A 72,089-nucleotide genomic window follows, 5' to 3' on the forward strand; every position below is an offset into this window, starting at 1 on the left:
CTGAGAATCATTAAGACAGAGGTTGTGACTCCTGAAGTAAAGAGAAGGAATTCTCTTAGGGAACGGGAGATGGGAAATAAGGTAGAGAGTGAAAAATCCAGGGAACTAGCAAAAACCACATTAGAACTGACAGAGAAAATAAGAGAATTGACGAAAAATTTAGAAGCAGTTACAGTCCCTGTGACCATAGGTCCTGTTATGCCTATTTTTGAGAAGCAGAAAGAAAGTGAGCACGGTCTAACAGTCCCGTATGTAAACAATAGACAGACAGAACAGCCCCTGATGAGAGCAAAAGAGAATTCCTGGAGACACACTATGAGTGAAGGTGAATTACATATGTCAAATAACCCATTTTATTGTCCTGATACTGTAGAGTGAAGCAGAATGGTAGGAGGACCAATATTAGAACCACAGAGACTGACGGAACCAGGGAATGTAGAAAAATCAGTGGGTATAACTACAGACGAATTGAGCGAATGGCTGAGGGGCTTGCAAGGTAAAGAAAAAGAATCCCATACCATTGATGTGGCAAAATTACGGATGGTGTTAGAAGAATTGATAGTAGGGACCATCCCCACAGAAAAGCTGAAAAATTACCAAGATGAGCAACTATTGTTTTTGTGCAAAAGTGTCACTTGGAGAGCAGAGAATTTACATGACAGACTAGCAGAAAAAGCAAGTGAAATGGGAATTGACATGGACAAGGTAAAAGCTTTACAGAAGCCTTACCGAGTGGATTTCACAGAAAAGGATATTGAGAATCTGAACACTGCAGGACGAATAGGACAGATTAGGGACATAATCACAGTGTTGAGGAAATGGGGAGATGTGGACAAATGGAAAAGCAGGTGGTATAGGATGATACCTCAGACAGAACTTTTCCAGCATTTCCTGTAAGAGAAAAGGAAAAGGTAGTGGCAGAATTCCCCATGAGAGAGATTGCAGGAGGGGGATACGTGCATGTCCCATGGACAAGACAGGACATTTTGTCATTTACAAATGACTTCCCTCGATTACGAGAAAAGCCGGTCGAGTGGTACAGACAGGTAGACAGATTTGTGAAATTGTCAAAAGTGCTGTGGATTGATCTGAATAGTCTGTTTGATATAATAGTGCCAGCAGACTTGTGGGTAGAATGCAAGATAGTCATAGATTGGCCAACTAAAGAATACCCGAGAGATCCCAAAACAGGAGCACCAGACCCAGAGGTAATGAAGAAATATGAACAGGTCATGGTGTTCTTGAAAAACAAAGTGCCTCCCAAAGAAACAGACTGGGTTAAAATAGATCGAACCCATCAAGAAGCGAAAGAGTCAGTTCACGCATACTATGAGAGGCTAATATTAGCTTTTAAACAGTTCAGTGGGGATGACAATCTGGGAGAGAAGGACCTGAGTCATTTTGTGTACAGATTTGTGTATGGTCTGCGTCCCGAAATTGGGGAAATGATTAAGCAGCATACCGTGGACTGGCAGAGCAAGAAAATAGATGAGATACTAAGGCATACTAAATACTTTAGTGATGAGATTGAGGCAAAGCAGCGAAAACTAAAAGAAAAGGCAATGTGGGCTCGCAGAGAGACATGAAGCTCAGCTGGTTGAACAAGCCAATAACCCAGGCATTAAACCGAGATTTGGCCCAGGAAAGGGGAAAGGTAATATAGAAGAAGCTAAAAAGAAATTTCCATGCCACAATTGCGGAAGGTTAGGGCACTGGAAATCTGAGTGTAAATATCCACCAAGTACTAATAATGAAAATCCATTGAATTCACAGGTGTAGTGTGAGGGGAGTGGCCCACCGCCGCAACAGCAGACGGCTGTTAATCCACAGAATCAGGTGCCAAAACCGCCCTTACCGCAAAGCCGGAACACCCAAAGATATAGCAAAGAGACGGGATTCTACAATGAAGAACAGGTAAACAAACCGCAACGCGCGAGCGCTGTGTCACAATATTGGCTGCGAAATGACGAGAGTGAGTCAGAGGAGATTTATTGATGGTGCCGAAAAGAGGAAGAAGGGTGCGTACTTGGCGCATCTCTAGAAATAGATCAGACAGGACCATTTGTGGATGGGAAAGTTAATGATGAAAGCATTACTTTTCTAGGAGACACTGGAGCTACGCGATCTACTGTCAGATCAGCAGACGTGAAAAATCTTCCTCTTTCGGATAAAACAATCCAAGTAGTTGGTGTATCAAGCACCCAGATTAGAACGTACCTTACTGAACCGGTCGGTAAAGGTCAGAATAGGGAAATTTTCAGACATGCACCGATTTGTGGTGTGTGACACCAGCCCTGTGAATTTGCTAGGTAGGGATTTGTTGTGCAAAATGAATTGCACCATATTCTGTACACCAGACGCAATAGCTTTTGAAACACCAGTTGAGGATGTTCTGTATAAAATTACTATAGCTAATAGAGAGAGTGAGGTTGCTGGAACCTATGCCATATTCAATCCAGATGAATTGCCCCCAGAATTGAAACAGACAGTGAAGGCAGCAGTCTGGGATTTCACTGGAGAAGATGTAGGCCTGATGAGAAATGTAGACCCAGTGAGAATCTCTGTAAAGGAAGGAGCAGTTTTCCCAAACATTCCACAATGCAGACTGACACCCGAAATAATTGCAGGAGTAACACCTTTAATTGAGAAAATGATCCAGCAAGGAGTGTTAAGAGAAATATTGAGCAGTCCATGTAACTCACCTATAATGGGACTGAAAAAGCCTAATGGGAAGTTCAGGATTGTGCAAGATTTGAGAAAGATTAACAAGATTGTTGTGTCATGTTGTCCCATTGTTCCAAATCCATCAGTGATTTTGTATCAGATTCCCCATGATGCAGAATGGTACACAGTAATTGATTTGTGTCATACTTTCTTTTCCATTCCGTTGCATCATGACAGCCAGCCGATTTTTGCATTTCGGTTTGGAGAGCGTATTTAGGCATGGTGCCGAATCCCACAGGGGTACACAGAGAGCCCCTCTATTTTCAATCAGTTGCTAAAGAAATCTCTGGAAATCTTACCATGCCTGAAAATTCGGTTTTGGTTCAGTACATTGACGACCTATTGGTGGCGTCAAAGACACAAGAAGCTTGTGAAACGGACACAATAGCTTTACTGAACCATTTGGCAGATGGAGGACTAAAAGTATCTCTAACAAAATTGCAATACTGTACAAAAGAAGTACAATATTTGGGTCATACCATTGAAAAAGGGCTGAGAAAAGTAACCATAGACAGGATCAGAATCATTAGAGGATTGAGGGCTCCAATGACCCAAAGAGAGGTGAGAATGTTCCTGGGAATGGTTGGTTACTGTCGTCAGTGGATAAGTAACTTTTCCCTGATTGCCAAAACATTGGTAAAATTGACGAAAAGTGAGGTTAAAGACCCCCTTGAACTGAATAAAGAAGAATTGGCAGCATTCAGACAGCTAAAGAACAGTCTTTGTGAAGCCCCAGCTCCGGAAATGCCAGACTATGAGAAAGAGTTTGAGTTATACTGCAGTGAGAGAAACGGATATGCACTCCCAGTGTTAATACAGAAACATGGAAGGCAAAGGAGACCAGTGGCATATTTTTCGTCAATGTTAGATCCAGTGGCAATAGGTTTGCCAGGATGCCTGAAAGCAGTAGCTGCTACATGCCGAAGCTTGGAGCAGAGTGAAGGAATCGTGATGGGGTATCCAGTAAGAGTGTTTGTACCTCACAGTGTGGCGATACTTTTAACAAGGAGTCGAACACAGTTCATGTCTCATAGTCGGCTGACTAAGTATGAGAAGATCATTCTAGGTGCAACCAATGTGAGTCTGGAAAGGTGTGTGAATGTGAATCCAGCTACACTTTTGCCTGATGCAGAGAGAGTCGAGGTAAGAGATGATGTTGATCATGATTGTCTGGATGTGCTTGACTATTGCACGAAACCTCGACCTGACATAAGAGATCTACCACTACCAGAGAGTGATCATGTGTTTTTTGTGGATGGATCTTGTCTGAGAACAGATGAAGGAGTATTGAGTGCAGCATATGCAGTATGCACAGTTTCAGCAGTTATAGAAGCATCACTCTTGAAAGGAGTTAAACCCACTCAAGTAGCAGAAATAGTGGCATTATCCAAGGCATGCAAAATTGGGAGGAATGTGAGAGTGACTGTGATGACTGATAGCCAGTATGGCTTCGGAGTTGTCCACGACTTTGGCCAATTATGGCTACAAAGAGGTTTCCTGACCTCAAGTGGAACTCCCATAAGGAATGCAGAAGTGGTTGGGAAATTGTTGGAGGCAATACAAATGCCCAAAGAACTGTCTGTGGTAAAATGTGCTGCTCATGGTCAAGGAAGTGATTACATCACTACAGGGAATCGCTTTGCAAATGACATGGCTCAGTATTGTGCACGAAACCAGGATTCTATTAATCGGTCAAAGGAAAGGGAAATGTCTTCTTGCTCCTTAATGTTTACTAACGTTGTGGGAACATGGGATGAAGTGAGGCAGTCGCAGGATGAAGCAGGAGATGAAGAAATGAAGCAGTGGGTAAAAGCAGGTTGTGCACCAAGGGAGAAAGATCATGTGTGGGTCTATCGGGATGGAAGACCAGTAATGCCTGATAGCATGATGTCAAACATGGCACGGATGTACCATGGCCAAGGACATCTGGGAAGGGATGCCATGATAAGGGCTTTTAAGCAGACCTGGTACAATGCAAAATTCAGGTTGATAGCAGAGAGTCTCTGTCAAAGATGCCTGATATGTCAGCAGTACAATCCTGGAAGGAAAACCGTGGTGAGTCTAGGCACTATAGGCCGGGAGGGAGGACCTTTCACCAGAATGCAAATAGATTTCATTGAAATGCCCCCTTATAACAAGCTGAGGTATGTTTTGGTGGTAGTTTGTCTGTTCTCTAGGTGGGTGGAAGCATACCCAACCAGAAGAAATGATGGAATCACAGTGGCCAAGCTCTTGTTGAGGGAATTCATCCCAAGGTTCGGGTTCCCAGTGACCATTGAATCAGACAGAGGAGAGCATTTTTATAATGAAATTATGAAACTGATCTGTGAAGCATTGAATGTGCAACAAAAACTGCATTGTGCCTACCCACCAGAGGCTTCTGGTGTGGTCAAACAAATGAATGGTACCATCAAAAACAGAATAGGGAAAATGTGTTTAGCCACAGGAATGAAATGGCCTGATGTCTTGCCTCTAGTTTTGATGACAATCAGATCTAATCCAGACAGAACTACAGGTTTGAGTCCCCACGAAATCATTATGGGACGAGCTATGAGACACGTGTTTGTACCAGTCAACAAGCTGATGACTATAACTGATTACATGATTTTGGATTACTGTAAAGGCCTGGCTGACGCAGTCCATTCTGTGTTTCACCAGGTTGGAGCGGATGCCACCACACTTGAAAAGAAACCAGCCCATGATTTGAGCCCAGGGGACTGAGTGAGAATAAAAGTCCACAGAAGAAGGAATTGCTTGGTTCCAAGGTGGGGAAGGCCAAGGCAAGTCATCTTGACCACAACAACTGCCTTGAAGTGTGCTGGATTGAAAAATTGGATACATGCAAGTCACACTTTGAGAGTTCCAAATCCAGCAGATAGCATTGGGAAAGAATATTTCGATGATTCAGGATCAAGTGATGATTCAGGTGATGAGAATGCAAAGTCAAAAGAAAATCCTGAAAGGGGGGGAAAGGAGCCAAGACTAGTTCAGACTCCAAGAGAAGAAATTCTGAGGAAAAGATTGCAGATTTCAGATGGTTCAGATTCTGGAGACGAACAAAACGCCAGTGGTGAGCACAGAAAAAAGAAAAGAAAGGAAAAGAATGTCCAGTCAGAAGTAACATTTGCACCAGATGAGAGAGTAGAAGAAATTCCACCTGAGAAAATACTAGAAGGAGAAGAAGGGACAGTCGCAGAAAGAGAGGGACAGATTGCGGAAGACCCCCGAGGAGGTGTAGGGAACTGCAACACCCAGCTAGGTGAAGGGACAAGTAGTCAGCAGGAAAATTGCGTGCCAGAGATCCGAGGAGGGACAGAAGTAGGGCTAACACAAGAGGTGGAAAAAGAGACTGTTGAAAAGGAAAAACCAAACGAGACAGAATCTGAAGACAGTGATACTGAAATACCAGAGGGTCGAGTTCTAAGAAAGAGAACTTGGATTGAGGAAAGAAACAGTAAAGACGGCAAAACAAGAAGGAATGCTAAAGGAGATCTTTGGCCAAACAAAATTAAGAGACTGAGATTTCGATTGACACGAGTCAAACCCTCAGAAGCTGAACAAGTGAATGAAGTAACCAGTCAGCACAAAGAAAAAGAGGGAGAGACAGAAGTGTCTGAAGCAAACAAACGATCGAGAAAACCAAACCAGAAGTATAAGTCACCTGAATGGACGTATGTGTCACTGCCTGAAGAAGGAGAAGAGGTAGATAGTCAAGGAAATCCAGAGGAGACTTTACTGAGAGTGGTGAAAGAAGAAGAAACAGCGGAAATCCTGAGAGTTATCCTATCCGATATCGGAGAAGAAGCGGAAGATCAGGAAATTCTGTATGTGGATGACGAGAAGGAAGTGAAAAACGACGAGAGGCCAAGCTGAGTAATTTCAAACAGGTCCTTGTAGAAATATAAAGGATTGAATAAGAAATTGAAGTATTTGGATCACCTGATAAGGGCTTAGCTCTTGTAGGAAAGCTACAAGAGGCGGAGTAGAAGAGGCTAAGTCAAAACACACGGTTAATTTTAACAAGATGGCTAACATAGATGATAACAAGAGTAGATGTACCTTTATGAGAAGATGGTGCAAGACATGTTGTTGTTGTACAGGACTATTAATGCTTCTTTGGAGCGTACTCGCTCTTTTGATCTCTTTCAAGGTAACTTTAGATACACTAGAGGGACATACAGAGAATATGACTAACATAGTGAAGAGTTCGCAAAAGGTAGTTCCATTTAGAACAAGCATGGAGCATATGCACAAGGATAAGTCAATAACTGATTTTTCTAGCAATGTTTTTTTAAAATTATTGTATGAATATGTAAAAACCATGGACGTAAGGGATTGCTACGTATGTATGCAATTACCTGCCTCTGTTTCAGAAGGGGTGACTTATCATCACCTCCCAGCAACTTATGGAATAACATGTAGCATTTTAACCAGTGTATTTTATCAAGTAGGGAAATTAGAATATAATTTGTCTAATATAGATAATATTCTTGGACAATTGCCCATGAATAATGAATTGAATCCAACTAAAGCTGCTAATGTATTAGGTGAAATTTTTATAGAAACTAAAGAACTAACTTTAGAATATATTTTTAGGAACAATTTAACTTGCAGTTTAAAGACAGAAGAGAAAACATTTTTGGATATGGTCGAAGAGAGGAGGTTGAAAATACACAAGAATGCAGAAGGACATAAGGAAGGGGAAAACATTTGGGACATAGATGGGAAAAAGGAGACAAAGGGTGATGCTAGACCAACAATAGCTATAGATTCACCACAGAAATGCAAATTATGCATCATGAGAGAAAGATCCCAATGTGATTATTATTATATAGGGACAAGTGAGTGTCATGATACATATTTTATTGCATCTGGATGGGGATTTAGAGGCGGAGAAGATCCAGTTTTTCCTGGACTGTACTATATTTGTGGGAACAAGGCTTATTACAGGTTGCCCGACCATTGGTATGGCACATGTTATGTTGCCCTGGTCTTTCCAAAGATCTTTCACATGGATAGAGTAGAAAATAGTGGACCAAATAACCTACTAATGCGTAGCAGAAGAGAAACCTGGTTAGAAATTGTAGGTGATATTTTTGGAGCCTTGATACCAGCAGTGGGAATATCTTTGAATGCAAATAATATTCGGAAATTGTCAACCATAGTGGATCGCTTGTCAACAAGCACCGCTGGAGGATTTCTTTTGGTAAATACTGAAATGGTTGCCATGCGTGCTATGATTATGCAAAATCGACTTGCCCTTGATATGTTATTGGCAAAAGAGGGTGGAGTCTGTGGAATGCTGAAAGTTCAACATTGTTGCACTTACATTCCTGATGAAAGCAAGGATCTAAAAATATATATTAAAAATATTACAGAATTGCATGATGAAATAAAACCACTGGAGGTTGAAAGTATCTGGACTAGAATTAGTAATAAGATGGCTGCTATTAAAGCTTTCTTAGTTAAATTAGGTAGTACTATATTAGGGAAAATATTATTTCCATTAACGTGTGTGATTTTCATATTATTAATACTTAGATTAGGATGTATGTGTTGTAGACATAGAAGAAATAAAAAGAAGGTGAAACGAGAAATTTACAAAAAGAAGGAAAAGAAACAAGAAAGAGATTTTAATGAAATAGAATTGGAAGAATGGAAGGAGAGTATGTATGACAAAACCAAAAGAGAAGATGAAAAAGAAACAGAATTGTAATTGAGCAAGAAAACATTTCGAATTTCCGTAAAAGGGGAAATAAATTGATTTTTTGTGGGGTTTGTTTGTGGTGATAAAATCACCAAAGGGTAGATTGATGGAGCGGGTAAAATGTTTTCTTTTTATATACCCAATCCATTTATATATGTTTATATTAAAATGATTAATAATTAATTATAATAATTAATAGTTGATGTGAAGGTACTAAATCAACCTTATTAACAGAAAGAATACACGTGGGAATGCATTTGCATGGCTAAAATAATAGGTGAACTAAGTTTGTATGCATATTAAAATGGTAAATGTTGCTTGAGTAGTGTTATTGTGATTTGCGCTTAACCCCTTGAGTGCCCATGACGAGATGGTCTCGTCATGGGCCGCGGTTGCGCTGTGCCCATGACGAGACTATCTCGTCATGAACCCCGCCCGCTAATGTAACGCCCGGCACAGGGCGTGGAAAGGGCGGGGCACTCAAGGGGTTAAATAAACCAGCATTAACGGCTTTGGATGTTGCATATGGCTAGATAAATGCATACACATAAGGGTATTGGCAAGGGTATAACACTGTTTTAATAATTTCTATGTATTAATTACGATTTTGTGTTTCTTTGCTTAAAGTTGACTATTCTGGCCTACCAAAAGATGGCAGCCGACTGAAACCTAACTAGAGTACATTACTTCATCATTTGAACAATGGAGAAAGGCGCCTGCACTGACTTCGTTCGTGTCCCTTGTGTGACCTATCAGACCATGCCCATGAAGACTACCCTGGGCGAGGTGCCAAGGTCCCTGAACGTGAAGTAAATGTTGCTAATGGCAAATGAACTATCGAACTCAACCGGTTACCAACGAACTGATACAATTTGTACCTGGGATTAGTCTTTCCCATACATTCACTGTGAAACCTCTTCCACATGGGAAAATTTGAAAATGTTTCCTAATGTATTGAGATGTATTTGAATTCAGCCAATCGTTGGCTTGGGAAATGAGAAAATGTAACTGTTATATGTAAATTTTAGTATAAATATTAGTAGTCTAGAGAGGAAAGGGGCTGCTGCTCTTCGCTAGACGTCACTTTGTGCCGAAGCTATTGACGGAGAATCGATGATCAGAGATCCTTATGCTGACGGAAGAGGACGGAGAATTTAGAACCCCGATGAATTTACTGAGGACCAGTTCTGACTTAGAGAACGACATTTAGCCAGAATAGGTAAATATGACAAAAGATAATATTGCATTATTAGGATTTAACCTGCATTTGAATTAGATAAAGAAAATCATTATTTGAATTACTGTGTCGGGTGATTATTTCTTTGAAATGTTTATCGATTAATTTGAGAGTTAAAAGCATCATTAAACTAAATAACAACTAAATGATCCGATTGACCTCCTGATGGAGGAATTGTTAGGGTGATTCAGTAGAAGTGGTTTCCTCTATCAAAGCGAACAGCTGTGGTTTGGGATTTGATATCCCTCTGTAGGCACGGATAGTTTGAGAGAATGAATGTTGGTGTTATCGGCCCCACCAGCGTGTGATGTGTGTATGTGCGTGTGACTGAGAAATCATTCTGTCCGTGGAAGCAGGGGGAAATTTAGTAATCCAAACTGCACCACGGTTTTCTTGGTCCTAACAAGAATTCCCTAAGGTCTACGGCTTCTTGAAGTAAAGTTAAGTGTTGTTTTACATCCTCTAGTGTAGTTTTCTGTAGCCAATTAAGGCAAAGTTTCCCTCCACTCTAAGTTGTTACTAACCCTGGATGCTGTCTTTGGACATAACGTGGGTCTGGCCTATGAAAGGTAAAACCTTGTTTTATTCAGGAATCTATCTTGACAGTTGTTTGTGTCTAAGGGCCAGAGCAACATTTTTTCCACTCAGGATCTGATCTATTGTAATGCAAAATAGTATGTATGTCGACCTCCCCCTTTGTAGTGCTTTCACTTGTAGGTGCAGGTATAGACGGTGTGTTCATGTCTTTTATCTTGGCTAATCCAAGGCATGATGTTTGTTGGACAGTGTCGTTCAAAAACATAATTTGCTCAGCTATGATGCAGGCTCTAAACAAAGCTTCTATTCCCTGTACTTGCAATCTTTAGTACACCAGACAGTTTTTCTCTCAATATTGTCTTTCCAAAAGTCGTAAACCTGTCTACACAGTTGGGCAATAAAGGCTGTAGAATAAATCTGTTTGGTATTCATTAACATATTTTTCATTCCTGTCTTGTTGACATTTTTAAAGTAAAATGATTCTGCATTTGACACATTGAACCCTCAAAAAGATGGAAATTTCATTGCAAATGTCTTCGAGCTACCCTTTGGTGGCGTAGGACAATGTTCCCATTGGTTTTACATAAATACATTTCTAGGTGTTGCAGATTTATGCAAGAAATGATGACCATAGTGGTTATAGCAATACATTTGTTCATAGTCTGATGAACCTTGTAAATATTCATTATTAGTGAATGTAGTTGACATTTCTAGATCAGACATCCTATTATTAACAGTCTCGAAGTCCCAATCATCAGAAAAGGTACTGGAGGTAATAAAGTCACTTAATGAAATTTTAAACAAATGTGGAATCTTCAAAAGCTCCAACGGGCCAAAAATGTCATATTGGGTTTTGTCCCAAACTATACCATCAGGTATAGGAATCGCTGTAATGTTCACTGCTGACAAGTCTCTTGCTTCACGATGAGATGATTTGTGTGGCTAGAGAAGTAAGTTCACTCTTTTACTTGCTGTGTCCATTTGAATATATCTTCCATTAATCAGCATACCCAGAGTTATCACCAGAGCTAACCAAAGTAGAAAGAAGAATATTCCCAAAACAATCCATAGTTCAATCCATGGTGAAACCAGATAAGTCTTTTTCAGCAGTTCAAAAAAGTCTGGTGCTTGTTCTTTGAAAGTTCTTTGTACTGGCGTCGTTTCAGGCTTGCTGGGATCCTCAGAAAACGTATCAAAGTTCATGAAATAGCCAGAAGCAGTTCTGTCAATGGTTGGAATTGCATCAGGATTTGTTGAATTCACTGGAACCAGTTGATCACTTGTTACTTCGTGGTAGACAGGTGTATCAGGACGAACTGTTGCTTAGTCCTTCATTTCTCACTGTAGAATCTTCAAAGGTGATGAGTCTCTCAGTTTGAACCTCTTGGATTGTAGCTAGAGGAGAGCGTCTGCTACATTGGCGGAGTCCGCTTGGCCTACTATTCAGTATCGGCCACATAGTGTCGTTTGATCAGGTCAGTGGACACAAATCTTTTCTCCTTTTTACCAACAAGGGGTGGCAAAAGTACTGTTCTTGATCCGTGGATTGCTAGGACAGGTACTGGTTGTCTATATGAAAGCCCAAATTCCTTCTTGTCCGCGATCTTTTCTCTGACTAGATCCCCAAGCTTTGGGATCCAGACAGGCCATGCTGGGATGGGCAGATTTTTCTCAGTGGTGGTTGGCTTCAGGACCTCGTTGCTTTGTTGTTTTCTCAAGTCATTTAAGTCCTGTAAAACAGCCAAACAATCTTTGATATCAAATTGTTTGTTTTCCACCACTGTGCCTTTCATATCTAAGTCCAGAATCAACATTCTAGTTCCAAACAGGACCTCATATGGAGTGACGCCCCCTACAGAACTTCTTGGCAAGTTGTTTAGTGCTCGCTGGACCCCATAAAGATGTTTGACCCACCCATCACCCGAACCTAATACCCTAGCTGTTATAGACTGCTTTATGTCCCGGTTTTTTCTTTCCACAACAAAATTTCCCTGAGGATGGAATGGAGAAGAATACCGCAATGCTACGCCCAGACTGGCTATGGCTTCTTTGTAAGCCCTAGAGCTAAACGCAGGACCATGGTCAGAATGTAGTGTGCCTATTGCGTATGTGCCGATAAAGACTCGCAAATCTTTTATTACAGTTCGAGCGTCAGCCGAGCGCTGAGGCCATATCCATAGGAACCTAGACTTAATGTTTCTGGGATTGCATTTGTCCAACAGGATGCCTGCACGTAGATAGTCTAATGCTGTCTAATAATAGTGTCTGAACTAGGCTGGCTATGTTATAGTCAGGTATCTGGTGGTGTTCTGTACTGCGATCTCTATTACATGCTATACAGTTATTAATGAATATGTGAATGTGAGTATTCATCCCTGGCCTCCAGTACATCCCTCTTAACTCTAATATCATTTTAGAGATCCCTTGATGTATCAGACCCTCTCCCAGATGTGCTTCGTAAATCAAAGCTGCTCTACGTTCCCTGTTTGGAATTACTCTCTCCCCCACTCCAGGGATTCGAGCAAACGGTACGCCATTCGCATCAATTATATATGAGTATTTGAGTGGAAACTTTATAGGTAATGCCACACCGCTGCCTTTGCTCGTTTATGAATGAGTGATTGCACAGCCCCTTTCGTGGCTTCATCAGCTAATGAATTCCCTTCAACGTGAACGCCATCCCATTGGTGGCTCAGCGTGTGTATCACGTGAGTGTTTTGTAGTCCGTTTCGCAACTGAACTACTTGTTCCCAAAGCAATTTGTGCTTAATTGTGCCACCTTTTGCATCTTTGAAACCATTTTGCATCCAATTCTGTAAACTCCTTGAGTTGAGAAAGTAAATCTATGTCTGACATAGTTTCAATGTCAGGATGAGGTTTGTAGCCGGCTAAAATCGGCCATGTTGCTCCTGGTCTACCTAGTGGACCGAGCCTGGTAATGTGATTGTAATGTTTTAGGGCACCTTTAAACCAGAGCTCATGCTCCTGGTATGTGAGTGGAATTTCAATATCCTCGAAAGGAATATATTCCTCAGGTGGTTCATCTTCTTTGTAGAAGTGAAACATATGTGTTACTGGATTTGATTCCGGGAATACTATCCATGAATAGAATACCTCTGCCTGGTGAGATTCATGTGCCTCTATCACAAAAACTGCTCTGCCACCTCTTGGTGTCAGTTTATGTTTTATAAGTTTTAGAGTGATGGCTCTCCTTAAATTTGGTGGGATGTGTATAACACCCAACTCGTCTTCATTAAGACCTGTAAGGTCAGCTGTAGCTTGACCGTTGTCGACGACAGCATCTCCGGTGTCGGACATTGTTTAATGAAAAATTGCAGAGCAGGTTTCAAGGAAACAAAGATAAGGTGCACAATATTTTGGAACACTGTATCCTTCAACATTGAACAAAACCAAACAGCTAATACATAGGATTTTCGTCCTACTCAGCTATGGTGGATATTATCCCTATCCACTCCAGAAGTCTTATGGAGTTTTATGAGTAGAGGGTCTCTGAAAAAAGCACGACTGAGTTACTTCAGTATCTAGCGTTAAATTAGTGCCTTACCAAACCGTTGGGCGGCATGTAGTGTAGTTCCTATATCCCTGAGAGGCTCTGCGCATTAGAATAATATACACTATAGATTTGACATAGGACTAAGGTCAGTATGTCTCTATCGAGTATATTAAACTTAATTACTTGTGTGTGCCAGCTAACTCAGAGGTCACTAGAAACTTCTTGAATATACAAGAAGGGATTAGACAACCGCATAAACATGACAACTTTGTTTCCCTTTAGAATCGGAACAGTCTCAGAATCGTGGAAACAACAGATAACAGTTTCACTCAGTCAATCGTGCATGGTTCGTTTCTACAGAGTTGCATAGAAATAGAGAGATGGGCGTTTTCAATGAAAAGGGCTTATTGAGCAGTCTTATTTCTCTTGCAAGAGATTTGAATTGCTACATTCGTAAGACAGACTGCAAAGTACAATATGTACGAGGTTAGCAGTAAGATAAAATAATACTGCAATAGCATGGTTTGTAGCTATGACATATATTAATCAAAATACATACATAAATAACATATGCTAAAATATGATACTCATCTGATGCTTCTAAATTGTTCTACCCCAGTGTACCTAACTTAAGTGCAGTATGAGGTTTGAAGTAGGTGCTATTTCTAAAGTATAGCTAGCTATATTTTAGTTTAGCCAAGAGTAGCCAAATGTTTCTCGAAGTTCTAGCCAGCTCCATACCTGAGAATGAGAGAGGATGGAATCTCTTTTCTGGACTCGATAGTCTAACCCCCGCAAGGGAAGTCAGAGAGCACTGGAGCTGGATTCTCTGCAAAGAAGATGGCAGCGTCAGGTCAGTGCATCAGGCTGGAACTCGATCTCCTTCCGAACATGCTGTGGCAAACCGCGTAGTTTAGATTGGATCGAATCCTCCGGGAACCGCAATTTGCCAGGGCAAGTGCTGGTATATTTATACCTTGAAAGTGTCTAGGAATGCCAGTATTGACGTAAAAGTCGGGCAGAGGAACGTCATGAATGAACCCCTAAGGAATAGATGTTCATGCATACTTAATGAGTTCTTGGAGAAATCAATATCCAAGCTGACGGAAATTGCTAAAGGCTTAAGGGTCTGGCTTTCCAAGAAATCGTTGTGACGTGGATGGACGGATGTAGGTGGCCATGCTTGTATTTGGTTTGTACGGACAATGTCTAAATAAGGGCCGGATTTCTATGTCCAAATAAGGGCAATGTGAATTGTACCTATATAAGGGCATAAATCAGGATACCTATAAAATGAATCTAAATCTACACACACCAATGTCACCTTTTACGTCTTTGTTGATTCCTCATGTCACCTTTTTGTGTGTTTGATGATTCCTCATGTCACCTTTTGTGTTTGGTGATTCCTCATGTCACCTTTTACGTGTTTGGTGGTTTCTTTTGTCACCTTTTACTTATTTAGTGGTTCCTCATGTCACCTTTTTGTGTGGTTGGTGATCCCTCATGTCACCTTTTGTGTATTTGATGATTCCTCATGTCATCTTTACCTGTTTGGTGATTCCTCATGTCACCTTTTACGTGTTTGATGATTCCTCATGTCACCTTTTATATGTTCGGGGATTCCTCGTGTCACCTTTTTACCTGTTTGGTGATTCCTCATGTCACCTTCTAAGTGTTTGGTGATTCCTCATGTCACCTTTTTACATGTTTGATGATTCCTCATGTCACCTTTTACATGTTTGGTAGTTTCTTAAGTCACCTTTTGTGTGTTTTGTGATGCCTCATGTCAACTTGTATGTGTTTGGTGATTCCACATGTCACCTTTTGTGTGTTTGGTGGTTCCTCATGTCACCTTCTACACGTTTGGTGATTCCTCATGTCACCTTTTATGTGTTTGGTGGTGCCTCATGTCACCTTTTATGTGTTTGGTGGTTCCTCATGTCACCTTTTACATGTTTAGTGGTTATCCAATGTCACCTTTTGTGTTTTTGGTGATACCTCATGTCATGTTTTTAACATGTTTGGTGATTCCTCATGCCACATTCTACGTGTTTGGTGATTCCTCATGTCACCTTTTACGTGTTTGGTGGTTCATTACGTCTCCTTTTTACATGTTTGGTGGTTCCTTATGTCATCTTTTGTGTGTTTGTTGATACCTCATGTCACCTTTTGTGTGTTTGGTGATACCTCATGTCACCTTCTGTGTGTTTGGTGATTTCTCATGTCACCTTTTGTGTGTTTGGTTATTCCTCATGTCACCTTTTACCTGCTTGGTGACTCTTCAGGTCTCATTTTATGTGCTTGGTGATACCTCATGTCACCTTTTATGTGTTTGGTGATACCTCATGTCACCTTTTACATGTTTGGTGACTCTTCAGGTCACCTTTTACGTGTTTTGTTGATACCTCATATCAACTTTTACTTGTTTGGTGATAGCTCATGTCACCTTTTCCGTGTTTGGTGATTCCTGATGCACCTTCTGTGTGTTTGGTGATACCTCATGTCACCTTTTGTGTGTTTGTGATACTTCATGTCTTCTTTTGTGTGTTTGGAGATTCCTCAAGTCACCTTTTGTGTGTTTGGTGATCCCTCATGTCACCTTTTGTGTACTTGATGATTCCTCATGTCACCTTTACCTGTTTGGTGATTCCTCATGTCACTTTTTACGTGTTTGATGATTCCTCATGTCACATTTTATATGTTCGGTGATTCCTCATGTCACCTTTTTACCTGTTTGGTGATTCCTCATGTCACCTTCTACGTGTTTGGTGATTCCTCATGTCACCTTTTTACATGTTTTGTGATTCCTCATGTCACCTTTATCATGTTTGGTAGTTTCTTAAGTCACCTTTTGTGTGTTTTGTGATACCTCATGTCAACTTGTATGTGTTTGGTGATTCCTCATGTCACCTTCTGTGTGTTTGGTGATTCCTCATGTCATCTTCTACATGTTTGGTGATTCCTCATGTCACATTTTACGTGTTTGGTGGTTCCTCATGTCACCTTTTATGTGTTTGGTGGTTCCTCATGTCACCTTTTACATGTTTAGTGGTTCCTCATGTCACCTTTTACATGTTTAGTGGTTATCTCATGTCACCTTTTGTGTTTTTGGTGATACCTAATGTCATGTTTTTAACATGTTTGGTGATTCCTCATGCCACATTCTACGTGTTTGGTGATTCCTCATGTCACCTTTTACGTGTTTGGTGGTTCATTATGTCTCCTTTTTACATGTTTGGTGGTTCCTTATGTCATCTTTTGTGTGTTTGTTGATACCTCATGTCACCTTTTGTGTGTTTGGTGATACCTCATGTCACCTTCTGTGTGTTTGGTGATTTCTCATGTCACCTTTTGTGTGTTTGGTTATTCCTCATGTCACCTTTTACCTGCTTGGTGACTCTTCAGGGCACATTTTATGTGCTTGGTGATACCTCATGTCACCTTTTATGTGTTTGGTGATACCTCATGTCACCTTTTACATGTTTGGTGACTCTTCAGGTCACCTTTTACGTGTCTTGTTGATACCTCATGTCAACTTTTACTTGTTTGGCGATAGCTCATGTCACATTTTCCGTGTTTGGTGATTCCTGATGCACCTTCTGTGTGTTTGGTGATACCTCATGTCACCTTTTGTGTGTTTGTGATACTTCATGTCTTCTTTTGTGTGTTTGGAGATTCCTCAAGTCACCTTTTGTGTGTTTGCGATACTTCATGTCTTCTTTTGTGTGTTTTTTGTGATTCCTCATGTCCTGTTTTATCTGCTTGGTGACTCCTCAGGTTACCTTTTACGTGCTTGGTGATACCTCATGTCACCTTTTACGTGTTTGGTGATTCCTCATGTCATTGTTTACATGCTTTGTGATTTCTCATGTCACCTTTTACCTGCTTGGTGACTCTTCAGGGCACATTTTATGTGCTTGGTGATACCTCATGTCACCTTTTATGTGTTTGGTGATACCTCATGTCACCTTTTACATGTTTGGTGACTCTTCAGGTCACCTTTTACCTGTTTTGTTGATACCACATGTCAACTTTTACTTGTTTGGCGATAGCTCATGTCTCATTTTCCGTGTTTGGTGATTCCTGATGCACCTTCTGTGTGTTTGGTGATACCTCATGTCACCTTTTGTGTGTTTGTGATACTTCATGTCTTCTTTTTTGTGTTTGGAGATTCCTCAAGTCACCTTTTGTGTGTTTGCGATACTTCATGTCTTCTTTTGTGTGTTTTTTGTGATTCCTCATGTCCTGTTTTATCTGCTTGGTGACTCCTCAGGTTACCTTTTACGTGCTTGGTGATACCTCATGTCACCTTTTACGTGTTTGGTGATTCCTCATGTCATTGTTTACATGCTTTGTGATTTCTCATGTCACCTTTTACATGATTGGTGATGGGAAAATACTGGCACCCTCCCAGGAGCAAATGAATGAAACTCACCTGACATAGCAGGTTTGCTCAGAAACAGAGTGACATTTATTTATTGGTACCAAAAGCATGCATCATTGCAAGTTAGCAAGGAAGAAGTCAGATCTGCCCTCTTAGGGGCTCTCAGACTGCTTCTTCCCAGAGTGACAGGTTTCTGGGTGCTAGATACATTTAGCAATGCCATGTCAGCGGAACTAGAATAAGGCACCAAGCCAAATATGTCTAACAGGGATGTGTAATATGCCAATTATAAATGGCTAGTCATGGGCAGACCAGAAAGGCTGGCTCGGCACTGTGTAAACAACTTGCACAACCAGATAAGGAAACTTATTATGACGTCAGGAGCAGGAAAGTGACCTCTATGGCTGATTCAGAATAGCTGCTGGAAGCTTGTCCAGGCAAGGTCAGATAGGAAGCCCTTTGGAGCTCTGGGCCTCATATTAGTGTGAGTGCATACATATGAATTTAAATGGATATACATATATATTTTGTAACAATCCTCCCTTTTGGATAGACCTATCCAACATTAGTGTAAAGCCAAAATATATATATCTGCATATATGAAGGAAACATTAGTTACATATCTTTGAATGGCATTACACAGTGTTTGCATAAAATGCATATATTGTCACATTGATACATCCTGATGAGATCATTATTATATCAGCAGGCTGTTGTGATACCTACAGCATACTCATAATTAGGTGTCCAACAAATATTGTTTGCTCTATGCAATGCATCAGGCTACATTGTCACTTAGTCACTCAGTTCCCCGGCACTTTCTTCAAGTGTCAGTAATTTAATGGCACGCAGTGAGGGGTCATCTGCTTCTCCTCCTGGCCCGCAGTCGTCTTGTTCAGGGGCGGTTTTACGGACCTGCCCTGTGTTGTCCTCTTCAGTCTATTTTTCCACAGGTGCAGACCATCACCTTTCTTTGAGACTGCGTCGTGTATTTCAACAGCATCAGTTTATGACACGTCCCTCTGAAACTTTATGATGGGCCCCCATGGATCGTAGAAATGGTCTGGTCTGTCCTCTTCTTGACTGCTGTGTTGCGCAGGCACTCTGGTGACAGATGGTCATCAATTTCTGGTACCGTCCTCTCAGGCGTTGGGGTGCTGCCCTGCATTTTGTCCCCTCAATCCATTCATGGTGTTGGTTCATCATCGGGGGCCAGTCCCTCTAGAACTAAAAGAAACAGCTTTTATTTTACTCGCCATGACCATGTCTCCATAATCGCTTTAGAAGGCTTTGCCCCATTGCAGGCAGCACAAGTCAGAGTATCAGGCCATTTCAGGGCTGTTCCATCAGTTGCCTTTACTAATAATCTAATTTTTTATTTTTTTTTATTTTGGAGCTCATTTACTCCTCCGGGCCTCAACGTTGGAGGGTTGTATGAGGTATGCATGTTTTACTTCATTCCCAAAAAAACCTTTTTAGCATAAATGTAGTCACTAAGTGATCTCCTTCTATCACTATTTTTGCCCTGGTGGGTCCCTAGCCTTGGAGAGATGACTTTCCTGAAGTACTGCGCCCCAATTGCTGCATTATTCTTCCCTGTTAGACACACATCCGTTCATTTTGAAAACCTATTCAACCACACCAGCAAATTTTTAAATCCATTCACTGGGAAGCAACATGCATCTGTGCATTCATCCTCCCTTGTGCAGTATCAGATGGTCCCTGCTCCAGTCTTGTAAGGGAAAGGAACATACTGCGTGGGGACACAGGCATCTCATCCTGGCAGGCCCATACTCTCTTCGGCTCACATCCATCATCAATCCACCCTCTATGTTCATCTAGTGTTTCAGACCATTGTGCTTCCTTTACATTAGCTTGCAACAATTGTCTCTGAATGAGCTGTATTTTTGGGAATGCTTTATTCAATAGTCCCATCTGCACTGGCTGTAACATGCTTTCATTTAATGCTGTGTCATCGGTGACATCACCTTTGGCTAACTTAGTATTAGCTCCTGTGTAGGCTTCACATGTTATTACCGCTATCCTGGTGTATAATAGTATTGCTTTAAACAAGATCCTTACTAAAGGCCCATTTTTAATAAGGCGCCCTGCTTCTGTTATGAATCCGTGATACTTCCACAGCTGGCCACAAACAAGAACTGCAAAGCATAATGTGAGCCAGTGTAAATGTTAACAGTTTTCCCCGTGGCTAGTATTCATGCTTTTGATGCAGCACGCAGCTCATCTTACTGGGTAGATGTTTCAAGTGGCCGAGCTGCGCTTCAGCTATTGCTATAGCATACCCTGCTCTGTAATCAGTGTCTATCAGTCTGCTGGAGGAACCATCAGTGTACCGCTCCTGTAGTCTGCCTTTTCTAATGGTGTCTAATCTTGGCGTGGTGCCATTGTCTACAATCTCAACACCAACTTACTTAGGGGTCTCATCTGTCTCTAAGAGAATGGATCTCATCAGAATAACCTATTGCAGGTAATACTTTTGCCAAATTAACAGGTGGGCCTCTTATTATGACATTACAATTAGACAACGTGGTGCCATTATAACCTGTGTGCCTGCCAGTAGAAAATGTTGTGTTGATCCAGACAACAACAGCCGTACCAAATGCAACCGCACCAAATGTGGCACCTAGACAATAGAAGTATAGTCCAACCCAATGAGAGCCGTCCTCCCCATCATCACAGCTGCTGACCCGCAATCACTGCAGAAAGCAAAGTCACATAGTTATGTCCCACAGGCCTTTCTTTTCCAGCTGTGTCAGCACACCATGTGCAACACCACTTCATTTGCAATGTTATTTTGCTCTGAAACAGAGATGGAAAGGCAGTTTGTAGTCAGGTAGTCACCATGATGGCGCAGTACACAATGTCTCTTTCAATTTCTTGAAACAGTTTGCAAGTTCATAGCATCTGAATTCATGGACCAACTGGTGGCAGCAGTTCAATATCCCCAGGAAGGACATTATTCCTTTCTGGGTGGGCAGGAGCTGAATGCCTTGAAACAATTTTATTCTGTCAGGTGGCATGCGACGTGTACCTTGGAATATCTTATAACCCAGTTAAGTCACCTCTTTTTGGCAGCACTGGCATTTTGACAATGATGCCTCCTGGAGGTAGTTCAGCAGAGCAACAGTGTCTTTTTCACAGGCTTTCACAGGCCTCAAGTGATGGAGATGTCACAAGGAGGTCATCAGCCTACTGCAAGACGATGCTACCACCTTCCAAGCATAGGTGGTCCAAGTCTCTCTTTACTGCCTGCGCATTGACATTGGGACTCACAGTGAACGAAGTGTACTGGGTATCCCAGCATCACGGCAAAGAGGCTTTCACCCTGTGGATGGTCTTTACTGCTAAAACCCACTGAGGAGAGAAAAATACTCTGCCTCTACAGGTATAAATAATAATATAGTACTGGTGTCCGGCTCAGCAGGCTCTAAGGGAACCACAAGTTCATAAGGTGATCACTTTATGGGGAGAGCATGTTTTTACCACCCTCTCTTTTTTTTAAATTTTGTTTATTTTAAATATCACCTTATGGTGAGGGATTTTTCCAAACCTCTCTGTTCCCTAGTTCTATAACCTTATTGTTAGTTATGTGTACATACATCCACTTCCTTTTCATATGTGACAAACTGCAGTCTAACAGCATCATTCATCATCTCTCAACACATCCAAATGTGCTCTACAGGTGGTGCGTACAACAGAGAATCCTTACTAAAGCTGTAAGCAGTAAGTGTCCTGTTCTAACCTATCCTTAGGTATTTGTGAGTAAATTCCATTTATTGAAAAATAAATATATATACTGCTGCAAAGAATTCTATTTATTTATATTAAAATTGTGAAATGTATCCCTTTATCTCTCACGTTAGTGGAAACATCTCCCACCTCAGTGGAAACATGAGATTCTCATTGGGCGTGTTTGATGCCTTCATCCTGAAACACCGGGCTCAATAGCACTGATACCATATTCTTATCTACTCTCCGGTATCCACGCTGCGCCCTTGATAATGTTATTCAGTGGAATAAACCCCACCCTGTATATCTCCTACAAAGGTAATATTTTTAAGAAAACAGTGATATCCCCATCTGCTCCTAAAAGAACATGCACGTTTTCCTTTAGCTAATGGTACCTAAACAGATCTGTTCTGTCCAATCTAGCTCCAGGAAGGCTTAATCAAGGCCATAATTTCATTGTAACAACTATGTAAATTCTTCCATTTCTTAAATGTAATTAAATTACTAATGACGATATCCCGAATATTATTAAAATGAATTGAGCATTCATTTGACCCTAATTTTCCTAGGCACATGATAGCCTCAGACATCATCACAGCCAAGTTTATTTTAACATTCTCATAAATGAGCATTTTTTTAAATGCTATGATCTTATTTGTAAATTGCCTGTAGTGTTTTATCTTACAATGTTAGAATTAGGAAATGTAATTAATACAAAGGAATTAAGTTGTTAAACTAGTCTTCAACATTACAAGCAGGTATTATATATCTATGTTTTTTCCTATTTAGAACAAGTGGCACTGGAGTGTGCGTTTGCATAACAAGTGTTATTTGCTGTAGACCAAAATAGAAGCAAATCTGCTGAAAAGGAATATGTTCCCCGTTCAATCAAATAGAGCCCTGTTTATTTACTTATTTGTATTATTATGAAAGGCTATAGACTAAATGTACAACTTGCATTTACACAATTATATATGTACATGTACACATCAGGAAATGCTGTGATGCTTTCATAGTCTAATGTAGGCCCCTAAAAGTGGAAATCACACACTGTCGCAGTGGCTAACCTCAGATACAAAAATGCTCAAACCCCCTACCTCGACATTTTGCTTTTAGCAGTGCTAGTTAGTGCTAAATACAGAACTTGGCCTCTGACCCTTAAACCTAAAATAAATATTACCTGACTGAATTTCGTACGGAGTCTTAAAATAAAGTAAAATAGCTCAAAATAACAAGAGGCAGAATCCGTGGTATAAGAGGTTTTCTAATGGGCTTTATTCCATTCAAAATGGCCGACTCGAGTGGCGGCCTTCAGGTTCCGTCACCACGAGGGTTCAGGAAGTGAAGTACAATAACTTATTAACAGACATACATTTTTATAATAAGTGCATTACAATGAAACGAATGTAGAAGGCGTAACATTTGATAAGAAAAATGACGTAACAGTGACATAATCGAAACTAGGCGTAATAAGGAATAAAAGAAACATGATTGGTTAGAATTATCAGACATAGGTGGATCTATAAGATAATACTTGGCATAGATGCGCGCGCAGCAGCATGACGTGTAATTGACGTGTAACTAGGGGGTGAAGGGGACTTGACATTTAGCTCTACATGTGGAGACGAGAAGTCTGGGGTCAAGTCATCCTAATCCCAAATCATATCTAACATCCTATGTTTAAAGAACTATGTTATCCACAAGGAAGAGACTCTCGGACAGAATCTATTCTATACTGACTATGTGCGTGTACAAGCGTCTAAGTGTCTATATGAGATGCGAGGGGCAGAAAACTTTCCATAGCAACAGGGCTATGAATCACTTGCATGAAGACAGAGAAGCCTGGCCTTTTGCTTGGTAACTGGAGGAATGTTTACTTAAACTACTAGGCAAGAATGCATCGGCTGAAGAGCAAAATAGATAATTCGAAGGTGAAATACAACTTCTTGGCAGACAGGCGAAAACTAGCCGAGGCAGGCACCGTTAGCTGCACAGGGAGTAGGACAAAGTTCATGGATACAGATGCGAGCTCAAGCTGAAGCTGTCAGAGACAGAGAGCAGGGAAAGGCTTTGAGGACAGAATCGGGCCTACTCGCCTGAACTGTAAAAATGGAGTAACTTGGCCATATAAAGTCGGTGGCCTTTTATACTTAGGAATCGAATATCCAGCCCATTGATGGCGGATCTGACAGAGAACATGTTGACGGTAGACACACATATGTTTGCGTCTTAGAAACTGGAACTGGAGGGAACATACATGTACTTGTAACATGCATATAGAACCGTTGGGGTCCAAGATAGGGGACATAACTGACCAGGAAAATCCACATTTCCACATTCCCTCCTTGTCCCCTTCTTGCCCTTCACGAGACATCAATCTTCATCATTCCATCGATTTGCTCATGGAGCATCATTTCTTCTTCCTTCTTCTTCCGGGATCTTGAGCGAAAACCTTGATGTGGAATACACGATGTGGCACACAGACCACAAATCGCTGGTCCACATTGCAAACATATGCAACAACTGAAAAGCATAAGAAGGCCAATACCTAGGAAGGATAGAACTCTCCATCCCCAGGCTGATATCACACTCCAAAACCACCCGGACCACGTCCAAGTGCCTGGATTCTCGTGTATCTGGCTTACAATCTTATGAAGGCGTGTTATAGCTTTATATACAGATGGCGAATTTTCTGGTATGAAAATGCAGCAGCTGGATCCGATGACCCTGCAAGCTCCGCCCCTATCGGCCAGGATGACGTCAAGGACAAGACGATTCTGGAGAACAACAATTCTCATCACTGATTGTTCCTCTGTCAGATTGCCTAGGGCGGCTATAGTCTCGTTTACTACAGCTTCAAGAGTCTTGGTGAGTCTGCGTATCAGCTTACTATTTGATATTGTACCTATATAGGGAAAGATACCTTTATTGAAATCTACATACTTGTCCCATGCCGTCTCAGTATAATCGACAACTGGGAGATCTCTTCGCTCTCTATTGTGTACTAAATGAACATTTCGATAATAATCAGGAGGAGCTAGGAAAACAGGTGGCAAAAGGAATGCTATGTAACAGGTACCATCCCAATCTAGAGGCAGACGCATATATGCCGTCTGACCACATATAAAGTAAGAATGGCGAGAAGCTCTAAATGAAGATTTGCCTTGATCACTATATTCTACTGTAGTAACGCATTGGCTATGGCCCATATGTATGGAACCAACTTTTCTCACACATAATTCACCCTTTACTGGAAATACTGACATAGTGGGCAGAATTAGTTCAACTTCGGATTTGACATTCAAAATCATAAGATTAGGCGTAAAATTACCTAATTTATACACTTCATTTTCTAAATCAGTTCCTGTTCTACTGGGGTGACCCTCCTTATTAGGGTGACAGACTTTGAATAAAACTAGATTTAGATTTCCCCATATCCAATGTTGTTGATAAACTGCTGTGTCTGGGTCTATGGAATTTAATAAACTAAACCATGCTCCACAGGAGCCATTGCGTGTAAACGGATGTGGAAAGAAAGGCAGAACTCCTTTGTTATTCTGATAGGGAGGGAGTCGGCCACACACCCAACAATTTGTCGCATTACTAGTCTGATGGGAATGATGTAACATACTAATGAATGTGTTATTGCGCAGCGCAAGTCTATAGGACAACTCATGTGGCGGTAGGTCACTAAAAGAATGTTCATCAGTTATATTGAAAACACGTTTAGAAACAGGATGATATATGTGCAAAATCATACTCGTAATAATTACTAAAATACTCAATAAAAACAAAATTAATAATGTCACAATACAGTGGTTACGCAGTAATTTACAATAAGCATGTCGTTTCATTATGATTCTGGACTCTGCATCATTCAGACCTAAGGGATACATGTCGGGACAGATTCAACCGCTTCACCTTGGAGAGGACTTAAACAATCAAATCGTCCGACAGTTTAGATCTGGACCTGAGTTTCTGTTTATAGCACTGAGAGTCATTTTGTTCAACAAAAGGAAGTTTTGAATCAGTCTGTGAGGGAGTGCAGGGCACAGTGTCTATATCTGAAGGTAGTCCATGAAATTTTTTTATATGGGTGGAATGCACCCATCCTTTCCGTCCTTCGATCTTCACAGCTGTTCTGGTCGTCAGCAGGACCTGCTTAGGCAACTTCCACCTAGGATCCAATTGGCTTTTCCTATCAAAATTCCGAACCAGGACAAAGTCCCCGGGGACCACGTCATGGGGTTTCACCTCAGTGTTGTCAGGAAAAGCTGCGACCACCTGTGAACGAGAAGATTGTAGTGCAGACATCAAGGAAGCCAGGTAATCTGTCAGCATATTACAGTCAACATCAGTTATTTTACGGGGTATAGGCGTCCCCCACATATTCGGTGGTCTACCAAAGATCACCTCATACGGGGATAGCCCTGTTCGAGAGTGTGCTACCATTCTCATGTAGAATAGCGCAACTGGTAAGGCTACTATCCAGTCCACACCTTTTTCCTGACATATTTTGGACAATCTGATTTTTAAAAGTTGATTATGTCGTTCCACGAGACCTGCTGCCTCGGGGTGTCGGACACAGTGGAATTTCCACTGATATCCCAACAAAAGTGAGACATGTTTCATTAATTCGGATGAGAAAGGCTGGCCGTTATCTGAATATACAACACGTGGTAAACCGTACCGTGGGAAGAATTCTCGAACTAGCTGCTTGGCAGTAGTCGGGGCAGTGTAATCTGATACGGGATACGCCTCTGTCCAACGGGAGAGAGCGCAGACAACTACGAGGACATATTTGAATCCTCGACAACGTTCCATCTGAATATAATCCATCTGGAGGACTTCAAAAGGATGGTCAGGAGGCTGAAATCCACCCTGCTCTACGGGAACACTCTTTCCTGGATTAAACTGACAACATATCATACAGGTACGAACTTTTTGTTTAGCTGCTGCTCGTAAATGTTTATTGAACCAAATGTGCTGAATGCTGTCTAGCATAGCCTTCTCTCCTAAATGTGCTGGACTGTGAACTGTAGCTATAATGGCTTGAACCATGGAATCAGGGAGAAACCATACAGATTTCTCTTTCGTCATCCATCCTTGATCTGTCTGGATCCCTCCTAGTTCAGTCCACTTCTTTATTTCTTCTGCTGTGGCATGTGTCTGTATGTCAATTACAAAGGGATCCACCCGCATGTATAACATATCAAGAGATTCCCATTCATACCATGTGTGTCCCACGGTCGTGGAGAATACACATCTGTTGTTAAAATACCCCTCACACACCAAAAGGGCCCTTGGTGTCATGCTTCATCATAGGGGTCTTCCCGCCCCTCTACGGGACGGGGCGTGCTACGACCAGCGTGTACGTGGGAGCACTGTTCTTGGTAGGACTACTATGTGTAGTGCAGGGGTGTGCAAGGAAGGGTCAGGAGTGAGTGGAGAGTGATGTTAAAAAATACCTGGCTTACTGGACTAGGAAAAAATTTTTATTCTGCCATCTAAGCTGGTATTAATAAAAATGTGGGGATGGAGGGTGTATGCCTCAATGAGCTTGACCTCCTGGTGTCGACATGTTTCGAAGCTTACCCCAAGCTTCTTCGTCAGGACCTAAGAAGATCCCTTCCAACAATGCACTGTGATGTGGTGAGAAATAGTGGGTGAAAAAATAAATAAATAAACATAGGAGGTAAATAGCCTCCAAAAGTTGGTACCGCCCCACTGGGTCTTACGTGCTCCTTGTAACTTGGTCCAATGTCCTGCTGGAAAAACCACCCCGGTCGGCTCCGTCGACGGAGCCGACCGGGGTGGTTTTTCCAGCAGGACATTGATCCTAGGAGGCGTAGCCTATTTTGGCACTTCTACCACCCGGTAAATGAGCTCATGAGGAAATTATCCTTTTTGCAGCAAGTTACAAGGAGCACGTAAGACCCAGTGGGGCGGTACCAACTTTTGGAGGCTATTTACCTCCTATGTTTATTTATTTATTTTTTCACCCACTATTTCTCACCACATCACAGTGCATTGTTGGAAGGGATCTTCTTAGGTCCTGACGAAGAAGCTTGGGGTAAGCTTCGAAACATGTCGACACCAGGAGGTCAAGCTCATTGAGGCATACACCCTCCATCCCCACATTTTTATTAATACCAGCTTAGATGGCAGAATAAAAATTTTTTCCTAGTCCAGTAAGCCAGGTATTTTTTAACATCACTCTCCACTCACTCCTGACCCTTCCTTGCACACCCCTGCACTACACATAGTAGTCCTACCAAGAACAGTGCTCCCACGTACACGCTGGTCGTAGCACGCCCCGTCCCGTAGAGGGGCGGGAAGACCCCTATGATGAAGCATGACACCAAGGGCCCTTTTGGTGTGTGAGGGGTATTTTAACAACAGATGTGTATTCTCCACGACCGTGGGACACACATGGTATGAATGGGAATCTCTTGATATGTTATACATGCGGGTGGATCCCTTTGTTTAAGTACGCTTTGTTGGGAGGAAGTATCCACCTCCACCACTCGTTGAGTGGAACCTCTCTACTCCCCCCCCTTGTTTCTCTTTGTATGTCAATTACATCAAGTGTGGGATCCTTAATTGTCATACACTGTGTTGGTGTCTGAACTATTGGCTTTGTCATGTCGGATGTGCGATTCTGAGCAGTCTGTTTGGCTGTTCTGTCAGCTAAATCATTGCCTTGAGAAATGATATCAGTAACCTTCGTGTGTGCTTTACATTTCATAATTGATATTGCAGTCGGTAAATGAATCGCGTCTAACAGAGCATGAATGAGGGACCCGTGTTGAATATGTGTTCCATGAGAAGTTAAATAACCCCTCTCCCGCCAAAGCACTCCGAAGTCATGTACGACTCCAAATGCATAACGTGAATCAGTATATATGTTGACTTTCTTGTCCGCGGCTTGAATACAGGCTTGTGTTAGAGCAACAAGTTCTGCTGCTTGGGCTGACAAAGTATCTATACAATTTGTCTCAATAACTTCAGTGTCTGTTGTGACTGCATATGCGGCAACTAAATTTCCTGTACTTGTCCTCATACACGAACCATCTACATATAACGTCAGGTCTGGATCTAGCAATGGAACGTCTGTCAAGTCTTGTCTAGGTTTCGTCTTTATTTCAATGATTTCAACACAATCATGAGCTAGTGGGTCTGTTCCAATTACAGGTAATAGTGTAGCAGGATTCAATGTATTACACCGTCGGATCTCTATGTGTGGTTGAAACAATGTCAGTTCATAACCAGTAAGTCTTGCTATGGTCAAGTGTTGTGTTTGTGTTCGGTTCACAAGAACCTCTACTGCATGTGGTACTTGTACTGTCAATGGGTGTCCTAATACTATGGCATCGCTTTGTCTAATTGCTAAAGCTGTCGCTGCCACTGATTTCAGGCATGCAGGCAAAGCCTGAGCTACGGGATCTAATGTACTGGAAAAATAAGCACATGGCTTGCGTGATCCTGCTTGATCCTGAGTGAGTACTGATAAGGCAGTACCTTCGCGTTCTGTAACAAAGAGTGTAAAATGTTTGCTATAACATGGTGTTGCTAAAACAGGTGCTTGACATAAAGCTTCCTTTAGGCTTTCAAAAGCTTGTGTATGTTCCTGAGTCCAAGGGAGAACAGTCGATGTGGCTGCCTCCTGTGTGGTTAACTGAATGAGTGGTTTTGCTAGAAATGCGTACTGAGGGATCCACTGTCTACAATATGAAGTGAGGCCTATAAAAGCCCGCACCTCCTTTTGTGTCTGGGGTATTGACATGTTAGCAATTAACTGGATGCGATCTGGTGTAAGCTGCCTTCCCTCCTTGGACAGCGAGTGACCAAGATAAATAACTCGCTGAACACAGAATTGCAGCTTAGAAGGGGACACCTTGTGCCCCTTGTCGGCTAGGAAATGTAAAACTGTCAGAGAAGCTTTTTCACATTCTGGCTCGCTTCTCGCGGTGATCAGCAGATCATCGACATATTGAAGCAGTGCTGTATTGACTGGCATGTGGATACTGTCAAGTTCTCGTTTCAGTGCTTGGCTGTAGATGCTGGGGCTTTCTGTAAATCCTTGGGGAGCGCGTGAGAATTTAAAGCTGCGCCCATTTAAACTGAATCCGAACAAGTATTGGCTTTCCGGATCTATTGGGACGCTGAAAAAGGCATTCTTGAGATCAATTACAGTAAAGAATGTTGCTTCGGAATCAATTGCTGTCAATAACGATGATATATCAGGGACCACAGGGAATTGTGGTACAATACACTTGTTTAGTTCACGCAAATCAATAACCAATCGGTACACTGGTGGAGCAGTAGGATCAGTTCGTTTAAGAATCGGAATTATCGGTGAATTACATACATTGGAGTCTGTTTCTACAACTACTCCCTGGGCAATTAGCTCATCAATGATTTTCAGCAAAGCCACTACAGCATCATGCGGTAACTTGTATTGTCGCATTCGTGGTAGTACCACTCCTGCTTTCAGTGTGACTCGATAGGGTGTAATGTTCATGCAGCCAACATCCGTAGGGCCTTGTGCCCATAGATGTACTGGTAAAGTCTGTAGTCGGGGATCCATGTCTCTAGACACATAGTGACCTTTAAAATCACGTAAAAACAACCTTACTCCTTCCGGAGAACAACATATTATGGCTCCTAGTGCTTTCAGAGTTTTAATTCCTAACAGATTTTCTGGGCATGATTTAGTAAGCAATAAATCTGTAGTTCGTGTCAAAGGTCCTATCGTAAGTGGTAGAGGCTTTGATACTTCATTAACAATAGGTTTTCCCGAAAAACCAAGGGAAACATTTTGAGAGCCTGAGAGGGGTGCCCCTGGAACTTCACTACGTTTTATAGTTGTTCGACTTGCCCCTGTATCGAGTAAGAATTTTCTATCTTGACCTAATAATTCACTATGTACATAAGGTCCTTCTTGATCTACAGGAATCTCGATAAGTGGTAAGTCAACTTCCCTCTCTAGGCTGGTTCATGCGTATCGCTGGTATTCAGGGTATTCATACTGTGCAGTCTGATACAGTTGTCGTGTTGCGGTTTGTGTGGCAGTAGCAGGCAACGATGGTGCAGCTGGCACAAACTGTATGGGTTGCTGTGAGGCTGGCATGGACTGTTGCTGAACTGGCACGGACTGTCCATGCAGCATAGCTCCTTGTTCATTCTGATCTTGTCTAACTAATCGTGGTCTCTCCTTTGTAATGCCTGTAGCTATATTACGTTTCAGGACTGGACAATCGTGTACATGATGGCCCAGTTGTTTACAGTAATTGCAGGTTCCTTTTACAGGAACTGCAGAATCACCAGAATGTGTCACACTCTTTTTGTGACCATCTGCTGGTACTGTCTGAGAAACTAGCATTTTCATTTTTGTATCCTTCATGCGTCTATGCTCGTGTTCTTGTTCATCCCTAATTCTATTGTGATGATACTGTAACATTTGTAGCATTTGCGACGGAGTGTTACTTTGCCAGGTACTCTCGAATTTCAATATTCTATTCTTTACTGGAGGTAATGCATTTTCCACTAATTTTGTCACAAATAAATGTGGATATGAGTCACTACTTGCTTTTATACCACTATTTATACCAAAACATTTTTCAAATCGAGCATAATAATCGCTTGTGTCTTCATCTTGCTTTTGTTTGCAGGCTGTGATTGCACCCCAATCTTCCTTTTTTGTAGTTAATAAACGTGGCAGTACCTGTACTAGTAAACCTGGTAATAGTTTAACTTTATCCCCGAGCCCCGAACCTGCAGTTCGGCCCCTTTCTTCCTCTGCTAATGCTGTCCAGTCTATCTTTTGGTCTCCCACTTCCCACTCTTTTTCTTTCAGTTTTTCATAAATGCCAGCAGGCAAAAGCACCTTTAATATCGTCATAATATCAGGAAAGGTGTACTCTCCCATCAGTAACATGTCTTTAATTTCTCGGTGGAAACCCGCTGGGTCTTTATCATGGCTAGGTACTACTTTCTTCATTTCTAATAATTCCATTTTTGATATGGGTGTGTAAACAAATACACGGTGAAACTCATTGTCTTCGCCTTTTATTGGGTGCACTTCTCGTAAAGGATTTTGTCTATCCATGTAGTACGGTGCTCTTTCTCTGGGGGGCAGGGAGAGAGAATCTGGATTTACAAAAAGGACGTACTGCTTACGTGACACTAATATCTCTTTAATTAGCTTGTTACTAGAACCTCTCCATCTGTACGTAAGTAGTTCCGTTAATATATCAGGTAAAGGACCAGGGTCAGCATGTTGGCTCTTATATAATATGAGGAGTTGCTGAATCATATAGATTCCAGCTAAACGTTGTTCATCTGTACTGAGATTGAGAAACGTGTGTGCTACGGTCTCATCACCATATTTTTCAGGACTAACGATCCAGTGAACGGCTGATCTGGCTAATTCTTGCTCATCCATGGAATCGAGGAGGTGGTAACCCCTTCGTTCTCGTAGTATTTTATCTGCGGCTTGAAACGAATGTTCAGGAGACTTCAGATTTATTACAGGCGTTGGATACGTTCTGCTATTATTTGGACATACAGAATGTATGGGATCAGAAAAACATCTAGTATTTTCACAGGATCTTCCTCTGCCTACATAGGCTATGGTCTCTGACTGTCTTGCAGAGTCCCCTGATTCGGACACTTCATCTTGCTCAAACTCGTCTGTTCCCAATCTTTCTGCATGAATACGTTCTATTTCTTTACGGATTTTTCGGCACATGGCTATTATACAATTTTGCTTATCGTGTCTCCCTTCTGATATATTCTGACTCCATCTTGTAAGAGTAAGCATTACGTTCATGTCTACCCCCGGACGATCTTGATTTCTGATCACACAGTTTATGAGGAAACGTAACAGTTCCCCCTGTATTTCTACTTTCTGGAATTCCATAGCTCTGTTAATACATCCTGGATCTCGTCCTGTTTGAACAAAATGATATATGTTATCCAGATGCGTAGTCATCCCTGGTAACCTTGCTAAATACTCTGCGGCTCGCCTAATACGTAATGATGCCAGGACCATTTCATCCTCTTTACCAACCACCGGGTCATATCTACAATTTACAAGGAGTTCCTTAAGCGTACGTTCATTTACGAACTTAGGTGTACGTGAATGTGCTGACTCTTGAAAGACAAGTTTATTTATTCTAGGTGGTGTAAAAGTACTGCTAGCACCTCCCGTGGCCCCATCTGGGGCGTCGGGTGTGAAAGGGTTCGTTGAACGTGACACAGCAACTATGGGTGTCGATACCCCTGTAGAGTCGACTGCGGAAACAGATGCGGAAACAGATGTGCTTGCCGAAACTTGCGTCGGGACTTGCTGTTGCACGGGGACAGATACCTGATCCTGACGTTGAACCCCTCCGCCAGACGGTCTATGTGGTGTGGCGTTAGCATACTCGGGGGCTGCATCATCTAGATATGAGGAAAGGAAAACGTCTTCTGCGGTTCTGGGACGCCCTTTTGGATGTACCTTAATTGGAAATAATGGGGGTGGCAAGTCTTTTGGTATCTCTGGAGCAGCCTTAGGTAATCCTTCGGCTAGAAGGGGATACATACCATTCATAAGAGCATTACTTTGTCTATTTACTTGTTCTGATTTCACTCGGATACCTTCCTCAATTAATAGATTTTCTTGAACTTTATTTGAACTTTCTTTACTCCTCTCTTCTTGTCTACGTGCTTTTTCTGTTCGTCTATGAGATTCTTTACGCCATAACTCGATAGCGTCTTTCTGTGACTGTCTGACCTTTCTTTTCCATAACTCTTCCTCCACTTTCATGATGCACTCTGCATCCCAGGTTCCCGCTATGGGCCACCTTTGACTTTCCGGTAATCCCTTGGTATAATCTACCCATAGATCAAGAAACAATATGGCATCTATGCCATGTTTATGGTACATGAAATGTCCTGGAGTGTCTCTAGGAGGAATAGGAACTGCTTCTTCAAGCACCCCTTTTCTGGTGGTAATCTGTCTTAACTTCGAGAAGAGCGGCATATTAACAACTGATCTGATACTTACTCTTGAACTTACTTAATACGAGAAACACAATAATGAACAGTGAACAATGAACAGTCATTCATACCACAATATGCAAGACATTTTCTGAATACTTTAAACATTAAACATTAAACATTTAATAATGGTCGACAATGATGACAGTCTGCCTAACTAATCACCACGCTGAATTCTTGACAATAACTGAATACTTCGGAATACTTGATATACTGCTAAACAGTACATATACACTGCTAAACAGTGCAGACCGGATTTGTGTACCCAAATCCGTCTTGACCGGCACAACCTATGTGCACGTCAACATGCCTCCCCGGCGATGGTACTCACCGAGTAGCTCCTTGAAACGGAAGGCCTCAGAGAATGGACAGGACTCGATAACTGCGGACATCGGACCCTCTGGACGTCGGAATTTCGGAAAACCTGGTGGGCCTCTGTATACCTCGGATCTTGCTCTCTCAGCTAGGCTCTGGTCGGGATACTTCGCACTTCTCACCGCCTCGTCTGGGTTGATCGCAGCCTCAGTCGCCCCCGCTTGACCGGAGGGAGCTTACAGGAAATCCTGCTGGTACGCGTTTATGGTCCGTCCAGCTGTGGCAGGAGACCGGGCCTGCAACGCACCGCCGGCGCGTGAGATGAGAAAGTGTCCCTGTTCGGGCGCCATTATGTGGTAAATAAAATAAATATTACCTGACTGAATTTCGTACGGAGTCTTAAAATAAAGTAAAATAGCTCAAAATAACAAGAGGCAGAATCCGTGGTATAAGAGGTTTTCTAATGGGCTTTATTCCATTCAAAATGGCCGACTCGAGTGGCGGCCTTCAGGTTCCGTCACCACGAGGGTTCAGGAAGTGAAGTACAATAACTTATTAACAGACATACATTTTTATAATAAGTGCATTACAATGAAACGAATGTAGAAGGCGTAACATTTGATAAGAAAAATGACGTAACAGTGACATAATCGAAACTAGGCGTAATAAGGAATAAAAGAAACATGATTGGTTAGAATTATCAGACATAGGTGGATCTATAAGATAATACTTGGCATAGATGCGCGCGCAGCAGCATGACGTGTAATTGACGTGTAACTAGGGGGTGAAGGGGACTTGACATTTAGCTCTACATGTGGAGACGAGAAGTCTGGGGTCAAGTCATCCTAATCCCAAATCATATCTAACATCCTATGTTTAAAGAACTATGTTATCCACAAGGAAGAGACTCTCGGACAGAATCTATTCTATACTGACTATGTGCGTGTACAAGCGTCTAAGTGTCTATATGAGATGCGAGGGGCAGAAAACTTTCCATAGCAACAGGGCTATGAATCACTTGCATGAAGACAGAGAAGCCTGGCCTTTTGCTTGGTAACTGGAGGAATGTTTACTTAAACTACTAGGCAAGAATGCATCGGCTGAAGAGCAAAATAGATAATTCGAAGGTGAAATACAACTTCTTGGCAGACAGGCGAAAACTAGCCGAGGCAGGCACCGTTAGCTGCACAGGGAGTAGGACAAAGTTCATGGATACAGATGCGAGCTCAAGCTGAAGCTGTCAGAGACAGAGAGCAGGGAAAGGCTTTGAGGACAGAATCGGGCCTACTCGCCTGAACTGTAAAAATGGAGTAACTTGGCCATATAAAGTCGGTGGCCTTTTATACTTAGGAATCGAATATCCAGCCCATTGATGGCGGATCTGACAGAGAACATGTTGACGGTAGACACACATATGTTTGCGTCTTAGAAACTGGAACTGGAGGGAACATACATGTACTTGTAACATGCATATAGAACCGTTGGGGTCCAAGATAGGGGACATAACTGACCAGGAAAATCCACATTTCCACAGTCTGAGCAAGGTTACCCCCATGTGGCCATCACATTTGAAAGTATCTCTTGAGAAGCATGACTGAGGGGTGTCTGTCCTGATATTTGAAAGGTAGGATCTAACTTCTGCTGTTTTTTATTCTTATTTTTATTTGTGTGCAGTAGTTTTCAGAGTGCCATAATGCGCCCAGAACTATTGTGCATTAAGGCGGGCAATGTAATTCACATGTCTCCAGAGCTACTCTTTTTGCATAACGTTTAATTGTATTTGAGGCTGCAGCCATTAGGCCATACTAGAAATCATATTTTAAGTTTGTCACTAAGATACAGTAATATTGTCATTGTTAGAGAAACTAATATTCACCCTTTTAATGTTGATGCTCAACATATTTAACCATTTAGACATTGAAATCTTAATGTGCACTTTGCACATGGTAAATTGTAATTTTGTATACATTGCTAAATATTATTGAATTTTCACAGTAGTGTTATTAGACATTATAAAGATCATAAAAATGCAAAAACGATTTTAGTGCGATGACTTTAATTTTTTTTTTACATGTAGTCATTTTTTAATATTAATCACTAACCTTTTTGTTGTTTCTACATATGAAAAGCAAGCCTCATTCCTTTCATTTTATCTTTAAATGCATTTATTTATAACACTTACAAAACTTCGTTTGAAACTAAGCACAGAAGCTTAACTGAAACATAGAAAGTTTTTTTACCCTTTAGAAATAAGTAGCTCACCCTTTAGAAAGTAGTAATTATTTACCATCAGATCCACAGATGTGTTTCTTAGGAAAGCAAAAGGAAAGAAAGTCCGTACTTTCATCCTTTCTCTTTTATACAAAATAATGAAGCTGTATTTCTAACTTTCAAAATTAGTAGTCTTTAATGCATATGCTTTTATGCCATTTTGTACTGACTTAAAACCTAGTTGCCACAGTGTTTATTTGTAGCTTGTGCCTGGGTAAGGCCTGTCTTATTTATTTAGCTGTGTTTTATGACCGGCAGGTGTTAGCTTCTATTTTTTTCAGGAAAGAAGGCATCCTGTTCTAGGACTGATAAATCCTGTCTGACAATTAATGGCACAGGGCCCCTTATGATGCTATCTGATTCCAATATGACAGCAATGTGCTGTATTCTAATGTCCTCACAGAAACCCAAAAAAGTTGATAAACCGCTCATTGCCTCCCTCTGCTCTGACAGACAGCTTCCTTTGGACAGACAGCTTGAGCAGCTGTTAAAAGCTCTCTTTCTGGTGCTGGAAATGAGGCTCAGTTCATTCTATTAAAAACGAGGCATTCCAAGCCAGTCAAAATCTATTGTTTGCAGTGTGGTCAAAGGAGGATTCTTTTATTTTAGCAACAACCAATTACTCATATAATGTGAATGCCTTTTAATATTTAATATGATGTATCTAAGGATAGTGCTGTAACATTTTGCACAGCTGACAGGCAGTACTAACAAAATGTTGGGCATCTATTTTTAACTTTGTTAAGTCCTAGTTGTGTAAAACACACAACATCGTTTTTCTCTGTGAGGCCTACTTTTTCCTATTGAGTGCCTTTTTCTAGGTAAAGTTAGTTTTATCATTATATAGCTCTAGCTATACCCAAAGATCTCAGAGTGCTTTATTTGTTGTGAGATAACATTTACAAGTGGTACATAAAACATTATCAATCCTTAATACATCAATTATGTACAGAAACAAACACAAAATATCTTCTATGAAACACAGGACAATGTATGCAAAGTCCATTCTCTTTTTATATGGAATGCTAGGCAATTCTGCCTCGTGTTTTAATTCTAAATTTTTTACCATTGTGGCACTATAATAATTAAATGTTCACACATCAATACTTTGTTACTGCTTGACTTTCCATAGTAGCGTGCAGCCACTTAACATATTTTATATAATTCATATTCTTACTTTTATTGGCAGGGCTATCGGGTGATAATTTTGTTTTGAACCTTTTTTCCTCCTGCCAGTTTTTAAACAATTTCCTAGTGGGCTTACCATGATTTTCTTCTGAGATCCCCTCTCATGAAATGTGTTTTGTTTACTCACAATGTGCACTTACCCTGAAAGATAAATACAAAAGGTCTCCTACAAAGGAAAAGTTGTTAGGTAGTGGATAGAATGTGTTGAAAAGAGGAAAATAAACAGTTATGGACTAGCAAGAGACATCACATAAAACCCATTTGCTGTTCTAATGCAATAATGCGCTCCATTTTTTATATAAATCAAAGAAACATTTCAAGGAAACATAGAGGTCCAGTCCTGAAGATAAATACCCTATTCAAGTGCAGTCATTCATCCATGACATAACTACGCATATTTCAAAATCATTTCCCCGTGTTCCGGTGCAACCAGCAAATCAGACGCTCCACTCACTATATTCTGGGACTGTTTCTTTTTCTGGGTAAAATCAATACCCCGTCCTAGCAAAGGGTCTCCTGCAATGAATTTTTATAAAACCCCCGAAGGGTCTAGCCATTTCTCAATATTTATTGACATAAAGTAACTTAGTTACTTATCAGTCACCTGTTTCACAACTTCTTATATGAGTAGGTACACATCAATTATTCTCTAACCCAGGCTTTCCTAAGGTGTATGTCATGTATCAATTAGTATATTGATACAGAGAATAATTTAAAAACATTCTCTAGAGTCCCCTGTCTATTTTAAATGCCTGTCAATGCCCCTTTTATTAATACTATGTGTAAAATACGCATTTGAAAGACTGAAAGGTCACTTGCAAGCAAGGCAAGTTAGTTATTTAGCTTACATCTCACTTACCGACTGGTGACATCACAGTCCTCCAATGTCCCACTTTCTGACACCATTCTGATAGGGAAATACTGGCACCCTCCCAGGAGCAATTGAATGAAACTCACCAGACATAGCAGGTTTGCTCAGAAACAGGGTGAAATGTATTTATTGTTATCAAAAGCATGCATTCTTGCTAATTAGCAAGGAAGGAGTCAGATCTGCCACCTTAGGGGCTCTCAGACGGCTTCTTCCCAGAGTGACAGGTTTCTGGGTGGTATATACATTTAGTAATGTCATGTCAGTGGAACTGGCACCAAGCCAAATATGTCTAACAGGGATGTGTAACATGCCAATTATAAATGGCTAGATATGGGCAGACCAGACAGGATGGCTTGGCACTGTGACCAGATAACGAAACTTATTATGACGTCAGGACCAGGAAAGTGACCTCTAAGGCTGATTCAGAATAGCTGCTGGAAGCTTGTCCAGGCAAGGTCAGATAGGAAGCCCTTTGGAGCTCTGGGCCTCATGTTAGTGTGAGTGCATACATGTGAATTTAAATGGATATACATATTGCCACAATTGGTGATTCTTCATTTCATTGTTTACGTGTTTGGTGATTCCTCATGTCACCTTTTATGTGTTGGTGATTGATCATGGTATTTTTTACATATTAGGTGATTCCTTCTGTCACCTTTTACATGTTAGGTGAGTCCTCATGTCACCTTTCATGTGTTTGGTGATTCCTCATGTCACCATTTGTGTGTTAGATGATTCCTCATGTCATCTTTTACGTGTTCAGTGATTCCTCATGTCACCATTTGTGTGTTAGATGATTCCTCATGTCATCTTTTACGTGTTCTGTGATTCCTCATGTCACCATTTGTGTGTTAGATGATTCCTCATGTCATCTTGTACGTGTTTAGTGATTCCTCTTGTCACCTTTTACGTGTTTGGTGATTCCTCATGTCACCATTTGTGTGCTGGATGATTCCTCGTGTCATCTTCTATGTGTTTAGTGATTCCTCATGTCACCTTTTATGTGTTTGGTGAATGATCATTTCACCTTTTACTTGTTTGGTTAATCCTCATGTCACCTTTTACATATTTGGTGATTCCACATGTCACACTCAACGTGTTTAGTGATTCCTCATGTCACCTTTCATGCGTTTGGTGATGCCTCATGTCACCTTTTACATGTTTAGTGATTTCTCATGTCACCCTTCACATGTTTAATGATTTCTCATGTCAACTTTTACGTGTTTAATGATTCCTCATGTTATCTTTTATTGTATTGTATTGTATCAAGACTTATATAGCGCAAAACTTTCACCCTATGGGTATCCTGGCGCTGCACCTTGCCCTGTTGACACTAGGCAGAACAGATATCCTATACGCTGTTTCCAAGAGCTCAGATTACTCAACCCTGGGGAAGAGCTATGTCTTAAGACTCTTTCTAAATCGGAGTAGCAGTTTAGTCTGTCTAATATGCAGAGGGAGAGTGTTCCATATTCGTGAGGCGACTATCCCAAAAGCTCTACCCCCGTCCTAGATTTCTTGAATCTGGCGGTAGTTACCAAACATGCGTTGGAGGAACGGAGATTTCACCCGGGCTTATACCAGGCGAACTTCTCCTGCATGGCTATTGGGCCTAGACCATGTACTGCTTTAAGCACAGTACAGAGAGATTTGAATAGGATTCTCTTCTTTTATGCTGCCCTTGAAGAAGACCTACGCTGCCTATTTAAAGACAGTTTAGCTGCTATAGACTGGATCTTTTGCAATTTCAGTAGCACTGATTGCGGTGCTCCCAAAAATAGCGAGTTGCAGTAGTCCTGTCTACTTAAAACAATACTCCTCACTACTAAGGGTCTGGTGGCACTTGGTAAAAGTGGGAGAATCTGACGCAGTGCTCTTAGCAAAAAGAAACAGGTGCTAACTATCTTGTTAGCTTGTGACTCCACTTGAAGATTGTCGTTGATTAAGACTCCCAAGTTACGAACAGTTTTCACTGGAACCAAAGGTGCGTCCGTTTGGGAAAAACTAAACTCAGATGGCAGAGGCCGCAGCACTTTAGCCGTGGAGCAGTATACAACCTCAGTTTTTCCACCATTAAATTGTAGGTAATTTGTCCTGAACCAGTTGGAAATCTGTTACATGCACTCCTGGAACGTTTCTAGCGACACTGCTTGATTACCTTCCATAGAGAACACCAGTTGTGTGTCATCTGCATAGTTGACCGTATCTATTCCAAAAGATGTAATAATAGGAATCAGGGGCCGCAAATAGATGTTGAATAGAATGGGGCTTATTGCTGAGCCCTGAGGCACCCCATGACACACAATAGTCCTAGAGGATGTAAACGGCTGGATAGTCACTGCCTGTTGTCTGCCCATCAAATATGATTGCAGCCACTTCAGCGCCCGCACTCTTACTCCTATGTTCTTTAATCTCTCAAGCAGTGTCTTGTAGTTCACTGTGTCGAATGTGGTCGACATGGTTAGCAGTACTAGTACAGGTACAGATGAATTACCATTGTCGGCATGCATTCTCAAGTTGTCCAATACAGTCACCAGAGCCATCTCGGTTCGGTGTCCTGGTCGAAATCAAAATTGGTCCTTATCCAGTAGATGGTTTTCTTCTAGAAATAAGGACAAGGATTTACTGACAGCCCTCTCCAGAATTTATGTGTTTGGCTATTCTTCCTGTCAGCTTTTACATGTTTATTCATATCTCATATCACCTTTTACGTCTTTAATGAATCCTCATGTCAGCTTTTATGTGTTTGGTGATTCTTCATGTCAGCTTTTATGTGTTTAGTGATTTCTCCTGTCACCTTTTGTGTGTTTGGTGATTGATCATGTAATAATTTACGTGTTTGGTGATTGATCATGTCATCTTTGACATGTTTAGTGATTCCTCATGTCACCTTTTGTGTGTTTGATGATTCCTCATGTCACCTTTTGAGTGTTTGGTGATTGATTATGCCATCTTTTACGTGTTTGGTGATTCTTCATGTCACCTTTTTCGTGTTTGATCAATCAATCATGACATTTGTGATGATTCCTCATATCCCCTTTTGTGTGTTTGGTGATTCCTCATGTCACCTTTTATGTGTTTGGTGAATCTTCATGTCACCTTTTGTGTGTTTGGTGATTCCTCATGTCACCTTTTATGTGTTTGAGGATTCCTCATGTCACCTTTTACATATTTGGTGATTCCTGATTTGTCAACTTTTTACATGTTTGGGGATTCCTCATGTCACATTTTACGTATTCAGTGATTCCTCATGTCACATTCTACGTGTTTAGTGATTCCTCATATAACCTTTCATGTGTTTGGCAATTCCTCATGTCACCTTTTACATGGTTGGTGATTCTTCAGGTCACCTTTTAAGTGTTTAATGATTCCTCATGTCATCTTTTATGTGTTTGGTGATTCTTCATATCAGCTTTTACGTGTTTAGTCATTTCTCATGTCACCTTTCACATGTTTAATGATTTTTCATGTCAACTTTTATGTGTTTGGTTATTCTTCATGTCAGCTTTTACATGTTTATTGATTCCTCATATGACCTTTTGCGTGCTTAATGATTCCTCATGTCATCTTTTATGTGTTTGGGGATTCTTCATGTCTGCTTTTATATGTTAGGTGATTCCTCATGCACCTTTTAGGTGTTTGGTGATCGCTCATGTCACCTTTTACGTAGTTGGTGGTTCCTCGTGTCACCTTTTACGTGTTAGGTGATCATTATGTTGTGTTTTACGTGTATGGTGATTCCTCATGTCACCTTTTGTGTGTGTAGACCTGTCCGTGGCGTTCGACGCGGTCAACCACGGTCAACTCTTGGGAAGAATCAGGGACATTGGTATCTGTGGGACGATACACCAATGAATCACCTCCTTCCTGACGGACAGTACCCAAAGAATTCAGATGGGTGATTGTTTGTCCAACAGAGGGTCAATAACCTGCGGAGGTTATCTAGGGTCAGCACTGTTCCCACTTCTGTTTAACATCTATCTCAGATCGCTGGTGAGGGACATGGCCCAGATGGACAGCCAGGTGTTTAATTGCACCGACGACACGCAAATTATTTTACAAATTGTCAACACCCCACAGGCCCACACACGTGTGCAAGATACACTCAGATATGTGGTGAACTGGATGAAGGCCAACTCACTTAAGGTTAACCCAGATAAAACGGAGGTTCTGGCAATCAGTACGGGCAGCAACCCGTGGACCGACCAATTCTGGCCACAGGAGCTGGGAGGCACACCTTCTCCAGCCCCAGTGGTAAAAAGCCTGGTTATTAAAATAGTTGCCAAACTTTCACTGTCCAACCAAGTGTCCACCGTGATCGGGACCTGCGTGGGCCTGCTGAGGCAGTTAAGGAAACTATCACCCCTCCTTTCATTTTCCACCATGAGGACAGTGGTGACCGAAATTGATCATGTCGCGACTAGATTATGGCAATGCGCTTTACAGTGGGCTACCGGAAAAGTTGCTAGGAAAACTAAAGGATGTGATTAATGATGCAGCCAGACTGATGTTCAAGCTCCCCAGACGCTCACGGGCCACTCCCCTGCTGCAAAGACTTCACTGGCTCCCCGTCAAACAGAGGGCTAGATTTAAGGGCCTTTGTTTCGCCCACAAGGCCCTGTATGGACAGGCCCCGAGATACATCAAAGAGCAACTGGGAAAATACGTCCCCGGCCTCACCCTACGGTCATCTGTGGGAGGCTAGCTAGCCTGCCCACAGTTTTACTACACAACTAAAGGAGGGCAAGCCTTCCCTGTCCTCATCCCACAACTTTGGAATAAGTTGCCGGGCCACCTCCAATTCGAAAAAGCCCTTCTCCCTTTCAGGAAGAAACTGAAGACCCTCCGCTTCACTGAGGCCTGGGCATAATGCAGACTGATCAGGGGTGAACATTCCCTCTTGGGGGCTGTGACTACTCTCTCTCAGCGCTTTGAGACCTGCCATTATTAAGCGCTCTAAAAATCGCAATTAACATTAACGTTTGGTGATTCCTCATGTTATCTTTTGTGTGTTTGGTGATTCCTCATGTCACATTTTATGTGTTTGGCGATTCCTCATGTCAACTTTTACCTGTTTGGCGACTCTTCAGGTCACCTTTTTGTGTGTTCGGTGATACCTTAGTTCACATTTTTACATGTTAGATGATACCTCATGTCACCTTTTACGTGTTTGATGATTCCTCATGTAGCCTTTTACTTTTTTGGTGACTCCTCATGTCACCTTTTGAGTGTTTGGTGATTGATCATGTCACATGTTACGTTTTTGCTGATTCCTCATGTCACATTCTACGTGTTTAGTGATTACTCATGTCACCTTTCATGTGTTTGCTGATTCCTCATGTCACCTTTTACATGGTTGGTGATTCTTCAGGTCACCTTTTAAGTGTTTAATGATTCCTCATGTCATCTTTCACATGTTTAATGATTCGTCATGTCAACTTATATGTGTTTGGCTATTCTTAATGTCACCTTTTACGTATTTAGTTATTCCTCATATCACAGTCTACGTGTTTGGTGATTCCTCCTGTCACCTTTCACACATTTGATGATTCCTCATGTCACCTTTCACACATTTGATGATTCCTCCTGTCACCTTTCACGCGTTTGGTGATTCTTCATGTCAGCTTTTACATGTTTGGTAAATCCTCATGTCACCTTTTGTGTGTTTGGTGGTCATGTCATCTTTTACATGTTAGGTGATTGATCATGTCAGCTTTTACATGTTTATTGATTCCTCATATCCCCTATTATGTGTTTAATTATTCCTCATGTCATCTTTTATGTGTTTGGTGATTCTTCATGTCAGCTTTTACATGTTAGGTGATTCCTCATGCACCTTTTATGTGTTTGGTGATTCCTTATGTCACATGTTACGTTTTTGCTGATTCCTCATGTCACATTCTACGTGTTTAGTGATTCCTTATGTCACCTTTCATGCATTTGGATCCTAACTCATTTCACCTTTTTTGTGGTTGGTGATTCTTAAAGTCACCTTTTACATGTTTAATGATGTCTTATGTCATATTTAATGTGTTTGGTGATACCTCATGTCACCTTGTACATGTTTAGTGATTCCTCATTTCACGTTTTACGTGTTTGGTGATTCCTCATGTCACCTTTTACGTATTTGGTGACTCCTCATGTCACCGTTTATGTGTTCAGTGATCCCTCATGTCTCCTTTTACGTGTTTTTGGTGATTCCTCATGTCACATTTTACATGTTTAGTGATTCATCATGTCACCTGTCATGCGCTTGGTGATTCCTCATGTAACCTTTTACGTGTTTGGTAATACCTCATGTCACCTTTTGTGTGTGTGGTGATTCCTTATGTAACCGTTTAGTGTTTAGTGATTCCTCATGTCACCTTTTACTTGTTTGGTAATTCCATATGTCACATTCTACGTGCTTAGTGATTCCTCCTGTCAACTTTCATGCGTTTGGTGATTCCTCATATCACCTTTTACGCATTTGATAATTTCTCATGTCACCTTCTACGTGTTTAGTGATTCCTCATGTCACCTTTTGTGTGTTTAGTGGTTCCGCATGTCACCTTTTACGTGTTTAGTGATTCCTCATGACACCTTGTACGTGTTTGGTGATTCCTCATGTCACCTTGTACGTGTCTGGTGATTCCTCATGTCACCTTCTAGGTGTTTAGTGATTCCTCATGTTACCTTTTACGTGTTTGGTGATTCTTAATGTCACCTTTTACGTGTTTAGTGATCCCTCATATCACATTCTACGTGTTTGGTGATTCCTCCTGTCACATTTCGTGCTTTTTACGATTCCTCATGTCACCTTTCACGCATTTGGTGATTCCTCCTGTCACCTTTCACGCGTTTGGTGATTCTTCATGTCAGCTTTTACATGTTTAGTGATTTCTCGTGTCATCTTTCACATGTTTAGTGATTCCTCATATCACCTTTTACGTGTTTAATGATTCCTCATGTCAACTCCTATGTTTTTGGTGAATCTTCATGCCCCATTTTACATGTTAGGTGATTCCTCATGTAAATCTTTTACTTCTTTGATGATCGATCATGTCATCTTTTACGTGTTTGGTGATTCCTCATGTCACCTTTTATGTGTTTGGTGATTGAGCATGTCATCTTTTATGTGTTAGTTGATTCCTCATGTCACTTTTTACATGTTTGATGATTCCTCATGTCATAGTATATGTGTTTGCTGATTCCTCATGTCACCTTTTACGTGTTTGGTGATTCCTATTGTCACCTTTTACGTGTTTGGTGATTCCTCATGTCACTTTATCGGTGTTTAGTGATTCCTCATGTCATCTTTTACGTGTTTGGTGATTGTTAATGTCACCTTTTACGTGTTTAGTGATTCCTCATATCATATTCTACGTGTTTGGTGATTCCTCATGTCACCTTTCACGCATTTGGTGATTCCTCATGTCACCTTTCAAGCGTTTGGTGATTCTACATGTCAGCTTTTACGTGTTTAGTGATTCCTCATATCACCTTTTACGTGTTTAATGATTCCTCTTGTCATCTTTTATGTGTTTGGTGACTCTTCAGGTCGCCTTTTACATGTTAGGTGATTCCTCATGTCACCTTTTACTTGTTTGGTGATTGATCATGTAATCTTTTACGTGTTTGGTGATTCCTCATGTCACCTTTTATATGTTTGGTGATTGAGCATGTCATCTTTTACGTGTTAGTTGATTCCTCATGTCACTTTTTACATGTTTGATGATTCATCATGTCCTAGTATATGTGTTTGTTATGTTATGTTAATTCAATCTTGTATAGCGTATATATATCGACAGGTCTCATAGCGTTCTGACAGAGGAAAAAACATAATCCACAGAGCGGGCCAGGTCCTCAGGTACTGGAGGGCCTTACATCCATGTCAAAAGCTTCTCTGAAAAGGAAAGTTTTTAGTTTTTTTCAGAAGGGTAAAAGTCTGGGTTCTTTCCGTAGCTCTCCGGGCAGCTGATTCCAGAGTTGTGGCAGGAGGACCGAGAAAGCTCTCCCTCCTTTGGCTGTGGAGTTGAAACGTGGGCAGATTAGTCTGCTGGCTTCCGCTGAGCGCAGCGCGCGTCCTGGCACATATTTGAGTACCCGTTCTTTTATGTACTCGGGGGCGTGTCCATAAAGGGCTTTGTGGGTGATACACAAACGCTTGAACTTTGCTCTTTGCCTAATGGGTAGCCAGTATAATTTACTCAGCAGGGGGGTGGCATGAGTTCTTCTGGGCTATCTAAAAATAAGCCTGGCTGCGTCATTCAGTACTATCTGCAGTTTATTGTTAAGTTTCTGGGGTAACCCAACATATAGCGCATTCCCATAGTCGAGTCTAGAGACTATAGTAGCTGCTACGATCGTCTTCATAGTCGAGACCGAAAGAAGGGGAACCAATTTCCTCAACTGTCGTAGAAGACCTATACAAGTTCCGACCACCGAATTAACTTGATTGGTCATAGAGAGCTCTGAGTCGATCTTTATGCCCAGGCTTTTCACCACAGGTACTGGATTGGGGGGGGACTCCTAGCTCCTGGGGCCAGAATTGGTCGCTCCAGGGGTTGTTTTTAGTTGAAATTGCGAGGACTTCCGTCTTGTCTGGGTTGATTTTTAAGGAGTTGGCCGTCATCCAGTTAACTGTGAACCTAAGTATGCTCTGAGCAGACAGTTGGGCGTAGGCCGAGTTGTCGATCCTTAGGATAAGCTGAGTATCATCTGCATAATTGAATACTCTGCAGTCCATTTTGGCTAGCGCAGCCACCAAGGGCTGTAGGTATATATTAAAGAGAAGGGGGGACAGTGCGGATCCTTGAGGGACCCCGCAGGAGATGTTACCCTTGTCTGATATCTGCTCAGCCAATTGGATCCTCTGCGTTCTTCCTGATAGGAAGGATTCTAGCCATTTGTGGACCTGTCCTTGAATGCCCAGGTCTGCCAACCGGGAGAGTAGTTTTTGGTGGCAGACCGTATCGAACGCCGCTGACAGATCTAATAAAATCAGGGCGCTTGATTCTTTATTGTCGGCCTTTCGCCTGAGTTCGTCCAGGACTGACAGCATAACCAGCTCTGTACTATGATGGGCTCTAAAGCCTGCCTGATGGGCCTGGAGAATCTCATGTTTCTCCAGAAATACTGAGAGAGTCGTCAGAACATGTTTCTCCAAGACCTTCGCCAGAAAGGGAAGCTGAGAAATGGGCCTATAGTTCTTTAATATAGTCCTGTCTGCCCTTGGTTTTTTTAAAAGAGGGATAACTCTAGCCTCCTTCATATTAGCGGGGACCTGACCGGTTGTCAAGTAATTGTTCAGGAGAGTAAGAATCTGATTCTCCAAGGTGGGTAGAGCCATTCTAAAGATCCGTGGGGGGCAGGGGTCAATAGGAGAGCCTGACTTGGTCCCATTGTGGTAAATAATTTAATTACCTGTACTTATTTTTGATGCGGAAAACTATTAAGAATAACTCAGTAAAATAAGAGGCAGAATCCGTGGTATTAGAGGTTAGGAAAGGGCTTTATTCCTTAAACAATTCGAATTGTAGGCATCATATTCCATCACCACGGAGGTTCAGGAAGTGAAGGGCAATACATTATTAACAGGTAATCATTTTTATAGAAAAGGCATTACAGTGAAACAGATGCAGGAGGCGTAACAGCTGATAAAATAGATAAAGATATGCATGCGTAACTAAAAATAGGCGTAACTAACTAAGGGTAACTAGAAAACGTCATCATACATGATGTCACCAATGGGTGGATCCATGAAAGAATTTCGCAATGTCAGCAGAAATACTTGGCAGAGATGCGCGCGCAGCCGCATGACGTGTGATTGACGTGCAACTAGGGGGTGAAGGGGACTTGACATTTAGCTCTACATGTGGAGACAAAAGTCTGGGGGGTCAAGTCAACCTAATCCCAAATCATATCTAACATCCTATGTTTAAAGAACTATGTTATCCAAAAAGGAAAGGTCTCTCGAACAAAACCTATTCTATACTGACTATGAGTGCGTGTACAAGCGTCTAAGTGTCTACATGAGATGCGAGGGGCAGAAATCTTCCATAGTAACAGGGCCATGAATTACTTGCATGAAGACAGAGAAGCCGGGCCCTTTGCTCGGTAGCTGGAAGGATGTTTACTTAAACTACCAGACAGGAATGCATTGGATGAGGAGCGGAGCAGATAATCTTGAAGGTGAAATACAGTTTTTGGCAGGCAGACAGGCCGAGTCAGGCACCGTTAGCCGCGCAGGGAGTAGGACAAAGTTCATGGATACAGATGCGAGCTCAGACTGGCGCTGTCAGAGGTAGAAAGCAGGGAAAGGCTCGATGGCAGCATTCAGGGCCTACTCGCCTGAACTGCAAAATGGAGTAGATGAACCATATAAAGTCGGTGGCCTTTCATACTTAGGAATGGAATATCCGGCCCATTCATGGCGGATCTGAAAGAGGACATGTTGACGGTGGACACACATGTGTTTGCGTCTTCATAACTGGAACTGGAGGGAACATACATGTACTTGTAACATATACATGGAGCCGTTGGGGTCTAAGATAGGGGACATAACTGATCACAAAAAATCCATATTTCCACATTCCCTCCTTGTCCCCTTCTGACCCTTAGGAGATATCAATCTTCATCAATCCATCGATCTGTTCATATAGCATCATTTGTTCTTCTTTCTTCTTCCGGGATCTTGAATGAAAACTTGGTGGTGGAATACACGATGTGGCACACAGACCACAAATCGCTGGTCCACATTGTAGGCATAAGCAGCAACTGAATAGTATGAGAAAGCCAATACCTAGGAAGGATAGGACCCTCCATCCCCAGGCTGACAATACACTCCAAAACCAACCGGACCAAGTCCAGGTGCCTGGATTCTGGTGTGTCTGGCTTACAATCTTATGAAGGCGGGTTATAGCTTTATATACAGATGGCGAATTTTCTGGGATGAATACGCAGCAACTTGATCCGATGACCCTACAAGCTCCGCCCCTATCGGCCAGGATGACGTCAAGGACAAGACGATTTTGAAGAACAACAATCCGCATCGCAGACTGCTCCTCTGTTAAATTGCCTAAGGCGGAAATAGTTTCATTTACTACGGCTTCAAGGGTCCTAGTTAATCTACGTATCAGCTTACTATTGGTGACTGTACCTATATAGGGAAAGAGACCTTTATTAAAATCTGTATATTTTTCCCATGCCGTCTCAGTGTAATCGACAATTGGGAGATCTCTCCGTTCTCTATTGTGTACTAAATTAGTATTTCTGTGATAATCAGGAGGAGCTAGGAAAACAGGTGGCAAAAGGAATGCGATGTAACAGGTACCATCCCAATCTAGAGGCAGATGGATATATGCGGTCTGACCACATACGAAGTAGGAATGACGGGAAGCTTTAAATGTAGATTTGCCTTGATCACTGAATTCTATTACAGTGGAGCATTTACTATGGCCCATATGTATGGAACCATTCTTTCTTACACACAATTCACCTTTAACTGGGAATACTGACATAGCGGGCAAAATTGGTGTAGCTTCGGATTCAACATTCAGGATCATGAGATTAAGCGTAAAATTACCTAATCCATATACTTCATTTTCTAGATCAGTTCCTGTTCTTTTGGGAAGTCCCTCCTTGTTAGGGTAGCAGACTTTGAGTAAAACTAGGTTCAGGTTTCCCCATACCAAATTGTCTTGATAAACTACCGAGTTTGAATCTAAGGAATTAATTAAACTAAACCATGCTCCACAGGAGCCATTGTGTGTGAACGGATATGGAAAGAGAGGCAGAATTCCCTTATAGTTCTGATAGGGAGGGAGTCGGCCACATATCCAACAATTGGTAGCATTGCTGGTCTGATGGGAATGATGTAACATACTAATGAAAGTGTTATTGCGCAGCGCAAATCTATAGGACAACTCATGCGGGGGTAATTCACTAAAGGAATGTTCAGCAGTAACATTGTAAGCACGTTTAGAAATAGGATAATATATGTGCAACAGTATACTTGCAGCGATGATCAAAAGACTTAAGAAAAACAAAATTAATAATGTCACTGTGCAATGACTACGCAGTGATTTACAGTACGCATGCTTTTTCAACTGCATCTTTCGATTTCTTTCTCTATTCAGGTCTAGGGGATACATGTCAGAGACAAATTCAACCGATTCACCTTGGAGAGGACTTAAACAATCAAATTGTCTGACTTGCTAGACCTTAATTTCAGTTTGTACAGTTCTTTATCCGACGGTTCAACCAAGGGGGGCTTTGAATCAATCGGTGAAGAGACGCAAGGTGTAATGTTTACGTCAGATGGTAGTCCATAAAATTTCTTGATATGACTCGAATGTAACCATCCTTTCCGACCTTCGATCTTCACGGCTGTCCTTGTGGTGAGCAGTACGAGTTGAGGCGATTTCCACCTAGGATCTAGCTGAGTCTTCCGGTCAAAATTTCGTACCAGCACCAGGTCCCCGGGAACTACGTCATGGGGTTTCACCTCGGTGTTATCGGGAAAGGCTGCAGCTACCTGTGAACGACAAGATTGTAGTGCAGACATCAAGGAAGCCAGGTAATCTGTCAGCATATTACAGTCAACATCAGTTATTTTACGAGGTATAGGCGTCCCCCACATATTTGGTGGTCTACCGAAGATCACCTCATACGGAGATAGCCCTGTTCGAGAGTGTGCTACCATTCTCATATAAAAGAGTGCAACTGGTAAGGCTACTACCCAATCGACACCTTTCTCTCTACATATTTTTGACAATCTAATTTTCAGAGTTTGATTATGTCGTTCCACGAGACCTGCTGCCTCGGGGTGTCGGACACAGTGAAATTTCCATTGATAGCCTAACAAAAGTGAAACGTGTTTCATCAGTTCGGATGAGAACGGCTGGCCATTATCTGAGTAGACAACACGTGGTAAACCATACCATGGGAAGAATTCTCGAACTAACTGTTTGGCAGTAGTCGGGGCAGTGTAATCTGAAACCGGGTAGGCTTCGGTCCAACGGGAAAGAGCACAGACAACTACGAGAACATATTTGAATCCTCGACATCGTTCCATCTGGATATAATCCATCTGGAGGACTTCAAAAGGGTGATCAGGAGGCTGAAATCCACCCTGTTCTACGGGAATGCTTTTACCTGGGTTAAACTGACAACATATCATACAGGTACGGACTTTTTGTTTAGCTGCTGCTCGTAAATGTTTGTTGAACCAAATGTGTTGAATGCTGTCTAGCATAGCTTTTTCTCCTAGGTGCGCTGGACTGTGTATTGTGTTAATGATGACTTGAACCATAGAGTCAGGAAGGAACCATACAGATTTTTCCTTCGTCATCCATCCTTGATCCGTTTGGATCCCTCCTAATTCAGTCCATTTCTTTATTTCATCTGGTGTAGCATGTGTCTGTATGTCAATTACGTCAAGGGCGGGATCCTTAACCGTCATGCAATGTGTTGGTGTCGGAACTATTGTTTTTGTCATGTCAGTTGTGTGAGTTTGAGCAGTCTGTTTAGCTGTTCTGTCAGCTAGATCATTGCCTTGAGAAATGATATCAGTAACTTTCGTATGAGCCTTACATTTCATAATCGATATTGCAGTGGGTAGATGAATTGCATCTAATAAGGCATGAATGAGAGGTCCGTGCTGAATGTGGGCACCGTGAGAAGTTAAATAACCTCTCTCTCGCCACAGCACGCCGAAGTCATGTACAACTCCGAATGCATAACGTGAATCTGTGTATATATTGACTTTCTTATTTGTGGCTTGAATACAGGCTTGTGTCAGAGCGATGAGCTCTGCTGCTTGAGCTGACAAAGTATTTATGCAATTTGTTTCGATGACTTCAGTGTCTGTCGTGACTGCATACGCGGCCACTAACTCTCCTGTACTTGTTCTCATACATGAACCATCTACATACAATGTCAGGTCTGGATCTAACAATGGGACATCTGTCAAGTCTTGTCTGGGTTTCGTCGTGATCGTAATAACTTCAATACAATCATGTGCTAGTGGGTCTGTTCCACTTAATGGCAAAAGTGTGGCAGGATTCAATGTACTACAACGTCTGATTTCTATGTGTGGCTGAAACAATGTCAATTCATAACCGGTAAGTCTTGCTATAGTCAAGTGTTGTGTTTGCGTTCGGTTCACAAGAACCTCTACTGCATGTGGTACCTGTACGGTCAATGGATGTCCTAACACTATGGCATCGCTTTGTCTGATTGCTAAAGCTGTCGCTGCCACTGATTTCAGGCACGCAGGCAGAGCCTGAGCTACGGGATCTAATGTACTAGAGAAATAGGCACATGGTTTGTGTAATCCTGCTTGTTCCTGAGTGAGTACTGACAAGGCAGTACCTTCGCGTTCTGTAACAAAGAGTGTAAAATGTTTATTGTAACATGGTGTTGCTAAAACAGGTGCTTGACATAGAGCTTTCTTTAAGCTTTCAAAAGCTTGTGTGTGTTCCTGAGTCCAAGGGAGGACAGTCAATGTGGCCGCCTCCTGTGTTGTCAACTGAATGAGTGGTTTTGCTAGAAATGCGTATTGAGGGATCCACTGCCTACAGTATGAAGTGAGGCCTATAAAAGCCCGCACCTCCTGTTGTGTCTTGGGTATTGGCATGTTAACAATTAACTGGATGCGATCAGGTGTAAGCTGTCTTCCCTCCTTGGACAGCGAGTGCCCAAGGTAAACAACTTGCTGGACACAGAATTGCAGCTTAGAAGGGGACACCTTGTGCCCCTTTTCGGCCAGAAACTGTAAAACCGTCAGTGATGCTTTTTCACATTCAGGTTCGCTTCGAGCGGTGATCAGCAGATCATCGACATATTGAAGCAGTGCAGTGTTGACTGGCATGTGTATACTGTCAAGTTCTCGTTTCAGTGCTTGGCTATAGATGCTGGGGCTTTCTGTGAATCCTTGAGGTGCGCGTGTGAATTTAAAACTTCGTCCATTCAAACTGAATCCGAACAAGTATTGGCTTTCCGGATCTATTGGGACGCTGAAAAAGGCATTCTTGAGATCAATTACAGTAAAGAACGTTGCTTTGGAGTCAATGGCTGTCAGTAATGACGAGATGTCTGGGACCACGGGGTATTGTGGTACAATGCATTTATTTAGTTCGCGCAGATCAATAACTAATCGATATACTGGCGGTGCTTTTGGATCAGTTCGTTTAAGAATCGGAATTATCGGGGAATTACATACATTGGAGTCGGTTTCCACAACCACTCCTTGGGCAATAAGCTCATCAATGATTTGCAGTAAAGCCACTACAGCATCTGGAGGTAACTTGTATTGTCGCATTCGTGGTAGTACCACTCCTGTCTTTAGTGTGACTCGATATGGTGTAATGTTCATGCAACCAACATCAGTGGGGCCTTGTGCCCATAAATGTGTAGGTAAATTCTGCAGTCGGTGATCCATGTCTCGAGACACATAGTGCCCTTTGAAATCACGTAAAAACAATCTTACTCCTTCCGGAGAACAACATATTATAGCTCCTAGAGCTTTCAATGTTTTTATACCTAACAGGTTTTCTGGACATGATTTAGTAAGCAATAAATCTGTAGTTCGTGTCAAGGGACCAATCGTAAGTGGAAGAGGTTGTGATACTTCATTAATGATAGGTTTTCCTGAAAAGCCAAGGGAAATATTCTGTGAGCCTGAGAGGGGTGCCCCTGGAACTTCACTACGTCGTATTGTTGTTCTGCTTGCCCCTGTATCAAGTAAAAATTTTCTATCTTGGCCTAATAGATCACTGTGTACATAAGGTCCCTCTTGATCTACAGGGACCTCGATAAGGGGTAAGCCAACTTCCCTCTCTAGGCTGTTTCATGCGTATCGTTGATAATCAGGATAGTCATATTGTGCATACTGGTACATCTGTCGTGTCGTTGCTTGTGTGGCAGCAATAGGCTGCGATGGTGGAGCTGGCATGGACTGTTGTGGAGCTGGCATGGACTGTTGTGGAGCTGGCATGGACTGTTGTTGGTTCTGATCCTGTCTAGGTGGCCGTGGTCTTTCCTTGGTTATACCTATGGCGATATTATGTTTTAAAACTGGACAATCGTGTATATAATGACCTGGCTGCTTACAATAGTTGCATGTCCCTTTCACAGGACCTGCTGAATCACTGGACTGTGTCATACCCTTTTTATGACCGTCAGCTGGAACTGACTGGGCAACTAGCATTTTCATTTTCGTGTCCTTCATGCGTCTTTGTTCATGTTCTTGTTCCTCTCTAATTCTATTGTGATGATACTGTAACATTTGTAACATTTGTGACGGGGTGTTGCCTTGCCAGGTACTCTCGAATTTCAATATTCTATTTTTAACTTGGGGCAGGGAGTTTTCAACTAATTTTGTCACAAACAGATGTGGATATGATTCGCTACTTGCTTTTATGCCACTATTTATACCAAAACATTTTTCGAATCGGGCATAGAAATCACTAGTGTCTTCATCTTGCTTTTGTTTACAGGCTGAGATTGCACCCCAGTCTTCCTTTTTCGTAGTTAATAAACGTGGCAGTACCTGTACTAATAAACCTGGTAGCATTTTGGTCTTGTTCCCAAGCCCTGAACCTGGACCTCGGGCTGTTTCTTCAGTTTCTAATGCTGCCCAATCTATCTTTTGGTCTCCCACCTCCCAATCCTTTTCTTTGAGTTTTTCGTAAATGCCCGCAGGCATTAATACCTTTAATATTTTCATAATGTCGGGATAGGTATATTCTCCCATGAGCAACATGTCTTTAATTTCACGGTGGAAACCCGCTGGGTCTTTGTCATGACTGGGTACCACTTTCTTCATTTCTAATAGTTCCATTTTAGATATGGGTGTGTATACAAATACACGTTTAAACTCATTGTCATCACCTTTTATTGGGTGCACTTCGCGTAAGGGATTCTGTCTATCCATATAATATGTCGTTCTTTCCTTGATGGGCAGTGAGACATGTTCTGGGCATACAAAAAGAATGTACTGGTTTCTGTATTCTAATATTTCTCTAATTAAATCAGTACCTGAACCTCTCCATTTATTCGTGAGTAATTCAGTCAATATATCAGGTAAAGGACCAGGATCGGAGTGTTGGCTTTTATATAATATAAGGAGATGTTGGATCATATATATACCAGCTAAACGCTGTTCATCTGGGGTAAGGTTAAAAAACGTGTGTGCTAGTGCATCATCACCATATTTTCCAGGACTGTCAGCCCATAGTACTGCTGATCTAGCTAATTCTTGTTCGTCTAATGAATCAAGTATATGATGTCCCCTTCGTTCTCGAAGTAAGTTGTCAGCGGCTTGGAATAAGTGTTCGGGAGATCTTATATTGATTATAGGGGTTTGGTAATTTCTGCTACTTTCTGGACGTGTCGGACATATTGAATCATTTGAACATCTAGCATTATTAGAAAATCTTCCTCTACCTACATAAGCGTTTCTTTGTCTATCTACTTGTTCTGATTTTACTCGGGTACCTTCTTCAATTAATAGATTTTCTCGGACTTTATTTGAATTCTCCTTATTTTTCTCTTCCTGTCTGAGCGCTTTTTCTGTACGTCTGTATGATTCTTTACGCCATAATTCAATGGCATCTTTCTGTGATTGTCTAGCTTTCTTTTTCCATAATTCTTCTTCTACTTTCATGATGCAATCTGCATCCCAGGTCCCAGCTGCGGGCCACCTCTGACTTTCTGGTAATTCCTTGGTGTAGTCTACCCATAAATCAAGAAATAATACGGCGTCTAGGCCATGTTTATGATACATGAAGTACCCTGGAGTGTCCCTAGGAGGAATAGGAACAGCTTCTTCGAGTACCCCTTTTCTAGTTTTGATCTGTCTTAATTTCGAGAAGAGCGGCATGTTGAGAACTGGTCTGATACTTAATCTTGAACACACTTAATACAATAAACACAATAATGAACAGTCATTCACACCACAATATGCAGAACGTATTTAAAATATTTAACATTTAACATTTAACAAACAACAATGGCCATTAGGGAACTAATCACTTAGCATCATACTCGGTACTAACTAGGTGATTCTGAATTATATACTAGACATACTAGATATACTGCTAAACAGTACAGATACACTGCTGAAACAGTGCAGACCGGATTTGTGTACCCAAACCCGTCTTGACCGGCACAACCTATGTGCACGTCAGAACGCCTCCCCGGCAATGGTACTCACCGGGTAGCTCGGAACGGAAGGCCTCGGAACTGAACTGGACTGGAATGGACCGGACCGGACTGGACTCGACTCGGAACTTCGGAACTTCGGAACTTGGTGGGCCTCTGTATACCTCGGATCTTGCTCTCTCAGCTAGGCTCTGGTCGGGATACTTCGCACTTCTCACCGCCTCGTCTGGGTGTTGATCGCAGCCTCAGTCGCCCCCGCTTGGCCGGAGGGAGATACAGGAAATCCTGCGGGTACGCGTTGTTGTCCGTCCAGCTGTGGCAGGAGACCGGGCCTGCAACGCACCTCCGGCGCGTGAGATGAGAAAGTGTCCCTATTCGGGCGCCAATTTATGTGGTAAATAATTTAATTACCTGTACTTATTTTTGATGCGGAAAACTATTAAGAATAACTCAGTAAAATAAGAGGCAGAATCCGTGGTATTAGAGGTTAGGAAAGGGCTTTATTCCTTATACAATTCGAATTGTAGGCATCATATTCCATCACCACGGAGGTTCAGGAAGTGAAGGGCAATACATTATTGACAGGTAATCATTTTTATAGAAAAGGCATTACAGTGAAACAGATGCAGGAGGCGTAACAGCTGATAAAATAGATAAAGATATGCATGCGTAACTAAAAATAGGCGTAACTAGGCGTAACTAGAAAACGTCATCATACATGATGTCACCAATGGGTGGATCCATGAAAGAATTTCGCAATGTCAGCAGAAATACTTGGCAGAGATGCGCGCGCAGCCGCATGACGTGTGATTGACGTGCAACTAGGGGGTGAAGGGGACTTGACATTTAGCTCTACATGTGGAGACAAAAGTCTGGGGGGTCAAGTCAACCTAATCCCAAATCATATCTAACATCCTATGTTTAAAGAACTATGTTATCCAAAAAGGAAAGGTCTCTCGAACAAAACCTATTCTATACTGACTATGAGTGCGTGTACAAGCGTCTAAGTGTCTACATGAGATGCGAGGGGCAGAAATCTTCCATAGTAACAGGGCCATGAATTACTTGCATGAAGACAGAGAAGCCGGGCCCTTTGCTCGGTAGCTGGAAGGATGTTTACTTAAACTACCAGACAGGAATGCATTGGATGAGGAGCGGAGCAGATAATCTTGAAGGTGAAATACAGTTTTTGGCAGGCAGACAGGCCGAGTCAGGCACCGTTAGCCGCGCAGGGAGTAGGACAAAGTTCATGGATACAGATGCGAGCTCAGACTGGAGCTGTCAGAGGTAGAAATCAGGGAAAGGCTCGATGGCAGCATTCAGGGCCTACTCGCCTGAACTGCAAAATGGAGTAGATGAACCATATAAAGTCGGTGGCCTTTCATACTTAGGAATGGAATATCCGGCCCATTCATGGCGGATCTGAAAGAGGACATGTTGACGGTGGACACACATGTGTTTGCGTCTTCATAACTGGAACTGGAGGGAACATACATGTACTTGTAACATATACATGGAGCCGTTGGGGTCTAAGATAGGGGACATAACTGATCACAAAAAATCCATATCTCCACACCATAGGTCAAAAATGTGAGAGTCCTTGAGTCTAGATGCGGAAAGCTGGTGATAGGATTGTCAATAAAAGATAGGGGGGTGGACAATTCCGGGGAGCATGTGGCGATACGTGTGTTTTTAATCTCTAAAAGAATATCAGTTACTTTCTGGAGGAAAAAGGCCTGAAAAGCATTGCAGTCGGAGGATCCTGCTGCAAGGTTAGTGTCAGACTTTTTGCTGAGTTCTTTCAAGATCTTAAAAGTCTCCTTTTGTATGTTAGGCGCGTCTGCGATTCGCTCAGCATAGTACTCAGCTTTTCTGGATATAATGGCCTTTTTATAAAGTATAAGTAGAGATTTGCAAATTGTTAGCTCAGCAGGGTCATAAACTTTCCGCCATCGTCTTTCGGATTGGCGAAGGCTTGGTTTCCTTTCCCTCAGTTGTTCATTAAACCAGGGGGCCCCCTTGCCTTTATGTCGAATTCTTTCATTGTGTTCTGGCGCTACCTGATCAATAGCAACTTGTAGGGTGTTGGTAAGAGTTACACTTTCTAGATCGATATTGCCCACCTCAGAATTGGGTGGGGATAGCCTCTGTAGTGTAACCCCTAAGTTCGCAGCCTGTATTTTAATCCAGCTCCGCACCTTCCTCCATTTGAGAGGAGATTGTGGAAGTAGGCTATCTACAGGCACCCAGCACGAGATCAGAGAGTGATCTGACCAGGCGCAGGGTCGAATGTCCATAAGCCTATCCCGCCTATCAGAGGACCAAATCAGATCCAAAATATGCCCTTTTATGTGGGTTGGGCGAGCGACCATTTGAAGGAGCCCCATGGAGGACATTGCCATTTCGAGTTGTTCGGCGTGCGGCTCTCTCGGGGTAATTTCCCAATGGCGATTGAAGTCCCCAACCACCATGAGACGATGGTATCGTGTACTAAGGTCAGACACGGTCTCAGTGAGATGGTCATAGAGCCTCGGGGTTGCCACCGGAGGGCGGTAGACCACCAAGAGCAGGAGGCAAGAAGATTTAAGGGAGATTTTAATTCCTAGTAGACCTGTGTTGTCAATGCTCTCTGCTATGATCTTTGTGGCCATGAGCCTGGTGTTAAAAAGAATCACCACACTTCCCCCTCTCCTATTGTCCTGCCTGTTGTGCCAAAAGCCATCAAATTCCCCAGGAAGGGCAGCGATAATATCTGGGGCAGAAGTGTCACCCAGCCAAGTTTCCGTTAGTGCCAGTATGTCAATGTCCCCCTCCTGGAGAAGCGTAAAAATTTCCAGGTAGTGTTTCTGTAGTGATCTTGTGTTTAAGACCACTATTTTTAAACCCGAAAGGTGATCCAGGCTGATGAAGTTCTGGGGTGTTTGCCTCAATAAAGTGTGGCTACCTGCCCCCTGTTTCCTCAGAATGTTTTCACTTTTCAATTTGGCAATGGTATGGGTATTAAGTCCCTGATGACCTGTGGCCAGACAATGTAACTCAGAGGCAGAGTATCTCAGCTTAGGACCAGGGGTTGTGGCCCCTAACCCCGGTCGTCCGCGGACGGGCGCAGACGGGCTTGCCTTAGGCGCGCCTTCGGCTGCGCGTTCGCTCCAGCGTCGCAGTTAAGGCTGGCCCCTTCCGTCTGGCAGCCAATCAGCTCTACTGTGCAGCAGCTGTGGACCCCCCCAACCACTAGACCGCGTTAATGCAGCAGAAGTGTACTAACGAAGGGTGTGCGGTGGAAGAGATCATGACCGTAAGTAAGCCTGGTAGAAATCTCCCCACGCTAACCCCCAACTAAACAATTTAAAAACGCTTTTAAAAACACAATGTATGTCTCATAAGTGCAATTATCACAGATTAAAAAGAAATGCTAGGGTCAGATTCAAGTGTCAGCAGGTCATCACAATTTCCCCCGATCCCGCCAACACTTTCAATTCCCCGCTCAAACAATGATTGTAGTTTAAAAAGACCAGTTAGTATCTGTATCCTGAGGGCAGCCCGATTCCGTGGCCTTTCTCTCCCTCTATCTGCCGTTTGGTGATTCTTCATATCACCATTTACATGTTTGGTGATTCCTCATGTCATTGTTTACGTGCTTGGTGATTCCTCATGTCACCTTTTACGTGTTTAGTGATTCCTCATGTCACCATTTTCTTGTTAGGTGAAAACTCATGTCACCTTTTACATGTTTTTTGATTCCTCATGTCAATGTTTGGTTATTCCACATGTCACATTCTACGTGTTTGGTGATTCCTCATGTCACCATTTATATGTTTGGTGATTCCACATGTCACGTTTTACGTGTTTGGTGATCCCTCATGTCACCTTTTGTATGTTTGGTGATTCCACATGTCACCTTTTATGTGCTTGGTTATTCATCATGTCACCTTTTGTGTGTTTGTTTATTCCACATGTCATCTTATATGTCTTTGGTGATTCCTCATGTCACATGTTACATTTTTGGTGATTCATCATGTCACCCTTTATGTGTTTGGTGATTTCTCATGTCACATTCTATGTGTTTAGTGATTCCTCCTGTCACCTCTTATGCGTTTTGTAATTCCTCATATAACCTTTCAGGCATTTGTTGATTCCTCATGTCACTTTCTACATGTTTAGTGATTCCTCCTGTCACCTTTCATGCGTTTGGTGATTCCTCATGTCACCTTTTACGCATTTGGTGACTCCTCCTGTCACCTTTCACGTGTTTGGTGATTCTTCAGGTCAGCTTTTACGTGTTTAGTGATTTTTCATGTCACCTTTCACATGTTTAGTGATTCCTCATATTACCTTTTGCATGTTTAATGATTTGTCATGTTTTATGTGTTTTGTGACTCTTCAGGTCACCTTTTACATGTTAGGTGATTTCTCATGTTACCTTTTACTCGTTTGGTAATTGATCATGTAATCTTTTACGTGTTTGGTGATTCCTCATGTCACCTTTTATGTGTTTGGTGATTGAGCATGTCATCTTTTATGTGTTAGTTGGTTCCTGATGTCACCTTTTGCATGTTTGGTGATTCCTCATGCCATTGTTTACGTGTTTGGTGATTTCTCATCTCACATATTACATGTTTGGCTATTCTTGATGTCACATTTTACATGTTTAGTGATTCCTCCTTTCACCTTTCAGGCATTTGATGATTCCTCATGTCACATTCTACGTGTTTAGTGATTCCTCATGTCACCTTTTGTGTGTTTTGGTGATTTCTCATGTCACCTTTTACGTGTTTAGTGATTCCTCATCTCACCTTTTACGTGTTTGGTGATTCTCCATATCAAGTTTGGTGATTCCTCATGTCACCTTTTACGTGTTTGGTGATTCCTCATGTCACCTTTGACATGTTTGCTGATTCCTCATTTGACCTTTAACGTGTTTGGTGATTCCGCATGTCACATTCATCGTGTTTAGTGATTCCTCCTGTCACCTTTCATGCTTTTGGTGATTCCTCATGTCACCTTTCAAGTGTTTGGTGATTCTTCATGTCAGTTTTTATGTGTTTAGTGATTGCTCATGTCACCTTTCACATGTTTAATGAATGCTCATATCACCTTTTACGTCTTTAATGATTCCTCATGTCATGTTTTATGTGTTTGGTGATTCCTTATGTCACATTTTACGTATTTGGTGATTCCTCATGTCACATTCTACGTGTTTAGTGATTCCTATTGTCACCTTTGATGCGTTTTGTGATACCTCATGCAACCATTTACGTGTTTGGTGATACCTCATGTCACCTTTTGTGTGTTTGGTCATTCCTCATGTCACCTTTTACTTGTTTAGTGATTCCTCATGTCACCTTTTATGTGTTTGGTGGTTTCTCATGTCACACTCTACGTGTTTAGTGATTCCTCATGTCACCTTTTACGTCTTCAATGATTCCTCATGTCACCTTTAACGTGTTTGGAGATTTCCTCATGTCACCTTTTATGTGTTTGGTGATTTCTCATGTCACACTCTACGTGTTTAGTGATTCCTCATGTCACCTTTTACGTCTTCAATGATTCCTCATGTCACCTTTAACGTGTTTGGAGATTTCCTCATGTCACCTTTTATGTGTTTGGTGATTTCTCATGTCACACTCTACGTGTTTAGTGATTCCTCATGTCACCTTTTACGTCTTTAATGATTCCTCATGTCATGTTTTATGTGTTTGGTGACTCTTCAGGTCACCTTTTATATGTTAGGTGATTCCTCATGTCACCTTTTATGCATTTGGTTATTGATCATGTCATATATTACATGTTAGGTGATTCCTCATGTCACCTTTTACTTGTTTTGTAATTGATCATGTCATCTTTTACGTGTTAGGTGATTCCTTATGTCACCTTTTACATGTTAGGTGATTCCTCATGTCACCTTTTATGTGTTTGGTGATTCCTCATGTCACGTTTTACTTGTTTGGTTATTCCTCATGTCACCTTTGACATGTTTGGTGATTCCTCATTTGACCTTTAACATGTTTGGTGATTCCTCATGTCACATTCATCGTGTTTAGTGATTCCTCCTGTCACCTTTCATGCGTTTGGTATTTCCTCATGTCACCTTTCACGCTTTTGGTGATTCTTCATGTCAGCTTTTACGTGTTCAGTGATTTCTCATGTTACCTTTTATGTCTTTAATGATTCCTCATGTCACCTTTTATGTGTTTGGTGATTGATCATGTCATCTTTTATGTGTTAGGGGATTCCTTATGTCACCTTTTACATGTTAGGTGATTCCTCATGTCACGTTTTACGTGTTTAGTGATTCCTCATGTCACGTTTTACTTGTTTGGTGATTCCTCATGTCATCTTTTACGTGTTAGGTGATTCCTTATGTCACCTTTTACATGCTAGGTTGTTCCTCATGTCATCTTTTATGTGTTAGGTGATTCCTCATGTCATCGTTTATGTGTTTGGTCATTGATCATGTCATCCTTTACGAGTTAGGTGATTCCTTATGTCACCTTTCACATGTTAGGTTATTCCTTATGTCACCTTTTGTTAGAAATGAGGGGGCTCTGGTTGGCGCAGGTGAGTACCAACGACAAGCATGTGGTACTGAAAATTCTGGACCCGTGTTATAAACATCGTCGTACCATGACGATTTTGGTATCAGCAGACCGAGAATGATTAGAATACTTTGCACAAGTATTTTCGTCATATTTGGGTGACGAAATCACCCTGAAATCAGAGTTTCCGTCCTGAACCCTCGGTTTCTCTTTTTGAACGGCAGCCATTTTGTGATTGCCCTCACATAGGCCAATGACTAAGGCCAAAAACGAGTCTGAAGGACACATGCACCTTTGCTGACTCCTCTGTGACCCGGGCAAGCTGACTCCACTGCCTGGAGCCAAACCTGTTCGGCCAGTTCCTTTCCCAGTGGCCGAATGAGATTAGTATCAAGGCACACCATGTCATAAAACCTTTCATCACACACAAACCATGCCTAATCTTACACACACCTGTCCCTGTTTCTTTACGAGTGACTTGCTTTACGAGGAGGAGGTACCCGGTTTTATTTGGGGTCCTTCGATATCTGATGAAAGTACCGAGCCTTGCCGGGTAATTTATTGAGGGCTGGACAAACTGAAATATGGGCTTGTCATCATGACTTTGCTTTTTCTTTGTAGTGAAAATATGTGAATGGTCAATTGTAAAATAAGGAATGTTTGCCTAAAGCATAATATTTTGTATGAAAAGAGAAGGCTGGCTTTGTAAGGTTGAGCAGTCTCCTGAGAATATACACTGTGTTGTACTTCTAGGATACCTGTTACTGGTTGCAGCCAATAAATACGATCTTTGACTTCACCAAGAAGACTCTGTGTTTCTGTAGTCTGAAACAGGAAGGACTTGAAGTCTTAGGGTGTGTTCCCTGGCACCGCTGGGTTCTGAAAAACCCAGTACTTCAGTTGGTGCCCAATGTGGGGCGATTTCAGCGGTACCGGTCCAAGCCGGAGGTTCGTGAGGAGCTTCGTGTGAAAATTCTGGAGGAAGGCCGCCACTTCATCGACCCCTGTATGTCGACATGGTCCGAAAGTCTTTGCTACGAGGTTCCCCGCTTCCCGACGGCTACAAAGGACTGCTGCCCTGACTATCGCCCTGTTTTGGACCCTTGATGATTTGGTAGAGCGAAACGATAGACGAGTCTTCTGGTGACGTCATCGATACCTCAGTTAAGTATAAGTGGAGCGTCTCCCAGTCCTTAGTTTGGTTTTTAGTTTGGTATCCCCTTGGGATCATTGATTTGGAACTTGCAAGTACCAAAGCCGAGGGACTCGTGAATTCACGAGACTATCATATTCGATAATCCTTTGAAGTTTGAAGCTAGACTAGAGAGCGAAGATGCCTGGTCTTAGCAGACTTGGAAATTTGTGTTGTCTTGGTTGTAATAGGGATTCCCGATTGGAGGACTCGTGTCCGGTTCCTCCGATTGGAACTCCAACCTATGAACTATATGTGAAACATGGCGTAGGCCCCATCAGATATAATGAAGTATGGATCCGATACACCAGGAAGGATGGTGATTTAAAATGGCCCCAATATGGTAGTTTTGACACAGAGATTCTGGATAATCTGGAGGTTAAACTTTTTAAGAAGAAAGCCCGGCCGGCGATGTTTGACTCTTTCCGCCTATGGCGTAAGGAAGCCAAACAGAAGGAAATTAAATTAGCAAAGAGAAATAAGAGAGAAAAGGGTATCTCGATTATGCAAGCTGCTATGCAGTTTAAAGATAATGAAGAATAACAGATGAGTGAGCAGTTGCACAGGCAACGTAAAATGGTGATCGATAAATGTTATCCAGTTTTGCGGCTTCTTCAGCAAGATGCAGCAAAAGAACTTGAGAAAGATCCTTTAATGTCACACTTGTTGAGTTCGCCACCCCCTTATGCGCAGAGTGCTACAGCACCTCCGCAACCTTTAGTTGGGCAACCCCCAGTTATTGTGCCTCAGGTTCTTCCACAGCCGCCAGCTCCTCTTCAGTTGGCTCCTACTCCTATGGCGCAGCCCCCTCAAGGGCCGCCGACTTCGCTACCTGCTCCATCTGTACTTCCTACGATTTTGTCTACTACATCGACTGCCTCTTCTGGTGTTCTTCCTGATACTGCCTCTGCGTCTGCATCTGCGTCTGCCTTGACCCCCTCTGTTTTTCCTCCTATTCTTTCATCAACTTCTCCTTCTGCCCGACAGAGAATGACTGATACAATTGCTAGCTTTATATTTCCTCTCTTTGGGTCATCTGGTGTGACCCCTGATTCGGAGCGTAAGCTGTCGCGTAGTCAACTGCCTGATTCTAGAGAGAAAGAAGCATTTGACCATATGGCGCGTAAATGGGTTACTTACCCTTTAAGATATGATGTGGAGTCTGTTATGGATGTCTTCCGTCAATGGGAAGCACCGAAACAAAGATACGTTTTTGAAAAAATGTGTGCTTTCCTTTGTGAGGAATTGGAGGATAATGATTTGGAAACAAATCCGCCTGAATTGTGCCGTGTACGGTTTGAGTTTTCAAAGGGCACGATTGTGGGTTCCGATGTTGAGAAAGCAGTTGCGACGTTGTTGTCCTTTAGGAATAAGGATCCTTCCCAGTCGCTGTTTGAACATGACTCCTCTGTTAGGAAAAAAGTGCGACAGTACCCAATGAGAGAAGTCCCTCCGGTATGGAAGGACGCCGTTGCGGCTGATGCCGCTAATCAAATTGAGGCTGTTCCAGCTCATTTTCAGCGTGTTTGGGTACATGTTCCTTGGAAGCGAGCTGAAATGTTAGCCCTTAAGCAGACTTTGCCTGACCCCCGTAAAAACCCTGCAGGGTATTATAAGGATTTGAACACAAGTTAGTCGCACACTGCTCGTCACACCAGCAAGTTGCCCCGAAGGACTGTGGTGAATGTAGTGGCGACGGCGGGTACGCCTATGCCACGATGTGTAAAAAGAAAAAAGTATGTGTTGCATTTAGCCATCCATGGACACGTGTTTCGAGGTAGTTGCCTCTCGTCAGCAGGGAGCAGGACAATGTAAAGGGGTGCCGAGTGGACTGCCAAAATGTAATTAAAACAGGTCAAATACCTCTCATGGTGCGCAGGTGCAGACCCAGGGCTCGTCAGCCCGATAGCTCATGGGAGCCGTAATAATTTGAACACAAGTTGGTCGCACACTGCTCGTCACACCAGCAAGTTGCCCCGAAGGACTGTGGTGAATGTAGTGGCGACGGCGGGTACGCCTATGCCACGATGTGTAAAAAGAAAAAAGTATGTGTTGCATTTAGCCATCCCTGGACACGTGTTTCGAGGTAGTTGCCTCTCGTCAGCAGGGAGCAGGACAATGTAAATGGGTGCCGAGTGGACTGCCAAAATGTAATTAAAACAGGTCAAATACCTCTCATGGCGCGCAGGTGCAGACCCAGGGCTCGTCAGCCCGATAGCTCACGGGAGCCGTAATAATTTGAACACAAGTTGGTCGCACACTGCTCGTCACACCAGCAAGTTGCCCCGAAGGACTGTGGTGAATGTAGCTGCGACGGCGGGTACGCCTATGCCACGATGTGTAAAAAGAAAAAAGTATGTGTTGCATTTAGCCATCCCTGGACTCGTGTTTCGAGGTAGTTGCCTCTCGTCAGCAGGGAGCAGGACAATGTAAAGGGGTGCCGAGTGGACTGCCAAAATGTCATTAAAACAGGTCAAATACCTCTCATGGCGCGCAGGTGCAGACCCAGGGCTCGTCAGCCCGATGGCTCACGGGAGCCGTAATAATTTGAACACAAGTTGGTCGCACACTGCTCGTCACACCAGCAAGTTGCCCCGAAGGACTGTGGTGAATGTAGTGGCGACGGCGGGTACGCCTATGCCACGATGTGTAAAAAGAAAAAAGTATGTGTTCCATTTAGCCATCCCTGGACACGTGTTTCGAGGTAGTTGCCTCTCGTCAGCAGGGAGCAGGACAATGTAAAGGGGTGCCGAGTGGACTGCCAAAATGTAATTAAAACAGGTCAAATACCTCTCATGGCGCGCAGGTGCAGACCCAGGGCTCGTCAGCCCGATAGCTCACAGGAGCCGTAATAATTTGAACACAAGTTGGTCGCACACTGCTCGTCACACCAGCAAGTTGCCCCGAAGGACTGTGGTGAATGTAGTGGCGACGGCGGGTACGCCTATGCCACGATGTGTAAAAAGAAAAAAGTATGTGTTGCATTTAGCCATCCCTGGACACGTGTTTCGAGGTAGTTGCCTCTCGTCAGCAGGGAGCAGGACAATGTAAAGGGGTGCCGAGTGGACTGCCAAAATGTAACTAAAACAGGTCAAATACCTCTCATGGCGCGCAGGTGCAGACCCAGGGCTCGTCAGCCCGATAGCTTACGGGAGCCGTAATAATTTGAACACAAGTTGGTCGCACACTGCTCGTCACACCAGCAAGTTGCCCCGAAGGACTGTGGTGAATGTAGTGGCGACGGCGGGTACGCCTATGCCACGATGTGTAAAAAGAAAAAAGTATGTGTTGCATTTAGAGATCCCTGGACACGTGTTTCGAGGTAGTTGCCTCTCGTCATCAGGGAGCAGGACAATGTAAAGGGGTGCCGAGTGGACTGCCAAAATGTAATTAAAACAGGTCAAATACCTCTCATGGCGCGCAGGTGCAGACCCAGGGCTCGTCAGCCCGATAACTCACGGGAGCCGTAATAATTTGAACACAAGTTGGTCGCACACTGCTCGTCACACCAGCAAGTTGCCCCGAAGGACTGTGGTGAATGTAGCTGCGACGGCGGGTACGCCTATGCCACGATGTGTAAAAAGAAAAAAGTATGTGTTGCATTTAGCCATCCCTGGACTCGTGTTTCGAGGTAGTTGCCTCTCGTCAGCAGGGAGCAGGACAATGTAAAGGGGTGCCGAGTGGACTGCCAAAATGTAATTAAAACAGGTCAAATACCTCTCATGGCGCGCAGGTGCAGACCCAGGGCTCGTCAGCCCGATGGCTCATGGGAGCCGTAATAATTTGAACACAAGTTGGTCGCACACTGCTCGTCACACCAGCAAGTTGCCCCGAAGGACTGTGGTGAATGTAGTGGCGACGGCGGGTACGCCTATGCCACGATGTGTAAAAAGAAAAAAGTATGTGTTGCATTTAGCCATTCCTGGACACGTGTTTCGAGGTAGTTGCCTCTCGTCAGCAGGGAGCAGGACAATGTAAAGGGGTGCCGAGTGGACTGCCAAAATGTAATTAAAACAGGTCAAATACCTCTCATGGCGCGCAGGTGCAGACCCAGGGCTCGTCAGCCCGATAGCTCACAGGAGCCGTAATAATTTGAACACAAGTTGGTCGCACACTGCTCGTCACACCAGCAAGTTGCCCCGAAGGACTGTGGTGAATGTAGTGGCGACGGCGGGTACGCCTATGCCACGATGTGTAAAAAGAAAAAAGTATGTGTTGCATTTAGCCATCCCTGGACACGTGTTTCGAGGTAGTTGCCTCTCGTCAGCAGGGAGCAGGACAATGTAAAGGGGTGCCGAGTGGACTGCCAAAATGTAATTAAAACAGGTCAAATACCTCTCATGGCGCGCAGGTGCAGACCCAGGGCTCGTCAGCCCGATAGCTTACGGGAGCCGTAATAATTTGAACACAAGTTGGTCGCACACTGCTCGTCACACCAGCAAGTTGCCCCGAAGGACTGTGGTGAATGTAGTGGCGATGGCGGGTACGCCTATGCCACGATGTGTAAAAAGAAAAAAGTATGTGTTGCATTTAGAGATCCCTGGACACGTGTTTCGAGGTAGTTGCCTCTCGTCAGCAGGGAGCAGGACAATGTAAAGGGGTGCCGAGTGGACTGCCAAAATGTAATTAAAACAGGTCATATACCTCTCATGGCGCGCAGGTGCAGACCCAGGGCTCGTCAGCCCAATAGCTCACGGGAGCCGTAATAATTTGAACACAAGTTGGTCGCACACTGCTCGTCACACCAGCAAGTTGCCCTGAAGGACTGTGGTGAATGTAGTGGCGACGGCGGGTACGCCTATGCCACGATGTGTAAAAAGAAAAAAGTATGTGTTGCATTTAGCCATCCCTGGACACGTGTTTCGAGGTAGTTGCCTCTCGTCAGCAGGGAGCAGGACAATGTAAAGGGGTGTCGAGTGGACTGCCAAAATGTAATTAAAACAGGTCAAATACCTCTCATGGCGCGCAGGTGCAGACCCAGGGCTCGTCAGCTCGATAGCTCACGGGAGCCGTAATAATTTGAACACAAGTTGGTCGCACACTGCTCGTCACACCAGCAAGTTGCCCCGAAGGACTGTGGTGAATGTAGTGGCGACGGCGGGTACGCCTATGCCACGATGTGTAAAAAGAAAAAAGTATGTGTTGCATTTAGCCATCCCTGGACATGTGTTTCGAGGTAGTTGCCTCTCGTCAGCAGGGAGCAGGACAATGTAAAGGGGTGCCGAGTGGACTGCCAAAATGTAATTAAAACAGGTCAAATACCTCTCATGGCGCGCAGGTGCAGACCCAGGGCTCGTCAGCCCGATAACTCACGGGAGCCGTAATAATTTGAACACAAGTTGGTCGCACACTGCTCGTCACACCAGTAAGTTGCCCCGAAGGACTGTGGTGAATGTTGTGGCGACGGCGGGTACGCCTATGCCACGATGTGTAAAAAGAAAAAGTATGTGTTGCATTTAGCCATCTGTTAGACCTGGCACCTTGGCGTGAGTTTCCCTTCCACTTTTTGATGGTGTGCCTCGATTGTCTTGCTGGTGTTGTCCGCTCAGGGCACTGCGCCACGGCTAATCCGTGCCGCAGTGCAAGTGCTCCCTAGGTAAAGTGTACCTGTAATTGATGTTCATGATTGGTTTATTGGATTCACTGTCAGTCCCCAGTAAAGTGCACCAGGAGTGCCAGGGCTTGTGAATGCCAATGCTGCTGGTGGGCTTGCAGCGCTGGTTGCGCCACCCACAGAAGCGGCCTTGTAAAATGTGTCTAGGGTCTGCCACCGCAGACCCTGTGCGCGGTCCGGACCGTCGCGCTGACTGCGCAAGTGCCCCCACTTGCCGGTCCCTAAACCTTCCCTTACCTACATGTTAGCCACCCCTCTGGTAGGCCCAAGGGCAGGGTGCATTATAGGCATAAGGTAAGACATGCCCTGGTGTGTGTGGCATGTCTTAGTAGTGAATTACAGCCCTTTCCGTTCTTCACTATTGAAGGCTACCTGCTCTCCATAGGCCAGAATGGGCTGCTGGGATCACGCCAACGCTGTGACCCCAGTGGACTCAGAGAGCATGGTAGAGTGTCAAGTTTGGTATGCCTGAACTCAGAATAATAAAATACTTCTTGTAGTCAAGTTTATTTTAGTATCCTGGGTTTGTAAATACTACTTTTAGAAAGTTAGTATTTACTGACCTGACCATCTCAGTCCGCCTCTGCTGTGTGTGTGTGTGTGTGTGTTCTGCCTAGCAACAGTAAGGAGCAGGGTGGGGGGATCCCCAGAGACAGGTTGGCTGCCAGGTGGTGGGTAGAGAGATTACACCAGGATGGGTGGGAGGAGTACACCTTGACTCTTGAATAGACCTGTGCTCTGCCACCACAAAGCCGGCGCCGCCCCCTGTGGGGCGGCTGATGTCTCTGCCCTGCTGCTGAAAGGAAAGAGCAGAGTCACCATAACAAAGTGCTCCAGAACTGGACTGAGCCAGGCCTAGGCCCCCTGGCGCTAAAGAACAAAAGAATCATGGTATAAAAGTAGGAGCCTGGCTCCTAAGAAATCAGAATCCTGTTTACCACAAAGAACCTCTGCCCGACTAGAAGGAGAAGGAGACGCTGGAGGAGCTGGCCTGCTGCCTGCCTTGCTGAGAAAGGAGAGGAAGAGACTATTGAAAAGACTTTGCTACTTTGTGCTTGAACATTCTCCAAGGGCTTGATCTGAGCTTGCCCCCTGAACTGAACCCCAGGACCAGTGGGTTCTCTGTGCTTCTTGCTCGTCCTCCAATTCGAGCCGTGTGGGCATCCCGCTGGAAAAGAGACTGCGCCCCTCATCGCCCCTCCTAGGGCCGTGACACTCAGGAGCTCGCCTGCCGCAATCCCGTGAGAGCCCCGCTCCGTCCGGAGCCGCTCTCTGTCCCCGGGCTAGGCCGCCTGCACCCCTGTCACCGCCTGCCATTGGAGTGCGCTGAACGCGCTATCACCCCTCCCGCCGGAAGCCGTCCGACGACTGTGATCTACGCCGGGTCATCCAGCTGCACTGACTGTGCCCTGTGACCCCGCTTCGCTATCCCCGGACATCTCAGGCCGCGCCGCCCCCGCTGTGGAGACCCTCCTGCACCGCCGTGCCAAAGGGTCGCGGGCCGCGCCTGCCTACTTGCCCACACCTGCTGATTGCGGACCCAAGAACACTTCCCGAAGTTGAGAGTCGCACCGACCTGTGCCGACTCTCCACATCACGAAAGAAGTTCCAGTATCGGGCTCGGGGCCCGCAACGCCTTATTTCCCCGTTCGCAGGAACCAATCTCTGTGAGTACTGGAACTACAAGTAACATTTGCAAGAGACTGCAAGATATCTATTTGAAACTACGAACCAAGAACATTTGCCTGCTGTATAACCTGGTGGCCTAGCGAAAACGTTATTGGTCTTGTGATAAGTCTGCTGAGATATATATACCTTATTTTTACATAAAGAAACGTATTTTTATATTTATCCAAGTCTGGTGTCCATTTCTGGGGGGATTAATGTATTTACTGTGTGTATGATTGTAAGTGCTTAACCAACAACGCCTGAGGAATCGCCTTGGCTGCTCACGCCACGCACCTAGAGGGTGAGCAAGGGTCATTCAAAAGGGGTTATCCTGCGCCCTGACGTGGAGGAGAGGGTTCCTGCTTGACACAAGGGCAACCTTGCGC

The sequence above is a fragment of the Triturus cristatus genome, chromosome 4_1 (genome assembly GCF_964204655.1).
Source record: "Triturus cristatus chromosome 4_1, aTriCri1.1, whole genome shotgun sequence".
Lineage (NCBI taxonomy): Eukaryota > Metazoa > Chordata > Amphibia > Caudata > Salamandridae > Triturus > Triturus cristatus.